A 72,089-nucleotide genomic window follows, 5' to 3' on the forward strand; every position below is an offset into this window, starting at 1 on the left:
CACCATCTTCCTTTGAAATCGGCGATATGGTACTGAATGAAAAGCTCTTAGAATGTCGAGATAAAACGTATCAACCTAGTATTTTATGCTTATAGAAGTGAGGATATCGTGTAAAGTGTGTCAGCTGGTTTTTGCACGATATCTGCTCAGGGAATCCAAAATGGTTTCCACGGAGAATGATATTTTGTTCCTGTTAAGTCAATATGCTTCACAACCCAATTTGTTCTAAGATTCCACTACAAATACATGTGGGTTATACAGGACGGTAGCTCTATTGATCACTTTTTTTGCAGATGAGTGGAATATGCCTTCTTATCTATTGGGACCATTTGTTTGCTTAAGCTACCTTGCGATACGTTGTTGACAACGTTGGAACGAAATCATACAACCAGTTCTGTCTAGAGCTTGACATCCGTTCCACTGGACCCTGGTACACCATACCGTTATATTATTTTTAGTTGCTTTTCAAGGTAACCATTACTGATTACTTTGTCACTCATGTTTTAAGTGCTGCGGCTATTAAAAGATTGATCTTCCTTCGTGAAGGCACATTTGAAGACAGAATTAAATATTTCGGCATTTGCTGTTTCTATCCCTGCCTTGTCCCGAAGCATCTGGACTGTGGATAGTGATTGGTGCTCCACTCACAATAGGTCGAAAACGACAGTTATGCGGTTGTATTCCTTTATTTCTCTTTTAAAGACATGTTTCAACACAGAGTTTTATATTTCGTGTTCCCCGTTTGCTACTGTGTATTTCAAAAAAATGTTCAAATGTGTGTAACAATCTTATGAGACTTAACTGATAAGGTCATCATCAATCCCTAAGCTTACACACTACTTAACCTAAATTATACTAAGGACAAACACACACACACCGATGCCCGAGGGAGGACTCGAACATCCGCCGGGACCAGCCGCACAGTCCATGACTGCAGCGCCCTAGACCGCTCGGCTAATCCTGCGCGGCTATTGTGTATTTCGGTCCCTGTTTTGCCAAGAGGGATGTATAAACGATTTTTACGTCATTGACGGATTCAGCATATGTACAAAATGTCGTAGAGTCTTAGAAGAAATCATACGATATGATATTGCTGCAGCAGTTATCCAAGGGTTTGCGCACTGACTTACTGGGATCTAAAAATGGCCCATTAATATCTATGATTTTATACATTACTTTTTATCTACAGTGCTCTTTCTCAAGAAGTTTCCCATTGTTGTTTGTGTACCACGAGTGTCCTCCGACACAACTGCCTGTTAAAAAGAAAAAACAAACGGAAGAGAAAAGTTATAATTTAACCACCCTCCACAGCGGAGTCATTGAAGAGAGGTGATAAAAGAAATATATTGGTAACTAGATCAGGAACTACCCCGCCATTTTCCTGGGGTTACTACTGTGACAGAAGATCCACCAAATCTAAATCTGGATTTTATTGCGGAGAATATTTTTTCTACCCTGTTTGTTATTTATATATTCGCTGTCGATTTCGAAGCAGCTGCGGCCTCATAATAGAAAACAATAAAAACAGCAGAGTGGAAAAAAGTGGTGAGACCACAGCCTTTATTCCTCATAACAAAATATACAACATTTGACGTCCACACTTTCGCATTATTACGCAACAAAAGTGAATGGTTGAAGGAGGCGATGAACTACTCCTCTCTCGAATACAAGGAAGGCCACTTTGAACCGCCACTACCCCTCGTTCACCACCTCTTTCTTTCCAAAGATGAAGGATCCTCTTTGTACCCTGAAAAATGACACGATCGCTTGGTAATTCTCTGTTTCTGAAATATAAACTTTTATGTTAATTTTTCTGGCCTTTAGTACAAACGTGGCTGCTTCAGGGTACGGGATGTGTCATCACCTGGAAATTTTGCCTGCTCTCGCTTAGAGCATTGTCAGTTTCTGGGGCAGGTATAAAATTACCGGACACTCCTCGGGCGGCAGTTTACGAGGCCAACGGCTGGCTCTCGGCAAATAAGTTAAGTCTTTATCTCAAAAGGAAAACGCGTGACATGGAACGCTCGGAACCGCACGAAAATGCGCTTACAGCATAAATCGCTCATTCCAAAACCAGTGGCACGAGCCATTCGCATGCGAACCTACACCTCTTACCTTGAGAGACATTTGAACAATGAAATATTCAATGTCTAAAAGTAGAACATTGGTAACCCGAAGAACCAAAATATCGATGTAATAGGCCCAAAACAGAATTACTGCTATATTTCAAATGATTCAAATGGCTCTGAGCACTATGGGACTTAACATCTGAGGTCATCAGTCCCCTAGAACTTAGAACTACTTAAACCTAACTACCCTAAGGACATCACACACATCCATGCCCGAGGCAGGATTCGAACCTGCGGCCGTAGCGGTCGCGCGGTTCCAGATCGAAGCGCCTAGAACCGCTCGGTCACACAGGCCGGCACTGTTATATTTCCTTCTGCTTAAATTAATTACGCTGTCAGAACAACAAATTTTTCTACTGACCTGATAGTGTTACACAACTATTCGTTTTTCGTAACGCAATTGTGGAATTTCAATGAAGTGATCAGACTACAGTGGAACAGAACAATATTCACATCTGGCTAAAACCACTATTGCACATTCAGCGCCACCTACGATATTCAAGCAGTGCAGTATCAAAGGCTACGCTAATTCAATTATCAGACGATGATATTGATATATCAGAGTCATATCCTGAATTTTGTCATGCATATTGTAATTGTAGTTCGACGCAGAAAGATGACTGTATAGCACACAGACGCCTGATACTAATTTGACGATCTTGTGACTTTACTTATGATACTTCACATTGTGCGAAATCAACAATCCTTTTCATATAGAGCTAATACTGCCTGAAGGAGAATACGTTAAGTCGTTGGCAATATTTTGTTGTCTTGGTCCAGTTACTTGGATATTTTATTTCTTCACGTTACCGAAGTTGCTCTCTTAGATGTTGATGAGCCTTCAGGAGGAAGAGGGGAGGAGGAGGAGGAGGAGGAGGAGGAGGAGGAGGAGGGGAAGGAAGAGGAGGAGGAGGGGGGAGGACGGACACGAGATGATTGTTTAACGTTCAGTCGACAGCGAGGTCGTTATAGACGGAACACAAGTTCAGATTAGGGAAAGATGGGGAAGGAAAACAGCCGCACCCTTTCGAAGGAACCATACAGGCATTTGTCTTAAGTGGTTTAAGGAAATCACGGAAAACCTTAATCAGGATACGGATTTGTACCGTAGTCCTCCCGAAAGCGAGTGCAGTGTGGTAAGCACTGCCGTACCCCGCTCGGTATGAGCCTTCAAATCTCTCTCGTAGCAAGGAGCGCCATTTTGTAGGCGAACGACTCTTGACAAGTTTTTTGACCAGGGAGATTTATATCCCATGCAGATTTTTGTGCGGTTCTGAGCGCTCTAAGTCACGCACTTCCCTTATAGGACAGAATCGTATGATACAATTTCCTGTAAACACAAGCGATCTTCTCATACCAGAAGCAGATATTGATGGCCATGCAGTTAATGAAACACGGTGTCTAGTTGTTCGAGGAAATCACCTGGTACATCAAGCTGAAACTAAATCGGCAAAGAAATGCAACCAGTCAATAAGATCAGTTTACTTAGAGACATCGCTCACTGCATTTGCTTGAAGAGAGGGATATCAGCTTTTTGCGCGTATTTTCATTCCCTAATGGCTTCTGCAATTGGCATAAAGTCTTCATTCAGGCTTACAATTTACGTAATTACTATACGAAACAAATATTGGTTACCGTCTATCTGTCTGGGTTCAATGCGGAGTTTTGTATTCAGTTCATCAAATACGCCATCCAGCAAAAGTATTAAGATTTTCATCGCGACAGGTTCAAAAGATAAACAGAAGCATATCATACGTGCGAGTCCTCCTACAAATTGTTTAAAAATCATGATTCAAGAACTGAAGATTCCTGTTACCTGCACGTCAAGCAGAAATGTTCAGAGTAAAGATGTGTACGTTATTACAAACATAGATAGCTGTTGTTCTTTGATATATACCAATGTGCACCTTTGTAGGTACAGGGCCTATGAAATGGGAGATACACAGATATGACAAAAGTCGTGGGACACCTCCTAATATCGTGTCGGATCTCGTTTTACCTGGCGTAATGAAGCAGTTCGACGTGTCATGGACTCAATAAGTCGTTGAAAATCTGCTGCAGAAATATTGAGCCATGCCGCCTCTATAGTCGTCTACAATTGCGAAAGTGTTGCCGGTTCAAGATGTGCACAAACTGACCTCTCGATTATGTCCCATAACTGTTCGATGCAACTCACTTAGCGTGATCTGGTTGGCCAAATCATTTGATCGAACTGTTCAGAATGTTCTTCAAACCAGTCACGAATATTTGTGGCCCTGTGACAAGGCGCACTGTCATCCACAAAAATTCCGTCGTTGTCTGGGAACACAAAGTTCATGAATGGCTGCAAATGGTCTCCATATAGCCGAACATAACCATTTCCATTCAGTGATCAGTTCATTTAGACCAGAGGACCCAGTCCATTCCATGTAAACGCGGCCCACGCCATTATGGAGCCACCAGCAGCTTGCAAAGTGCCGCGTTGACGACTTTTATCCATGGCTTCGTAGGGTCTGCACCACACTCGAACCCCACCATCAGCTCTTACCAAGTGAAATCAGAACTAATCTAACTAGACCACGGTTTTACAGTCGTCTAGTGTCCAGCCGTATGGTTACGAGCCCAGGAGCGGCGCTGCAAGCGATGTCACGATCTTAACAATGGTACTCGCGTCGGTCGTCTGCTGCCATAGCCCATTAACGCTGTATTTCGCCGCACTGTCCTAGCCCACAGGTTCGTCCAATCTTAATTTCACGCAGTGTTATTCGTCTGTTATCTTTGTCAACTTTACGCAAACTCCGCTACTCTGGTCGTTAGGTGAAGGCCGTCGGCCATTGCGTTTTCCGTGGTGAGAGGTAATGCCCGAAATTTGGTATTCTCGGCACACTCTTGACATTGTGGATCTTGGAATATTGAATTCCCTAACGATTTCCGAAATGAATGTGTCATGCTTCTAGCTCCAACTGCCATTCCGCGTTCAAAGCCTGTTAATTTCCGTCTTGCGACCATAATGACGTCGGGGACCTTTTCACATGAATCATGTGGCAGGTGCCGGCCGGTGTGGCCGAGCGGTTCTAGGCGCTTCAGTCTGAAAACGCGCGACCGCTACAGTCGCAGGTTCGAATCCTGCCTCGGGCATGGATGTGTGCGACGTCTTTAGGTTAGTTAGGTTTAAGTAGTTCTAAGTTCTAGGGGTCTGATGACCTCAGATGTTGAGTCCCATAGTGTTCAGAGCCATTTGAATCATCATCTGGTAGCCTCACCGTTGCACTACCCTCTTATACTTCGCGCACGGAACTCTACCACCATCGGTATATGCGCACGTCGCTATCCCACGGCTTTTATTACTACAGTGTAAGTCAGCTGTTTAATATAAGGTTAGGAGTAGCAGGTTTTTCAAAATGGTTCAAATGGCTCTGAGCACTATGCGACTTAGCTTCTGAGGTCATCAGTCGCCTAGTCGCAGTATTCGAACCTGCGACCGTAGCGGTCGTGCGGTTCCGGACTGACGCGCCTAGAACCGCTCGGCCACACCGGCCGGCAGGTTTTTCAAGGTTGCACTTTTGCCGCCACCTAATTTTACTGTGCTACATTTATAAAATTTGAGCGCAAGTAGTAGATAGTAGTGTGGAACTACTTAATAGGAAATAAAAGTGATATATTCAGTTTCTAAAAGCGGCCGATTCTGTTTTGTCAATACATGCTCGTTTCGTGCCGTATGCCTAAAAGTTTTTGTTCATATTGAGGTCGACGGTAGACGAACATTGAACTTCGTACACATTTATTGCCATCACAGTATCGCCATAAAATGCTGTTATTCGTATGTACATTTTGTTAAAAGTGAGAGAACACTATATTACTGCCAGATTCTGGTCGGTTAAATAACTACTTTAAATGACTTCTTCGTTGTCCTCTTCCAACAATCACGGACATTTATTGAATAAAACGGCATACAGAGGTACTCAGTGGCTTTTTATAGCTACATGTAATTAAATATTAACAGATGTTCAAGAACTCATTTATGGTATAAAAGGAGCTCTTATGTACAAATAACTGTTACTTCTACGGAAATACATTTCTGTTTTCTGCCAAACAATTGGTTACTCTCGGTAGACTAACAAAACCTTTTATGGCTTGTACGTTCATAGCCTGTGCGAGAAGGTATATTCATTGGAGGGACACCGTTTCCCTGTAATTGTCTTACCGGTAGCACATTAAAGCCCGAAGAACGTAGCGTGTCTTCTTTTAAACGTTTACCAGTTTTTCTTGTAACTGTTCAAGTTATTCTTTATTTGTTCACATAATATTTAGAATACTTCAGTAGAAGTACATCTGGTAAGCATAAAAATTATTCCCCTCATTCCCTCCCATCGCTCACGTTTCACTTACGTGTAATGTTTCAGAAGTTCTTCGTCGATTCAGTGCGATTATTCCACGCCGAAGTATTTCTTTCGTGGAACAAGATCTACTTCACCTGCGCCAAATCCGTGTTTCAGAAGTTCTTCATTCATTCAATGTGATTATTTCATGACGAAATATTTCTGTTGTGCAACAAAGACTACTTCACTTGCGCCAAACCATTTCTGTGTACTCCTTGTTTCTGCGTGTTGCGTAACCAGACGCACTAGACAAGAGATTTCTTCCACTAATTTTGGTATTCCCCAAGTGACTATTCTCGTGTCTGCTACTGTTCATCAGCTCTAACTGCCTGTCTATCTGTCTCTCACTCTCTCTCTCTCTCTCTCTCTCTCTCTCTCACACACACACACACAGACACACTACTTAGGTGAATTCTGGGACACGAGTCCCCTCGTAAGTAATCCGAAAACCTCTATCGCACTACTCGTGGATGTAAAGAACCGAGGCTTTACACTGGAACGGATCTCAAACTGATCGACCCCTCAGCATGCAGAAAGAAAAGTAGAAAAAAGGTGAGTCTGAGGCAGGTCCTAGGCCCGATGAAACTATTATTAATCAATATACTTGTATTTTCAGGTGATGGTACCCCACAACTCATCACTATTTGAAAAATGTCATGATTATCGCCTCGAACTCGGGATAAAATTCTTCACTTAACGAACGTTTTCACTCTACGTATTATAATCTGGTTCTTGTATACCAGATTGAAATAATACCTAAGTAGCATTGCAAGAGTAAACTGTTACAAATCCATTAATTGATGTAAATGTTGGCGACAGCACACATGTAGTAAAATGTCACATATTCAGTTAAAAGCAAGTACACTATCATATTAGACAAATATTAGGTTGGTGCACAAGTTCGCAGTGTTTTTGTTTTGCGTGTTGGTATTCCGGTTTTTGTCGACTGTCATTTTTTGTTTGTAGCTCACTGTTGCTATTTGAGTTTACATTTTGTCATCGTGTCATTTGGAGACAGTGAGTGGAGCTGTGGACGCTAGGAAATGGAGTGCCAAGTGGAGAAATCGGAATATTTGTTTGAGGTTAGCACAAGAGGCAACCAGAAACACATGCATCGTGTATGGGGACAATTGGACAGAGCACGGCAAGAAAATTGTTTTCTCGTTTTAAGGAGGATCGCTTTGACATTAGTGACTCTCCACTTTCGGGAAGACCTCTGGGGTTTGATGAAGGTCGTTTAAACGTACTAATGCACAGTGCTCCACGCCAGTGTTCTCGAGAACTGGAAAATGTAATGAACTGTGATCATTCCATCATCGTGAGACACTTGCATGCAGTGGGGAAGGGTAAAAAATCGGGTTGTGGGCACCACATGCTTTAAGGCAAAACCACAAAAATCAGTGTGTGGCCATATGTGTATCTCTGCTAGCTCATCATCAACAGCGACCATTGCTGTCCTTTATCGTTACTGGTTACCAGGAATGCTGTATGTTAACACATGGAAAACAAAGTAATGATTCAGCCCAAACAAAGCAACAGCTCTCGAAGAAAGACCTGCGCTCGTCCACAAAAGGTAATGTTATGCACCTGGTGGAACAGGACGGTGTGTTGTACTGCAGATTACGTCCCCGAGATGTAACCGTCACTGCTGGCATTTATTGTCAACAACTGAGAGGTCTCGCAGACGCGTCTAAGAACAACGACCAGGAAGACCGCGTGAAATGATGCTACTCCACGTTAACCGCCCACCAGCTTTCTGCTAGACTGACAAAAAACGCTTCGCAGGCATTGGGTCGGGAACTCACTCCGCATCCACCTTATTTACCTGATCTCAAGCCCTCAGGTTTTCACCTTCTCCGCTCTCTATCCAACAACCTTCAAAGAACCTCCTTTCCCGATAAAAAAAGCGCTCCGAAAATTTATCTACGAGTTCTTCGCCACAAAATCATGTGATTCCTACAGTCGAGGAATCGAAAAGTTACCCTAGCGTTGGCAGACTAGTATAAGTAATGATGGTGATTATATAATTGATGACTAATGTATCTGTTCTGTGGATGTGTTGTGTTTACTAAACTTATGGGAAAACGCAACGAACTTATGCATCAACCGAATATACACTCCTGGAAATTGAAATAAGAACACTGTGAATTCATTGTCCCAGGAAGGGGAAACTTTATTGACACATTCCTGGGGTCAGATACATCACATGATCACACTGACAGAACCACAGGCACATAGACACAGGCAACCGAGCATGCACAATGTCGGCACTAGTACAGTGTATATCCACCTTTCGCAGCAATGCAGGCTGCTATTCTCCCATGGAGACGATCGTAGAGATGCTGGATGTAGTCCTGTGGAACGGCTTGCCATGCCATTTCAGAGTCCCCTCGACGATCACCAGTGGTGTGCGGCCAGTGTAGGAGATCGCTCCCCACACCATGATGCCGGGTGTTGGCCCTGTGTGCCTCGGTCGTATGCAGTTCTGATTGTGGCGCTCACCTGCACGGCGCCAAACACGCATACGACCATCATTGGCACCAAGGCAGAAGCGACTCTCATCGCTGAAGACGACACGTCTCCATTCGTCCCTCCATTCACGCCTGTCGCGACACCACTGGAGGCGGGCTGCACGATGTTGGGGCGTGAGCGGAAGACGGCCTAACGGTGTGCGGGACCGTAGCCCAGTTTCATGGAGACGGTTGCGAATGGTCCTCGCCGATACCCCAGGAACAACAGTGTCCCTAATTTGCTGGGAAGTGGCGGTGCGGTCCCCTACGGCACTGCGTAGGATCCTACGGTCTTGGCGTGCATCCGTGCGTCGCTGCGGTCCGGTCCCAGGTCGACGGGCACGTGCACCTTCCGCCGACCACTGGCGACAACATCGATGTACTGTGGAGACCTCACGCCCCACGTGTTGAGCAATTCGGCGGTACGTCCACCCGGCCTCCCGCATGCCCAGTATACGCCCTCGCTCAAAGTGCGTCAACTGCACATACGGTTCACGTCCACGCTGTCGCGGCATGCTACCAGTGTTAAAGACTGCGATGGAGCTCCGTATGCCACGGCAAACTGGCTGACACTGACGGCGGCGGTGCACAAATGCTGCGCAGCTAGCGCCATTCGACGGCCAACACCGCGGTTCCTGGTGTGTCCGCTGTGCCGTGCGTGTGATCATTGCTTGTACAGCCCTCTCGCAGTGTCCGGAGCAAGTATGGTGGGTCTGACACACCGGTGTCAATGTGTTCTTTTTTCCATTTCCAGGAGTGTAAAATCATTACCATCAGATAATAAAACGATGAATTCGTCACCGAAAATAAAAGTATGACACACACATTGATGTAACCAATTATGAACAAACAATATCTTAACAACAAAAATGATTCGTATTTATACAGATTTATTTGCTGTCGCATAGCAATATAAATTACATCGTCAGCATATAAAATCTGCTAGGCAGAGTACTCTTTCATGTTACATAAGAAATCGGCGATAACGCTGTGAATTGATGCATAACACATTCAACCAACTGCAGAGCTGATCGCTATTTAGTGACTTCATAGATCGATAGTGACTAGTATCTTAAGATTATACAATGAAGCACCAAAGAAACTGGCACAGGCATGCGTATTCAAATACAGAGATATGTACCAGCTCCTATGTAAGACAACAAGTGTCTGGTGCAGCTGTTAGACCAGTTACTGCGGCTACAATGGCAGGTTATCAAGATTTGAGTGAATTTGAACGTGATATTATAGTCGGCGCTCGAACGGTGGGACAGAGCATCTCTCAGATAGCGATGAAGTGGGGATTTTCGCGAGTGTACCGTGAATATCAGGAATTCGATAAAATATTAAATCTCCGACATGGCTGCGGCTCCGGAAAAAGATCGTGCAAAACGGGACCAACGACGACTGAAGATAATCATTCAACGTGGCACTTATGTCACCCTTCCACCAATTGCTGCAGATTTCATTGCTGGGCCATCAACTAGTGTCAGTGTGCGAACCATTCAACGAATTATCATCGATACGCCGGTCGGAGTGGCCGAGCGGTTCTAGGCGCTACAGTCTGGAAACGCGCGACCGCTACGGTCGCAGGTTCGAATCCTGCCTCGGGCATGGATGTGTGTGATGTCCTTAGGTTAGTTAGGTTTAAGTAGTTCTAAGTTCTAGGGGACTGATGACCTCAGAAGTTGAGTCCCATAGTGCTCAGAGCCATTTGAACCATCATCGATACGGGCTTTCGGAGCCGAAGGCCCACTTGTGTACCCTTGATGACTGCACGACACAAAAGCTGTACGACTCACCTGTGCCCGCCAACACCGACGTTGGACTGTTGACGACTGGAAACATGTTGCCTGGTCGGACGAGCCTCGTCTCGAATTGTACCAAGCGGATGGACGTGTACGTACAGGGAGACAGCCTCATGGATCCGTGGACCCTCCATGTAGAGGGGACTGTTCAAGCTGGTGGATGCTCTGTAACTGTGTGGGGCGTGTGCAGTTGGAGTGATATGGGACTCCTGATACGCCTACATACGACTACGACAGGTGATACGTACGTAAGCATCCTGTCTAATCACCTGCATCCATTCATGTCCGTTGTGCATTCCGACGGACTTTAGAAATTCCAGCAGACAATGCGACATCCCACACGTCCAGAATTGCTACAGAGTAGCTCCAGCAACATTATTCTGAGTTTAAACACTTCCGCTGGCCACCAAACTCTCGAGCCATGAAGATTATTTAGTCTACCTGGGATGCCTTGCTACGTACTGTTGAGAAGAGATCTCCACCCCTCGTACTTTTACGGATTTCTGGAAAGCCCTGCAGGATTCATGGTGTCAATTCCTTCCAGCATTACTCTAGGCAAACGTCGAGTCCAGGCCACGTCATGTTTCGGCACGTGTGCGTGCTTGCGGGGCCTACACGATATTAGGCAAGTGTAGCAGTTTCTTTGGCTCTTCAGTGTATAAACTTTGTGGCGCTTAGTACGATACGTACATGTGACAGACTTAACTGATTGTATATTGCATGTAACAGAAACCTAGGCGTGTTACAGTTGCTTTGGCAGGAACAAAATGCATAAAAGTAAGGAGTTACATACATACATAGACCCTAATGCGAAACAAGCTACAGGCACGTTCCAGATGTGCACTGATTCCGTCGTACAGTAACTCTTAAGGGCCAGGCTGTAGAGATAAATAAAATATGACACTAATCGAAATGTCTAAATATATTAAAGTATAACAGATAGAACACGATCGATTTTGTAAACAAATAGATGAATGTCACACATAACAAGCAACAGCGCAAGTTGCGTCTAATGTGTGACGAATTTAAATTTCACGCAGTAACAGAGACGTTTGCTGAATTAAAACCATTTGTGGAGCTGAAGTAAGTTTACTAAACGTTCTGCATTATAACATGCGTTATTTGGACTCTTACATACATACATTTGGCATAAAAATGAACTACATCAACAGAATATCAGATAGAATCAACGTCAAAAGTAAACTAAACTCCGCCCGAGCAGGCCTCGGAAGGCCCAACGGTACCGACCGACCTCCGTGTCGTCCACGGCCTATAGGCGTCACTGGATGCGAATACGGACGGTCATGTGGTCAGCACACTGCTCTCTCGGCAGTTGCCAGTTTCCGTGACCGGAGGCACAACGTCTCAGTCAAGTAGCCCCTCAATTTGCCTCATAAGGGCTGAGTGCACCCATGCTCTGCAGACTGGACGGTCGGTCGCACAGCCAAGTGCTAGCCAAGCCCGACAGCGCGTACCTTCGGTGATCTGACGAGAACCGGGGCTACCACTGCGGCAACGCCGTTGGCACAATGAACGTCTAAACCCATTCATGTTCGAGAAGTACACAGCGAGGTAGCAAGGCGATACAGATAGTGCAGCTGTCTTTACAGACTTTTCAAATGAGTAAAAACAATGCCCACCGGCTGTGAAAGGTTGAGTAACCAAGTTACTCATCAGCCAGATTCTCCTTCTTTAATTTGACAGTCTTTTATTAATAATTCTTAAAATAAATTTGGCTACGGACGGAATGAGGCTATCTGTTCTGTGCTCACTGCACTTCTTGGTTCCTTGTTTTTTTGCTACTGTAGTAATTACTGTTGTCAGAAATTCCTCTCGCCGTTCACCATTGGCATATATATTTTTTATATAACCTCAATATTTCTGCTACTCCTTCTTGGCTAAACATTTTCATATAGCTCTACGTATCTATTGCTTGTCATTACAGCTACTGCACTCTTTACTTCACACATTATGACTGTTATTCCTTTCTCATTATCAATTACACTGTTCAAGAATTCAAGTTCCAGAATTGTTAATTTGCGATCTGTAACACGTGGCTCTTTTAAATCGTCTTCCCATATTCGGACACAGCCTCACGATCTTTGGATGCTACATTTTCGTCTTTACTCTGTTGTACGGTAAATTATAGCTTCTCTTCCTCTCACTTCTTCAATTGTGTCGCAGTCCTCTTTCAGCCATTCTTTCCTAGCCTGCTCCGTTTCTCTACACTGTTCATTATTCAGCCTTCGGTACATATTTCTTGCATCTTCATTGTTCTTGTTTTTGGTTCTTCTTTTCTTCTCCGTTTTTGTCCTTTGCCCGCCTACATATCCTATACTTTCCGCCCGGCCTTTATGATTCCTTCTTCCAGCACATTCCAATACTCATTGAAGTTATCAGGTTGATCTTTGTCTCTTGTGTTAGTAAACTCTAGTGATAGCATTTTCGTAATTTTTTTCCATTTCCGTATCTTATCTTCTGTAGATCCTACTTCTTCACCATGGCAGCCTTCTTCACTTTTCCATTTTTATTTGTATTTCCGCCAGAAGCAAACTGAGGTCGCTATCAATATCTGCACCTGGAAATGTGTACACCTTCTTGATTCCACACTGTACCTTTCTTCCACCAATATAAAATCAGTATTTTCTGTATTTTTTCCCTGGTGATTTCCAAGTGTAGAGTCTCTTCCCGTGATTTTTGAAAAATGTGTTTTCCACTGCCATTATTTACCTGCGGAAGTCAAAAAGCCGTTCTCGTTTACTTTTGCCATTCCTCCTTCTAAGACCATGACTGACTACTACGGTTCCATCTTTCTCTTGTCCCACAATGTCTTTCGAATTACCCTTTACTGCTTTGCAGCATCCTTGTTTATCATCTACTAGTTTCAGTGTAAAGTTACGTGTTTCCCCTACGAGCTGGTTATTAAGTTCAGAAGTTGGCAGAGACACCTGTATAATTAATACATGGTTTTGTACTCCTTTCAATGTTATACCAAGAACTCTGTTACTGCGTAGTCTAGATTTCCGACACACTTCGCTAATTCTCTTGTCAGACTCACTCCTACTTCATTCCTTCCATTAATCGGTTCTCATCAGAAACATTACATATTCATCTGACTGCAGTCCTCCAAGTCCGTCCCATTTTACCTCAGCAACTCATGACTGGTTCGTATTATTCTTTTCCATCTCTGTTTTAAAGTTTTTTAGTTTTCCTGTTTGTAGCTGTTTTTTAACGTTCCAGGCAACAATCCTTGTTTTGATAACGTTGCTGATTTGAAACAAGTTGTGTCTCCACAACTCCGCCTCCCTCCCTGGAGATGCGAGCAGGGAGCTGAATAGCCTTTCCTTTTGGGTAAGAACGCGAGATGTAGCCATATTTTGCGTATGAAATGGAGACTGCCTTAAGCAAGGAAAATAATGAAATTATGATCATCATACAAGATAAAATGAGACATGGCGTCAGTCCTAAAAAGCGTTTATAGAACGCAGCATTTGCTTAAATTTGGGAAAGCACACTCTGAAATATGTGAACAGGGTGGGACACCGGGCACGTAACATATTAGTTTGTCCACTGCTCCCAAATGTTTGGTAGCAAGCCCCTTCTAAGAAACTGTGTAACCCAGAACTATATTCATCGATATACACAACTGCACGCATAATTTCGAAAACAGAGTTTCTTAATTTTCTTGCTCAAACTTTGTCCAGCTATATACTCCTACAGGGTGAACGTTAATGAAATTGACGAACAGCAGGGAGGGATTCCTGACTGGAAATGGAGGTAGAAAGGTCCTGTGAACATGTGTCCAGAAATGGACGGTGTGCGTGCAACGACAACAAATCGTCCTGGAGCAGAGCTGCGTCACATCCACGTCACAACACATGATCAAAGTGGGTTCCATGGCACTGCAGGCGATAGCGATAGTAGCGGTTGTAATGCAGGATACACACAATCTTACTTTGACTTACACCATGTTGGCGGGCCACTCGCCCGGAGCTTGAATTAGTGTTCATCTCAATATTCTGTAGAATCGGTCCTCCAAATCTTGTGTCCGCTCAGTCCGCCGCCTCCCTGCACGTGATGTGTTTGGTGTCTGGCTCTCGACCATGTATCCTCTTGGCTGTACACAGACACCATCACGTCTTGTTGCCGATGTGAATACCGAACCATTCTGCTGCTTACATTACTCTGCGCAAATCACAAAGCCTGCAACACACGAAGGACACACGGTATGTGGTCAGAGGAACTTTCATTCGACAGCGCCATCTACCGTGGCAACGATGCCCTTCCGAACACATTGTAAGGTGTCAGGCAAATCCAACACCTTCCATGAAAACCCTGACATGGTAAGCAAATCCAGTAGTATGTCACATAGCTCCGAATAAATCGTGACATTAAATTAACCAAAGTAATACGAGTAACGAGTGAGCAAATGGAATACCACAGACTAACACAAGAATGCCTAAATGCATGTCATACCTTCCCACCGTGAGACAGACGCAGTTCCGAGGGGAGAAACGGGAACAGAAGCCGAGAGCAGAACCGTGTTAAGCTAGAAGGCCCTACGATAAGGGACGGACACCCACGTTGCCAGCTAACCGCTAGGACCACCCCCCAGCCAATGTTAAAAGATAGAGCCCTCCAGAAGAACAGTATAGATCTTACGATTACACTAAAAGGACCACACCAGCTGCAAGTTTTAGCGTGAGACTTTTTCGCGTCTCTGTTACGTTGCAAACTTTAAAAACATTGCCCCACCATGAAAAGTATAACGTTTCTCATTGGATAGACAGAATTTTTGTAGGCGGAGCTTAAGGTTAACATTGAGACCCTGATTGGTCAGATGAAAACACAGCCAGATAGTTTTTTTAAACCAACTTCGGTAAATTGTAGTAAGGAGAAGTTAGGAGAGAGTTGCTTCCGAGACGGCGAGGTGAGCGGAGCTGTGCTTCCCGCCGCCCCCTGACGAACACCGACAAGGTAATGAACGCACGCGATGCCGCATAACAGCGCATAAAGCTTCACTCAGAACTGCAGAAATCTCATCTGTTACACCCCCTTTTTGCGTAATAGTAGTGTCGATCTTCAATTAAAGCTCATGGTGTTCAGATTTGCCACTTGAAGTAAAAATCTGAAACGCGATGATTTTTCTGTTATATAGTTATTGAGAAGCCACATCAGCCACTGTAATTTACGACAAGTTAGATAAGTAATTAAAGGTAATTGAGGATCTCTGTAGACCATTTTGATAGTTTTCTCTCTTGTGAAACTTAATTTAAACCTAGATTATAGATGTGATATGGCATAGGGCATCCTTCGATCCATTGTAGAACTTGGAAACCCACTCGGGGAATATTCGTTTACATTTTTGTTGAACGCAGTTGGTTTTTATCATCCTGTATTAAAACATTTCCTTTTATCAATAGTGCAATTTATAAACAATGTTTTGTGAGTAGAATAAAATTTCCAATGGGAAACTTAACTGCTTTTTCGACGTTATTTTACCAGCTAACTAAAAATAGGAAAGCCTTGAACTCCTTTCACTAAATTTAGTTAGTATTAAGATTCTTTTACAGGGAGTGCAGCGGAGCTGACGCTGAAATCATTAAGTATTTGGTTATATCATCGCTAGCCTCACTGAACTCTTCTGAACTCTACATGTCGTGTGTGGTCTGGCGTCTCCTTAACAGCAACGGGTCCCAGGTGCAAACTAGTCAATTCCCAAAAAAACACGCTCAGAGCGTCGTTGCGCGAAAGTGGTAGGGAGACACGGTATACAACAAACAGACACCACGCAGAATGTTAGAACATGTTCATGGGACCCTTTTTCCTCCATTTCCAATCAGTAATCCGTCCCTGCAGTTTGTCCGTTTTTATTAAGGTTCACCCGGTATTTAAACGAGGAGTGGTAATGTCGGCCGCGGCGGGTTCTGAACTACGACAAGGTGTGGAAGAAGATCGATGTGGCGCCGCTGAGAGCACCATCCTACAGGTCTACACGGTCAGTGCGCTTCTACTAACAAACAGGCACCTGATAATACGGTCAAGGAGAGTCAATTGACATTTGGGGGGCAATACCTCGCCCCATTGTTTCTTTCGGAGGCTGAATACCGTTTTCAGTAAATAATGATTTTATTAAGGACGACACATAGTCAAATGGTTCCAATGGCTCTGAGCACTATGGGACCCAACTGGTGAGGTCATTAGTCCCCTAGAACTTAGAACTAGTTAAACCTAACTAACCTAAGGACATCACACACATCCATGCCCGAGGCATGATTCGAACCTGCGACCGTAGCGGCCTCGCGGTTTCAGACTGCAGCGCCTAGAACCGCTCGGCCACTTCGGCCGGCGACACATAGTCCTACCCGATTAAAAATTCATGGGCAAATCGATATTTTAAAGTGGTAAACACCATATACAGACACTGGATGGAAGCTTAGGAACTGAGATGTGGTATCGTACATTTAATGCTTTATTACACTGGGAACTGTTTCATTCTTTGAGTTTCACCAGTAACCCCCACCTCAGTTTTCTTAAAGAACTGAATTGCAATATATAAAACAACTCAATCATCTGAGTACTTTACTGTAGGATTATGGTCTGAGTAATTTGCGCCCCGCTTTAAGAAAACTAGTTTTTCACACAGCTCAGTATTGTAGTTTGCTTAGTCGACCTAGTACCTCGATTTTTCCTAATTTTTACTGCCGTGATCATTGACCGAAATATTCTTGGAGGAAGAAATACAACTCTGATTTGGGCGGAAGTTCACGGAAGTTTGAGAGGCAGACTGTGTGCAGTACAGAACGCCTTTTCTGTGGCAACTCCCTCTATAGTCTGTTGACAATACCTGTATCGCACGGTGATTAAGCAAATCAGTGACGCATTGTGTAGCTCCAATTTTCTTAGGATCCAGAGCTTCGTTCTTAAACTTGCCTATGTTTCCTGATATCCAGTAAAGTAACCGTTGAGTTGGCACTATGTATTCTCACTTTTAGTTGAAGTGCACTTCGAAAGTGATTTCTCAGTTACCGATAGAAACAAGTGCAATTACAGCTTGGGCGGATTCTACGGGGAAGCCGAGTGCCGTGCGGAGGTGTGCTGCCGCTGTGCCGGGCCGCACCTGCCGCGGGTCCATCGTCCTTGGTCCTCCCGCGCCACCAGAAGCCATCGTTACCTCGCTCGCCAAGCACCACTTTGCCCGCCCTTACAGCGCTTTAAACATTCCATTACCGGCTTTTTACCGGTGGCGCTGGCATAACTCGGCCTCTCTCTCTCTCTCTCTCTCTCTCTCCCTCTCTCCCTCCCTCTCTCCCTCTGTCACCCTGGGTCATTGTCGCCCGGCCGTCTGCTATATATCGCACACGGAGCGTGAGCAGTGCGCGGCCTCGCGGCTTTTACGACCGCGTAATTAAAAGACAACGAGTAATTACACCGCAGTTGCGGCTAGCGGTGCGCACCGCCAATTTCCTTCGGACTATGCGCCTCGTAGGCCTAAGTGTTCTACGAACATTTGACCGACAGAACGGAATGCAGGAACTTGTTGGCGTCCGTCGGCTAAACACCGGTATGACGAGCCTTACTCGCCGTATTTCGCTATCTGTCTGTACCTGATTAAAAACAAGTGGAAAATTAATACCCTGCCCAGCTGTACGATTCTGGTCATGGATTTTTACAGTCAGCGTTGGAGTGCCTAAGAACAGCTCAGAAAACTACAATGGGAGACGCTATAAGAAACACGAAGAAATCTTTTCGCACTGAGTCAAGAAGCATATGAATTTCTCCAAAATGTATCTCGGCTGATAACCAAGTTGCTCAAATTGCAAGAAAAAGAAACAAAAATCGAACTCACACAGAATGATGCTCGACAGTCCTTTTGTCTGCGTACCAATCGCGAATGGAGTAGGAAGGTGTAACAATGATACTGATGTAGAAGGTCCGCCAAAAAAGGTAGTTACAAACAAACAAATATACAGAGAAAATATTTTGCCATTTTACATTAGCTGGTCTTAAAAATTATGTCCGGTAATTGGCCTCCTCCATTCTTGAGACGTTGAGAAAGGTTTCCCGGAAGTTGTCCACAGCTCTTCGTGTCATTTCCAATGGAATGGCAGCCACTTCATGCGTGGTTACCTATCTAAGTTCTTGGTCCGATGTTTGTTCACTTGAGCTTTTAAAGTGTTCCCACAGAAAAAAAATCACGTGGTTAATCGGGTGACATTGGAGGCGATGCGATGTTTCCTCTCCAAGAGGGTACACGTCCAGGAAACAACGCTTTCAAAATATCTAGACAACGCCGAGAGGTGTGAGCTGTGCTTCCGTCATTCTGAAACCAAACTTCTCCCACTTCATGGTCCCCCACCAATCTGGTTTATCTTAGCCGGTGGAAGGTCTCTATCATTGGAACCAGACTTCTCCCTCTTCAGGGTCCCCTAACAATCTGGTTTATCTTAGGTCTGAGGAAGGTCTCTGTCATTTGACTGTAGTCATTCTGACTAACCGTTGCCGTTACACCAACTTCTTCACAAAATTAGACACACCAAATTTATCAACGGCATACCAATCTGTCACTGATGGCTATGAAGTGGTCGTTGGTGAAGTTCCTGGTTCCTGAGCATTTTCTGCTGCCTAGTAGCAATATATTTTTTTAAACAGTAAATGACAAGAGCAAGTGGGCCTCGTCATAGATTGAGAGGGAATGTTCTGAAGAATTTCGCCACACAAAGTTCTGCTAGTTTCAAAATCTCTCTCACTTAATTCTTGTGTAACTACAGTTTTGCATGGGTGCATGCGAAGATCTTTGTAGAGGATTCTTCTTACACTCCTATCAGAGAATACCAGGGCAGCTACATGTTTAAGTGCTGAACACTTTGGAGATTATTGCACGCACACTTTTATCACGCGCCACAATTTCCGACACTGGTACAATGAATTGAACCTAAAATTTAATTTAGTTCGACCTGCGTAATGTGTAACATTTATTTAGTCTTAGCTTTTACCGTTTCTGCAGCGGCACGACTGCACTATCGAAAATTACATTTACTTTGGACAAAACTATCAATTTGTTTGTCATTTGGAACGTGTAATTACAAAACTGCAGCCAGGCACTTCATTTTTATTCCCAACTCCCTCATCAGTTGGATCATTTAAAAATACTGCAACATAGATGCCGTTTTGTTATGTGATTTTCTGGGCATGCCGGCCCACTGCTATCCTGCGATGACATACTATTTTTTCGCATCGCACACGATTTTATTTTCGTAAAAAGCAATATATATTTTACATTAATTAAAAACAAACCATCTAATGAAAAATGTTTGATTCTCTGAACCACTTGACAGAAGCATTAAATTACTATTTAAGACATATTTCCATATTTCAACTGATATCTATAACAACGACGGTGAGACTTAACCTTGTCTTTCAGAGCCGGCAGTAAGTTTCAAAGAATAACATCGTATGGGTAGAAAGGAAGCAAGCTGTGTTGGATAGCTAAAAGAATGAAATATAAGCAAACAAAAATCTTTAGAAAAATGAAGTATACATCTCACACTAAATATTGGCATCGTTCTCGTTGATGTGCCGATAAATGTAACTAATCATCGTATTTTTGTATCCTTGTACTGAAGAACGATTGCCTTTCTGGTCGTCACTCCGAGCACTGGCGCGGTGCAGCTCTCGACGCTAGTTTATCTTGGGCAAATCGATCCATGTTTGCACCCTACACTCAGTTGAAAATGCTCACCGGTAAACTGATTGTCAAACTGACGTTTCCTTGATACTTCAGATGTGTCTCCTCAACCTACCCCCCTCTTTCAGTCAACGTGGGCCATCGAACTGTTCACCTACATACATTCACTGCAAGTCACAGTACGGTGCATGCCGAAGCGTATCACATACCACTACTACTCATTTCCTTTCCTTTTCCAGTGGCAAACAGAAGGAAGGAAAAACGAATTCGTACGTTTCCTGATTTCTCTCATCTTGTCTCCGTGATCCATTCGCCAAATGTACTTTGGCCGCAGTAGAATCGATCTGCAGTCGGCCTCACAAGTGCTGGTTCTCCAAATTTTCGGAAAAGAGCCTTGCGAAACGAGCTTCGTCTTCCATGCAGGAATTACCATTTGAGTTCACGAAGCATTCCCATAATACTTGTGGATGATCGAACCTACCGTTAATTAAGCTAGCAGCATCCCTCTAAATTACCCCTAATATACTTCGATGTCTTCCTTCCTACTCAAGAATGTGTCGCGCTAGCGTTCTATTCCCCATCTCCTTTTTAGAGGAGGTACAGTTCCCCAAAATCCTGCAAGTAAAACGAAGTCGAGTATTCGCCTTTCCTACTACCAATATGATGTGCACATTTCATTTCATATCGCCTTGAAACGTTACCTAAGTATTTAATCGATGTGACTGTGTTAAGCCACACACTTATAATGCTGTATTCGTACGTTACTGTTTTTTTTTTTTTTTTTTTTTTTATGCATCATCTTAACCATCTTCAGCAAGTACTAGGCTTTCCTTGTTACACCTGCTTACAGAGATGAGTAGAAAAGACTTCTAACATTCAATGTTCAGAAATTTCTTTTTTGCGTGGAAGCTTTTCTTATTACTTCCACTTTATGCTGTATCCTTTTTACTTTTGTTGCTGTCTCTTATTTTGTTGCCCTAATAGCAAAACTCGCATCGTACTTATGGTGCATCATCAGTTCTCCAAGCATCACCTACCTTAACGCGGCTACATTCGATTACCCTTATTTTACTTCCGTTTATGATCATCTTACACTGAAGAGTCAAAGAAACTGGTACATCTATCTAATGTCGTGCACGGTCTCAACGAGCACGCAGAAGTGCCGCAACACGACGTTGCATGGACTTCACTAATGACTGAAGTAGTGCTGGAGGGATCCGACACAATGAATCCTGCAGGGCTTTCCAGAAATCCATAAGAGTACGAGGGGTGGAGATCTCTTCTGAATAGCATGTTGTAATACGTCCCAGATATGCTCAATAATGTTCATGTCCGGTGAGTTTGGTGGCCAGCGGAAGTGTTTCAACTCAGAAGTGTTCCTGGAGCCACTCTGTAGCAATTCTGGACGTGGGCGGCGTCGCATTGTCCTGCTGGATTTTCCTAGTCTGTGGGAATGCGCAATGGACATGAATGGCTGCAGGTGATCGGACAGGATGTTTACGTACGTGTCACCTGTTAGAGTAGTATGTAGACGTTTCAGAGGTCCCAATCACTGCACCTGCACGCGCCCCACACCATTACAGAGCCTCCACCAGCTTGAACAATCCTCTGCTGACATGCATGGTCCATGGATTCATGAGGTTGTCTCCATTCCCGTACGCGTCCATAAGCTCGATACAATTTGAAACGAGACTCGTCCGACGAGGCAACATGTTTCCAGTCATCAACAGTCCAGTGACGGCGTTGATGGGCACAGAGGAGGCGTAAAGCTTTGTGTCGTGTGCCGCGCGGGGTAGCCGCATGGTCTGTGGCGTCTTGTCACGGTCCACGCGGTTCCCTACTTCGGAGGTTCGAGTCCATCCTCGGGCATGTGTGTGTGTGTTGCCCTTAGCGTAAGTTAGTTTAAGTTAGATTCAATAGTGTGTAAGTTTAGCGACCGATGACCTCAGGAGTTTGGTCCCGTAAGACCTTACCACAAATTTCCATTTCTTTTGTGTCGTCCAGTCATTAAGGATACACGAGTGGGCCTTCGGCTTCGAAAGCCCATATCGATGTTGTTTCAATGAATGGTCCGCACGCTGACACTTGTTGATGGCCCAGTACTGAAATCTGCGGTAATTTGCGGAACGGTTCCACTTCTGTCATATTGAACGTTTCTCTTCAGTCGCCGTTGGTCCCGTTCTTGCACGATAATTTTCCGGCCGCTGCGATGTCGGAGGTTTGATGTTTTACCGGATTCCTGATATTCACGGTACACTCGTGAAATGGTCGTACGGAAAAATCCCCATTTCATCGCTACGTCAGAGGTGCTGTGTCACATCGCTCGTGCGCCGACTATAACACCACGTTCAGAGTCACTTAAATCTTGATAACCTGCCATTCTAGTAGCAGTAACCGATCTAACAACTGTGCCAGGCAGTTATTGTCTTACATAGGCCGTATTCGGCCTGTTTACATATTTCTATATTTGAGTACGCATGTCGATACCAGTTTCTTTGGCGTTTCAGTGTATAATGCCTAAGAATAGTGCTATGTATTTTGTGAGAAAAATAAATCCTGAATTATCAACTAATTAAAGCACAATATTGTTGCGCCGCAGAATAATTTCGGTGCACATGCCTAATTTTTATAAAGTTCTACACGGCGAGCTCGGAGCCGAGGAGGTCAGCTCGGGGCCGGTGTCAACGTGGCGTACCGCCGATGTAGCGGAAAACAGGGCACAGGACGAGGATTGGCACACAACCTCCGAGCGAGGGAAACGAAAGGGCGAATGGCGCAATACAACCTAACAGGTCAGTGTGAAGTAACTAAAGCTCTAAAGCGCCATTGCAACGGGTAAACGTTACAGGAAGGCTCGATCTCGGCAACCCAGAATAGCTTTCGAACCACCACAGCGATAGAATTAGCACTGATGAGATCGAAAAACGACGGCAGATTCATTCATGCAGCCAGAACCACCGCTTTACAGACGAGGGCTCGGTTCTTCAAATAACGGAACTTTCGGATCTCAAAGACACATGCTGTCGTGCCACCGTTCTGTCTGTGTCGCTAGAGCCACGGAGAGTGCCGGTCTATTGAGATTCGATGAGACCACGACAAGCTGATCGGTGATGGGCTGCCTGATGCCCGGTTGCTGACTTCAGTGCCGAGACACAACCAGCCTGATGCAAATCGCAGCTGTGGTCTGTAGTTTCTGCTTACTGACACATAGCAGATGAGGGACATTGTCGAGGACCTGCAAGATGTCATCCCCTGACCGTCCATGCGTGGCGTGTTTTGTGCAGCCGCTTGCCCAACTAGCGAACATCTGCTGCAGTCGTGGTCGACTCATGGTGGGTGACCAGGGCCTAGTGTTCACGACAACCGATATTCTGGACCACACAGTCGGCTATCCTCACCAAACAGGGTGAAAAGGATTTAAACCGACAAACTCAGGGAGGTTGTAGTGGACATCAAAACAAATATTTTTCCCTGATGTCATTTTTTCTTATGAGGAGTATTTAAACCGGTAGAGGAAGATTTCTCTGGCGACAAATTAATTAAACCAAGAAAAAAGTCCAGACGGGACATATCTGGTGATCGAGCAGGCCATGTTACAGGACCACCTCTGCCAATCCACGTTTCTGGGAAGCGTCGGTCCAGGAGTCGACGCACACGACGACTGAAATGTGCCGGCGCCCCGTCATGTTGGAACCACATGTGTTGTCTTGTAGGGAGCGGGACGTTTTCCAGCAATTCTGGCAATGCTCTGGTGAGAAAATAGTAATAGTGTCTGCCGTTTAATGGCCTAGGTCGCAGATACGGCCCAGTTAAACAGTCCCCAACAACACCGACCCACACATTAACGAAGAACCGCACTTGATGAGCGCTAGTAACTGTGGCATGTGGGTTATCTTCACTCCAAACATGCGAATTGTGCATGTTGAAGGCTCCATGATGCCCGAACGTTGCTTCATCGGTAAACAACACAGAGGATGGAAATGTAGGATGCATTTCATACGGTTCCAGGTACCACTGCGAAAACTGTGCTCTGGGTGGATAATCAACTGGTTCCAGGTTGTGGACACGCTGTAAGTGAAATGGACGTGACAATTGCTCTCGAAGGAATGTTCTTACATTCGTCTGATTCGTCCCGACGTTACGTGCAATTGCAGGAGTGATGATTGAAGGATCCCGCTCCACATGCTGCAAGACAGCTTCCTCAAATTGCCACGTTCTTACCGCGTGACGGCGTCCCTGTCCAGGTAATCTACTAAATGACCCGGTCTCACGCAGACGTTGGTACACAGCAGCAAAGTTCGTATGATGCGGGATACGGCGATTAGGATATTGTTGTTTATAAACCCGCTGTGCAGCTCGTCCGTTGTGGTGCGGTACGTAGTACGCAGCAAGCATGTCAGTGTTCTCACTCCAGGTGTATCGCTCCATTAGTAAACAGAGACAATGCACTACTACACTGGTGGAGAGCAGTTGCCTACAACTGAAGAGCGTAATACGCCCCCTAAGAACTGAAGATCGTAATACGGCCTCTAACAGCTGAAGAGCGTAATACGGCCTCCACCGGTTTAAACACTCCTCATAGGAAAAAAATGACATTAGGTAAAAATATTTGTTTTGATGTCCACTACAAACTCCCAGAGTTTGTCGGTTTAAATACTTTTCACCCTGTATAATCTAAGTCACTCATACAGCACATAAAGTGGCGCTAATTACATTAGTATTCTTCTTGCAATACAGGATCAGACAGTGTGGTTCTGTCGGCTTTGACGCTATAGTAACACAAATGTAGACATCTGACGATAAGCATAACAGCCCGAAACCGCTCGTGGCGGTAAAATAAAACTTATTAAAAGTATTTGTTGCTGTGTGGGGTCTCACTCAAAGTCTTTAATTACAGAAAGGCCACGGTGTTCAACAGTATCTGACATGGACAAAAATAACATTGTGTTTTAAAATGACTGAAACACTGCTTCCGATAGGTCAACGCAGAACTTTTTAAATTTTAAATTCGGTTAGCTTAATGGGATATGGAAATGAGCGTCTGAACGGTACAGACACGCAGTTTTTCAAACTCCTTTTATTTACTTTTTTGTCATGATGTTTGCACGACTGAAATGGCCACAACGTAACTGAAAATTGCAGTGAGAAATTTCGCCGTATTTTGAATTTCGAGCATTTCGTCAGCAGATTTATTTTTAAGGAATGTTGCAGTGCGATGTTCGGGAGCATCTACGAATGCCTTAAAAGAAAAAAAAAGGTGGAAAGGTAAGTTAGGCGAAGTAGACGTCGCAGGCTAGAAGCGGTACTAAGGCTGAAACACTAGCCGTAAAGGCCAGGTGTGTGTGCCTGCGCGGAAGAGGAGAGCCTACGTGTAGAGGCGGCGAGAAGCGTCTCTTTGCCACTCTCTGACCGCTCGTAGCGCCTTCCTGGACACTATTCGGCCGTTGCCGCGCAGGTGTTTGACCTTTGGCAAGCCCCGCGGGCGGCTGCGCCTATTCCCGTACACAGCTAATTGTTCCGGCCGCCACACTGCGGCGCACTGCACGGCAATTAGCCGAAAGCGTGTAATTATTGAACGGCCGCGGGTAACGGTACACGCGAGGGACTCCTCCAGCCCCTCCGCTTTATCTTTCCACACCTTCCCGTCTCTCCGAGTCTTGCGTCATCTCGGTGAAAAATAAAAAGTGGTCGAAAACGTCTGCAACATCAGACGCAAGAGCAGAAACAGATAGGTCGAATATGGATTTTTGCGTTCTGCGAATGTTTTTGTGCTGTTGGCCGGGAATTCCGCTTACGTAACACTTTTATAGTTTTGTTGCTACCGAAATATGGTTTCAGCACTTCACTTCATGTGCTTTCTTCAGTGGAGTATTTGTTTATTTATTTCTCCAAAATAATAAACAAACAGAGTTTAGCAGCCAAAGTTTTTTTCGATTACTTTAAAAGTTTATTTTTCGTAAAGAAACAAATACTTAATAGTGCACCCATTTGATAATATACACATTTGTCAGATTCACAGATATTTGTTTTGTAAATGATACGCTGTATAACTAATAATATAATGGCTTTGTAATATAATGGCACATTTGGCAGATTCACAGATATTTGTTTTGTAAATGATACGCTGTATAACTAATAATATAATGGCTTTATATCTCCTTTGAAATAATAACACCTGTTTATTTATAGAAACGCAGCATCCTTACATATGAATTATTTGACTTGTTTTGACTAGTGTTTAGCTGTAGAACGAAAAGTGTATATATCTAGATAAACATGTTTACTAATACTGTGCTGAAGATGAGCCCCCACGGCTCCATATGCATCGTGCATTGAAATAAAATGACGATTCTGACAGAAGGCGGTTGTTCTTTATTTTGCGAAAGCAGTAGAGTCACAGAAGAAAGACTGGCAGTAATGGATAAAGTTAAATGAAAAATATTTGTTATAGCCTACTTCTGTCTTCTTTACAGGTTATATGAATTTACGTTTGCAAAGAAGCGATTATTTGGTGTCAAATATTTCACTTTAGTTTACATGTGGTATAGAATTATGACGCATGTCACTGAGTTAAGGCTATTTTTAAAGATTTAAGTCTGGGGTAATAAATTTGGAAATAATACGGATATAAATTTGTCCACATACGTCGTATGACGCTGTTACTTGGGTACGATGGTAGTTCGAACTACCATACATTCTACATTTCGCAATCTGCAAACAAGTAAACGTTTCCTATTTTTCTGTTTTCAGTTCGTTTCAGACTGAAAGTTACTATAAATCCCGTTATTTGTCCTTGTGGTATTTTTTTATGTTACGCTCTCGGTTCCCTTGTTTGTGATGTGTTTCTTTTGCTGTTGTCATTTCTTGTTGTTACACGTGCTTCTGATATAATCTGTCACCAAAGTGCAAGGTTAATGACGCCATTTCACGTACTGGTATAGTTATGTGGTGAACATTTATCTTGTTTCCTGTTTGTTTGTGGCATGCTACTCCGAAGTGTTGTTTGAGATGTTTATTTTGTGTGTGTTTGTATATCTGTCTGTCTGAGTGAGTGAGTGTGAGTGTGTGTGTGTGTGTGTGTGTGTGTGTGAGAGAGAGAGAGAGAGAGAGAGAGAGAGAGAGAGAGAGAGAGAGAGAGAGAGAGGGAGAGGGAGAGGGAGAGGGAGAAAGAGAGAGCGAGAGAGAGAGGTAGTGTGTGTGGTATAGAGGATTCTGCAAGGCAGGACGCCAGCAAATGAAGGGTTTGCCAAATTATGCAATACTCTGTAAAAAACTGTCGAAGATGCAGTATTAATTTTCTTTGTTGATGACCTAGTTTTGAGCCCTAAGCTCAGTATCAAATCGTACTATAACACAGAAAACAAATAGTAAACACTCTGAACATTGCAAAACAGTGCCACAGTACAAAGATAACTCATGAAAATTGATACATACCACTAAGAAATACAATCCATCCATTGCGACAGCCACATGACTGTTCATTTTAGATAAACAGGTCATTGTGAAACAGTGTTGGCATGAACCTCATTCACTTAACTGAGACGTCGCAGTGTGGAAGGTATTAGGGATCGTTAGCTGGAACTGCGCCATCGAGCGGCAACTTTATTTTACGTATTTTCCTTTTTCGCTCTTTTTCAGTTTTTTTATAAGATGCTTAACCGCACATGCGGTAACAACAATTACTAATACATATTTCAATTACAAAAAATCTTTTACAAGAGGATATTTTGTTACAATTTGTAGCGGCAGCAAAAGACGTCAGTACATCATCATCAGACTCCATTATCGGCAATCCGACGAAACAAATTTTGAGCCCCTCGACGACGCTAGTAATACAAAAACAAATTTTCAAAACACCAACAAACAGATCCAAGGACAAAATTTTTTCAGACTACTTACAAGGGAACCTCCCCATCGCACCCCTCTCAGATTTAGTTATAAGTTGGCACAGTGGATAGGCCTTGAAAAACTGAACACAGAAGGGAACCTCCCCATCGCACCCCCTCAGATTTACTTATAAGTTGGCACAGTGGATAGGCCTTGAAAAACTGAACACAGATCAATCGAGAAAACAGGAAGAATTTGTGTGGAACTATGAAAAAAATAAGCAAAATATACAAACTGAGTAGTCCATGGCAAGATAGGCAACATCAAGAAGAGTGCGCCGTGGTCCCCCTGGTTAGCGTGAGCAGCTGCGGAACGAGAGGTCCTTGGTTCAAGTCTTCCCTCGAGTGAAAAGTTTAATTTTTTATTTTCAGACAATTATTACCTGACAAACTCTTATTTTTCGTCACTTTTTTGGGAGTGATTATCACATACACAAGAAAACCTAAATCGGGCAAAGTAGAAGAATCTTTTTACCCATTCGCCAAGTGTACAAGTTAGATGGGTCGACAATATATTCCTGTCATGTGACGCACATGCCGTCACCAGTGTCGTATAGAATATATCAGACGTGTTTACCTGTGGAGGAAACGGTTGACCTACGACCTTGCGATCAAATGTTTTCGGTTCCCATTGGAGAGGCAGGTCCTTTCATCTACTAATCGCACGGTTTTGAGGTGCGGTCGCAAAACACAGACACTAAATTTATTACAGTGAACAGAGACGTCAATGAACGAACGAACAGATCATAACTTTGCGAAAATAAAAAAAAGTAAACTCTTCACTCGAGGGAAGACTTGAACCAAGGACCTGTCGTTCCGCAGCTGCTCACGCTAACCACAGGACCACGGCGCACCTGAGCTCTTACAATTCTTGATGTTGCCTATCTTGCTCATGGACTACTCAGTTTGTGTATTTTGCTTATTTTTTCATAGTTCCACACAACTTCTTCCTGTTTTCTCGATTGATCTGTGTTCAGTTTTTCAGGGCCTATCCACTGTGCCAATTTATAACTAAATCAGAGGGGTGCGATGGGGAGGTTCCCTAGTTAGTAAAATATGGCAAGATAAGAAACTCCAACAGAAGGACAAACTTCAACATAATTTAAAAGAACTTAAATATCTTCGTGTAAAGATTTTTGTTTGTATTTGTAACACGTATTTTATAATGCTTGTTACCGCACGAGCGGTTGATCATTTTATTCAGAAAACTGAAAAAACAGAGAAAAAAGAAAATATGCAAAATAATGTTGCTGCTTGACGACGCAGTTCCGACTAACGCCCCCCTGTTCTGGACTTCCTAATGCCAGTCACACTGCGGTGTCTCAGGTACCTGAATGAAGTTCAGTGCTGCACTATTTTACAATTACGTGTTTATCTAAAACGAACAGTCGTGTGGCTGCCGCAGTGAACGGTATTACATAGTTTTGTGGTATGTACCAATTTTCATGAGTTATCTTTGTGCTGTTGCACTATTTTGTAATGTACAGAGTAGTTACTGATGTGTTGGCAGAAGAGCCAACACTGTGTTGCTAGAGGAGGCCAAAATGCACGCGTTTAATTACACGCTGACTGGCGTGAGGTCTGGAACAGTTAAGGGAATTAATAGTAGCAAATAAAGTACGTAGTTGATATAATACTTAACTTTAATCCACAATTGGAGAACATTGGTCTGACGGTACAGGCATCACAATATATATAGCAAAGGATTATGGCGCCTTGCTAGGTCGTAGCAAATGACGTAGCTGAAGGCTATGCTAACTATCGTCTCGGCTAATGAGAGCGTATTTGTCAGTGAACCTTTCCTAGCAAAGTCGGCTGTACAACTGGGGCGAGTGCCAGGACGTCTCTCTAGACCTGCCGTGTGGTGGCGCTCCGTCTGCTATCACTGACAGTGACAACACGCGGGTGCGACGTATACTAACGGACCGAGGCCGATTTAAAGGCTACCACCTAGCAAGTGTGGTGTCTGGCGGTGACACCACATTTACTGTTTGTTTTCTGTTATGGGATCTGATAATGAGCTTATTGAGCTTATGACTCTAAACTAGTCATCAATTAAAACAACTGAAATTGCAAATTCGACGCTTTTTGCAATTTGTTGCAAAATTTGGTAAAGAGTGACCATACATTATTTGATTTTTTTTTGGGGGGGGGGGGGGGGGGAGGATTACCTACAAGGTTATTCTATTGTGGTCTAATTGGACAGTGGGTTGTACTCATTTAATATTTTCTTTCCTTGGGCGGTTGATTTTTGCTTCTCTTCTATAGTTCTTTTTCGTAAAAGCCGTTGCTAATTTTAAGAACTGTTAAATAAGCTTCTCTGTTCGTTGGATGGCGACTCCATGCTGTTGGCTGATCAGAAAATATTGATTGGTAGCCACACCCTGCAAACGATGATTTTTTCGAGCTGCTGTTTTCTCTAAAGCAGGGATAGTCAACCCTGTTCTTGCGCGCACCGTTGCCCTTGTATATCATTTAATGTCTTGAAAAACGATTCCATTTTATCCCCTCCCCTCCCCCCCCCCCCCATTTCACTCACCATCGCTCTCATGTTGCCATCATGCACGAACGAAAGCTCTACAAATTTCTACGTCTTTAAGCGTGACAAACAGATGGTTGGCCGTCTGGCCCACCATGTTATACTTCTCAGTCTTTGTAATATAGTATCGTTCGAAGTTTTCCTCCACTCTAAGGTACGAAAGAACGTGTGGCGTGTGTAGCATTCATTTCTGCGGGTAAGTGATGTGTTCTCATCGCTAGAATGCAGACCCACAAAGTGCACTGGACTGCCGAGTATCGCCGCAGAAAGCTCTCTGTTCGGTTGGTTGGTTCTGCTCGGTTCCATAGCAAAAATAGTTTTGAACGTCCAACATTTCTACCTCCGTTTTTCCTCATATTAAGCGTCCCCTGGGCAGTCAATACTATTATGCAATATTTCGCATCGCGCAATAATAGTCTACGGATACGATTGAAGGCGGCGCAATATATTGTACAATACACGCACGGATCTATCGAAATGATATTCTTATTCCGCAAGCTGACTGTACTGTATAGTCTCTGGCTAATGTATACGTTTGACAGCTCACTCCCGTATGCCAAACTGTTTATTTTTCGCAGTTTTTTGTGTTGTGTAAATTGAATTGTGGAAGTGGTTTCGAAATACGCGGAAAGCACTTTCATTTTAGAATTATTGGAAGTCTGTGGGAGCTTGCCAGCGGTATTGTTGTTGTGGTCTTCAGTCCGAGGACTAGTTAGATTGAGTTTTCCAGGCTAGTCTATGCTGCGCAAGCCTCTTGATCTTCGAATAATACAGCATGCAACCGTATTCGTTTCCTGGTTCCCCTCTACGGTATTTACCCCTCCTCCCTCACTTCATTGCAGTACTAAACTGATGATTTCTTGGTGTCTCACGATGCGTCCTATCAACTAATCCCTTCATTTAATCAAGTTACGTCACAAATTTCTTTTCTCTCCAATTGATTCATTACCTCCTCACTATTTACACGATCTACCAACTAATCTTCGGCATTCTTTGGCAGCACCGCATTTCGAAAGCTACTATTCTCTTCTCGTATGAACTGCTTATCGTCAATGTTTCACTTCCAGACGAATACCTTCAGAAAGGACTTCCTAAAACTTAAATCTGTGTTCGATGTTAACAAATTTCTCTTCTCCAGAAACGCTTTGCTTGCCATTTCCAGTCTACGTTTTACGTTCTCTGTATTTCGGCCATAATCATTTATTTTACTGCACAAATAGCAAAACTCATCTGCTACTTTTAATGTCTCGTTTCGTATTGTGATTCCTCCACCATCGCCTGATTTAATTTACAGCCTTGTGGTGCATAAAGTTAAGAGTACAGCAGATATCGGAAGAAGACTGATCATTTATATCAGTTGTGGAAATATAGCGAAATGTATCCGGAAATAGGTAAGCTACAATTAGTAAAGAAGTTAAGTTCATTGCAGCGTAAATGAGGCGTTGACACGAGAAAGGGAGTAAGTCATGAATCCCAGATTTAACTGAAGAAGCAAAAAACAGTTTTGACACTTAAAAAGAAGTTGTATTTTCAAAATGCTTACAAAAACTCCAAATTAACTTTACGAATATGTTTAAAGCAGGCTGTCACATTTGTGTAAGAAATATAATTATGGTGTACAAAGATTGCGGTAAAATGCATGATATTTGATGTCCATGTAGTTCAACATTGCAAGGAGATTGATCTTTAAGCACCGCTAACGATGGGCCTTCGTCCAACTGGGGTAGAGAACGAACTGCAGATGTTCTCTTCCATTCCACTGAACGAATCTTTCATTTCTATGATGGGCACCTCATTCCTCACAATTCTAATCAAAGAAGTAGAACTGATCTTCGATGGCGCTGTACGCAATAATGTATCGCGTACCGAGACGAAATTATAGAAATCGTCCTCCGTCATCTTTACAACACGGAATGGTTGTATATTCTTTGCTTCTGTAATCTTATCATTTTATTTGTCAGGAGTATTTGGTTGTGAAACCTCCTGTCTCTCCTCTATTACATCAAAACACCGGCCACAACGCATGTACGAATGCCATGACACCAGAAATTTCAAACTAATATTATCAACTATACTGTTTACCAATCTGTAGATTAAAGCCATTAAAACCATCTGATTTTTATTTTGGCCGGCGTAGATGTCACGCCACACACTTAGTGACAGATAACTGTCTTCTGCTAAAAGCAGGATCATCGATATTAGGCAGCCTTCTTGAATTTAACTGATTTATCTGTACTATGTTGATTAATCCAAACAGAAAATTACCTCGACTTATCCCATTTTCGTTCCAATACTGTGGGTGCAGCTCCCGCACGTCATTCTATTCGAAACTACGGCAGTTACAAGTAGTTTGCTCAGAGGAAGTATACAAATCAGTTTGGTCGTAATAAAACACAAAACCAGGCGTTGCCACTGAATGTAATCAATTAGCTTTCATTGCAGACGGAAAATACGACTTACCAGTTTGTGTGGAACAGGTTTACGAGGTATACCGTCGTACTGACAACCCCCAGTAAAGTTACTACCGAATCAATAGCACATTACTGAACCGTTGGCAACAGAATAAAAACCGGTAACTCGGTATGTTATTGGCTTACTACCACATCCATGCCAGCTCACGTGATGTCATTACAAGCACCATCCTTCGTCGTTTGTAAGAATGCAACCGTTTACAGCTTTCACATTCTGCTGCTTCTATGCCACTGGCAACATCTCTTACTATTTTCTCGATAAAAAATCTGAAAAGTGATGTGTTGTGACTTACTACCTTTCCCACGTCAATACTTCAATGATGGAAAATGCAACGAACATCGGAGATGGAGCTAACGAGCTATGGGAGCCAACTTTGATGCCTTGGACTTTCTGCAAGGGCAAGTGGTCGCTTCTAACTTAAATACACCACAGTTTCAATACCAAATATCTATATCCACCATTTCTTACCTTTATGTTTTGTTATATAATTGCTGTGCAAGTTTCCATCACCATTAGGCTTTCTGACTGCGGTATTATTGCACGTATGGACTTTCGGTTTTCAAATGAATTTCCTGGAGCCGAATTACGTAATGTAATTAACAGGCTCTGAACTGTAGGAACACCGCCTTGTTAATGAGCGTCTTTTCCTTAACTGTAGCTGTAACCATTCGCAAAAGTATATGAAACGCGCGAGCGCCCATCCTCGTGAAGTTCCGATAGTCAGCTGGCTCGCTTGTACTCGAGTCACTTAAGTCTTCTTAAACCACTACTTCAACCACCTATTCTTTCCTTTCCGCGAGCGTGTAGTCAGCCTAGGGGCAAAATAGTAGCTGGCGTGCACCTCCGCCATTGTCCACCACAGACATTTTACGTGAAGTTTGCGCACGATCGGCTCAATGTCTGGAGCCAACCGTCGACACATTGTCCATTATTATTGCCCAATACCACTGAAATCTAGGTGAGGATATACTTGAACAGACTCTACAATGCGTGCAACCGGTTACACATACCTTGCAATAAGAGCATTCATTAAATAAAAAAGAGACCTTCGACCCAATAATGTTAACTGTTCAAATTACGTTTCAGATTCGAATGTTGATAACTTTACTGCTAATGTAATGAGGCTGACAGCAGGCACTACGTGCTTGCAGGCGACTGAAAAAAAAAAATTCTTTCCACACTTAATAACAAGGAAGAATACTGCAGCAACCGCAAACAGCCGCACTTTGCGCCACAGCGTCCTGAAATAGTGAATAGCTTTCGCTTTACTACCCTGAATTATGTATTTGCGTCTGATGTCCTTGCCTTGTCCCCTATGTGCGAGGTGGGGCACCACTACCTTTAATACACCTACGCCCTCATAGCATGACTGCACGACACAAGAACCATAGTAAATATTTAATTTTAAAAAAAAGCATAAATGTTGTGTGAAATGATTTGTCTAAAAGTAAGAAATAAAACATATTTGAGAGAAACCTGACCTGCCTTCCAATGTTGTTCGAAATCATGTACAGCAAACGAATTGCATCAACTACTTCTATAATCTATTTTGTTTCCTACTTTTAAACAAATTATTTCGCAAAATATTTGACCTTTTTTTATTTTTTATTTTCATTTTCTGTTCAGAAAGCATGAAATATCATGTATTTAAATACTGATACGTATTTTGTAACTAGTAAGAGTGTAGAGACGAAGAGAAAGCAGAGAAGTTTTATTTATGGTGTAATTTGACATTTATTTTGTTTTGTCACATGAAAGAAATAATTCTACAATTCATACACCACTACAACCTTGTATGTACGAATAGCTAGGCCTTGAAGAGATGAACTTTTCGACGCTTCATTTACATTGTTCGTGAAATATTACTGATTACATTTTTCTTATTACCTTGATTACTTCCAAACAATAAACATTTTTTTCTCAAAACTAGACCTCACTCTGATCACTCTAATACGCTATTTGTCTATTTCTCACTCCTTGTTTGGCTGTGGAAATTCGTACAGAAATTTTTCTTCAAAACGCTTTCAAGCAATTAAACCTTGTTTTGCAAAAACAGACCTCACGCTCATACATTTTATGCCTCATTTGTCGCTGGACGGAGTGGCCGATCGGTTATAGGCGCTACAGCCTGGAACCGCGTGACCGCCACGGTCGCAGGTTCGAATCCTGCCTCGGGCATGGATGTGTGTGATGTCCTTAAACCTCAAAAGTTAAGTCCCATAGTGCTTAGAGCAATTTGAGCCATTTTGAGCCTCATTTGTCCATTTCCGACTCTTCGTTTGGCTCTGAAAGTTCAGACAAAATCGATTGTGTAATTTGTAAGCAGCCTTGTTTTCGCACTCATCAAACATTTGACCAACAGATCAGCAAATGCTATACGTACGTTTATTATACGACGTAGGAATTAGCATAAGGCCATGTGGTCACAACGTTACAATAACTCAACAAAAATTACTTGTAGGAAAGATCCATGTTACAGCATTAAAATGAAGAAGTACAAGTTACAAGTCATATATAACAGGAGATGAATAAATACCACCCAGAAAAAAACAGGGTAAAGGCAATGTGCCCAAACAGCCCGAAGAAAAAAGTAGCAAAAAAAAAAGGAGCACGAAGGGACTGTGTAAGTTCAAAACAAACCGCGAGACCAGAACAGGAGAGGCCAGAAACTCAGGAATCCGACAATGTACATGGATTCCTCCCTCTCTAACACTAGATCGACCTCGTCATTCACAAGTTATCATGTATGGAATGCCTTGTACATTGATTAAATAAATTAGAAAATTCGATTGAATATAAGTAGAACCAACTATAAAAAATAAACGTTTAAGAAAATTCCACAGCCAGCTGCCTATCCTTTGTAGATGATACGGCCCTACCAGCCAAGACCTGGGAAGAGAACAAAGAACAGGCTCGCGAACTACAAAAACCAGCAGGAAAAATTTGTCCTAAAATCTCCTTCCGAAAGATCAAATTAATATCAAATATAAAAAAACTGGGAGAACAAAAAAATGAGAAATCTACATGTACATCTACATGAATACTCTGCAATTCACACTTAAGTGCCTGGCAGAGGATTCATCGGTCAAATAATTGAAATATCTTGGAGAATGGACCAGCTGGAATGCTCTAGAAAAAGAGCCAATGCAAACTAGAAAAAAATTAATGGCTTTCCAAACCACCGAAAACACGTGTTAGAAAAAGTTCCTCTCACGGAATGAGAAAAATAAGACATAGTGACATGGCAATCATACATCAAGATTTCTATGCAGCCATAACACATCCTCACACCATGGCCCAACTGAAAGGCTGCAGATCAAAGAAAGGAAGACATTAAGAAATGTCTTAGGCCCCCGATTCCACAACGAGGAACTAATCCACGTCAGAAATGAAACCCTTTGCCAAGTAGCCAAAAAAAAAATAAAATAAAATAAAATAAAAAAATAAACTGCCAGACACAACGAGGAAAAGAATTTATTTTTATGGATACATCCTCAGAATGAACTCAAATTACTGAACATAACCCAAGCCAATTTGGTTAAGGAAACGGAGAACTCAGAAGAAGCCCAAAATCACAGACAATATGACCACAGTTAAAACTGCAAAACAAATAATCAAAGAAAAGAAAGAGAAATTACAAGCCCAAATAAAGGGGAACAAACAAGCCAAATCTCTTAAAAAGAAGAGAAGCAAGGTCAGAAAAAATGGAACAATACTGGACTAAAAGAAAAGCACAGAATATTAAAAAGTTACTGATCTAACGTACTGAAAAGTCCGCTGAAATTGAAGAAGTGGAAGAAGAACATGTACAGATGTTGGTTGCATTTGGCGGGGAACGCACATTGGCTAGTCGTTGGTTTGCGGCGCAGTGGCGTCGAAACCGTCAGTTGGCTGTCAGAGCACAATTACTCTCTGTTATTCTTTTGCTACGGCCGAAAGAAATGTATGAATTTCACATTCAAAAGTCTGCAAACACGTGGTAGATTCATTACGTTGAATGGTGAAGTTAGCGACCTTACGTTATTTCAACAATTTAATGTCATTAAATCTCAACGATCGTCTTTTTTCTTAATCCTTTTACTTGCCATGTATATATAACCGAAATAACTGTGCGTGTTATAGAGTTTCTTCAAATGAGGAAATGAAAAGCGGAGCCAAAAAAGTTTGTGTCTACAGAACGACATTTTCCTAAAGTGCGATGCATCAGGTGAAAACTTTTGAATATAAATGACATAAAAAATTTACATTATAGAGAAAAAGCATCATACAAGCTAAAATGGTCTCTTCGGTGTCACATACTGGAATGAAAATTGTATTCAACAACGATTATCATAAAAATCATGGTCTCCCCTTAAAGATAAACGTCTTCGTGATTGCATACGAGCAGGAAGAACGTCATACTCTCCTCACTATGAAGCAATGACCAATGATATGCGGTGACAAACATTACGTAGCGTTTAGGATTTAATCTGTTTGTAATGGATTCTTATACGACGTACACTTTTGTGCGTAATGTATTATTAAATAAGTATTTACTTTATACGGGGTGTTCAAAAAGTCTCTCCGCAGTGCCGTATGATTGTTAGCCGCGAGTGCCGTATGATTGTTCGCCTGCCTGGGATACTTCCCTTCATATCGACTCTCCCAACATTCCATTATGTGAAAATTTGTAAGTAAAAATGAATATTCAATAAATTAATAACTTGTATTTCACTGAGTTTCATTTCGGTATATTCACTGCGGCACAAGGCACGCGCTGCTAACAATCATACGGCGCGACGGAGGGACTTCTTGAACACCCCGTATAACAGCCTAAACAAGAATGTGCTCCTGGAACTAAGTCTTTTTGTACATCACGTGTATTGTTAACGGCTGGAAAAACATAGATGGTGACCTGCCGCAAGTTCGATACTGTAGAATGTGTTCTTATGCGCATAAACGTTAAGAATCCGCTTTCCAAACTACAGTGCAGATTGGGAAAATACGCTCGATTAACGAAAGTGTTTGCAAAGTCGTGCATAAAGAGGAATAATGAAAGAGAAAGACGTTAGCAGCGATTGTCCCCTCCGTAGCGCTCTCGCGGTTACTAAACGAGTCTGCAATGGGATCTTCTCTATGTCTAGTCTTAATTCTACATATCGAACGTCCTAGATCGACGAACAGTGTTCAAGAAATAGAGCGAGTATTTTTTAAATAATATCTTTCGTGGGCGAATTATATTTCCTTGGGAATCTTGTTAAGAATCTCAGCGTGACAGCTTTCTTTTCTAAGGCAAATTTTATGTCGCCGTTAAACTTTTGCGCTTAAAAACCGACAAATATCTTACTAACTGAGCTGCTGTTTGTCGAAAAACCTGACCTGACTGGCTAGTTGGCTACTAAACAGGCACGTAGCACTACAGATTATAAGGCACCACGACATAGACGTGCTTGGTGACATGAACAGATCCCTACCAACTTGGTTCAGTATTATTTGATGCAATTTAAGAATTGTACGATACGTTTTAAATGTTGACCAGTGCGGTACTTTGAGACTTATAATGTCAATATTTTTCTAGTCAGTTAATAATTAATTAATGAATTAACTTTATCATTCCTATCAGTCACGAGTTTATACAACAAAGCTTGTCATATTGTTTTTCCACTTTTGGTATACATAAATAACAACAGACACAAATAGGTCATAACTATAGTAATTAATGTTGGAAGGTTACATCTGTATGGAAGTGAAAAATGCCATTTACATTTTTGCTATTCGCATTTCTGCAAAATGTATCAAGAATCATCCCTGTTGAGAGCGTGTGCTGGTCTCGCATTACATGCTGTTTACTTGTTTGTCACTGAAGCCGTTCTTCTATTCCTTGGACTATATATACTCGTCAGTGAAGCCTGCAAACCGTATAAACAGTTCTCCACCTACTAAGAAGAACATAAAACAATAAGTGGTCTGGAGGGCCGTCACAAAACTTACTTTCGAATGCAGTTAACTGTCAAATGCTTACCTTTGTTAAGCCCAGGGGTCAGCAATGTTTTTGGACAATGTTGCTGCTACGTAGTTCATATAGCTGTGTGATCAACGTATTTTTCGAACTTCAGAGAATATTTGTGAATATATAATCTCGTAAGCAACTATTCGCGCTAATCGAAAAAAGTTAAATTTAGTATAGCTACGTTCTTTCCTTCTTACTTGTACCATAACCGCAAATATTCTTTTTGTTGAGAACACTTTAATTTACTATAGTGTCAATATATTAGATACATCTTTCAAGTGCTTCTCTGTCTCTGCGCTGGGTATTTGTGGAATTATTAAATCTGTTTACCCTCGACCAAAGCATGTAGACTTAATTTTAATACCCACGGAAGGTGGTTAAAAACATGAAGATACTGTCTTGACATCAACTGTTGAAAGCATGGGATAAGAAGCTACAAACTGTGTCGTTTTTCATGTAGAATGTAGTGCTAAAACGAGGTGCCGACTAAAAATTTTATTTCAAAATGTGCTTCAGAATCGATTAGACATGTGTACCTATTCGTATTGGTGGACTGCTGCTGTATGATTTCATTGGAAAACATCGTGGAAGTAACACTTTGCTCAAATGATAAGAATTATTCTTCTTAAGTCTGTTGTTTTAAAACTGTGTACAGTTCCAGTCAACGATCGACCTAGCATATTTTTAATTAAGAGGAGTGCAAAGGCATTGTCCCGATCGCTGATCATGAAATGAATTAAACGGCGGCTTTGTACTGGTTGAAACGATAGTAGAGATGCTATTTAATCCTTACTCGATTTACTTTTTTTTATTCAAGGAGCTGTTAAACAGCGTTTTGTGAGCTACAGGTTCTTTTGTTTTCCGAAAGGCATAGCAACAGAAAATATTTTAAAATACGATCGCCAGATTTATTAGCGGCCCACACTACGGGATCGCAATAATTACCTCTTACGTAGACTTCACGCGTTGAAATTGCTATCAGATATACTTTTTGTTCTGTACATCCTTAGTAAGGACATCCTCAAGAATATAGTCCATATCATGAACAAGAATGCATTATGTTTTACATATTTACAAAAAAAAGGTTTATGATTATGTACCTTCCACAGATGCTAAGTGAAATAATTGTCGTGGAAGTAGAGTAAGTCAAAAAAATTTAAAAATATTTTCATTGAAGGGGTAATTACAAAGTTTTTACTAAAATATGTAAATTTACAAAACTCTTACGTTCTTACGATGTTGCAGCTACACAACATCGCACTGAAAGGAATTTACAGTATTTATTTGCACTGAAAACAGTCATACAGCAAAGATGTGCGGAAGTCATATTACACGTAACCCTAGTGTTATGTGATATCGATAATAATGTATATAACCATTGGTTCTATTAAGAAAATCGTCAGTAGATTAGAAGGAATTGGCCACCAATAAATCCTTTAAGCTCTTCCTGAACTGAACTTTATTTGTAGTTAAATTTCTTATGACATGTAGCAGCTTATTGAAAATATCTGTTCACATGTAATGGACACCTTCCTCGACCGAAAAATGGGCTATAGTAAGTGTTCAGTAATCAATAATGTCGATGCGTTTCACCGCCCTTCTTTTGTAAGTATTTGACCCAAAATTTCTTCTCTTACATCCTATCGTGTCATACACTCTCAGGAAACAAAAAAAAATTATTTACCTCGCACAAAATAATCGCAAATACCTTTTAAAAGCGTAATTGGAATAGAATAATTTGTGAGCTCTTTTGTTGCCGACAACTGTAACATAGGGCTACTTTAAGCGAGTTAATTGGACAAATGTGAGGCTTCAATGAGTTGACGCTCAGTCTCCGTGACGTTAGCCCAACAAGCGCCGAATGACAGCCGGATGACAGCCAAAAATGCGTTGGCTCAGGGTGGAGTTATTAAATTCGTGATAAATAAACAAAGAATATTCTGCGCAAACGTAAAAGGGGCCATTATTTCCAGAAACAAGGCTGATATTTCTTTCAATTCACAAGTGCAATCACATAAACGTATCGAAGGGATAGAGAAAGTGGAAAGTTTCAGCGGAGCCATATTATTTTTCTTCCTTCTCTTCCTTTGCGCTTTACCTGAAGCAGCGACGTAACTTTTATCTGGCGAGAGGAACGTCTAAGAGTCATTCAACCTCTGCTCTGCACCTTTTATGCGCTTTTAACTTGCTTATGCATCATACTCGTGAGTCGGAGAACCAGGTCAACTAGAGAGAGAGAGAGAGAGAGAGAGAGAGAGAACGAGAGAGAAAACAGTGTGCGTGCATGTGTGTGTGTGTGTAGGAGGTAGGGGGTGCGGGGAGACTTGAAAACCACGTCCAATCCGTCTGCGCAGACTAATCAGCTGCTCTTAACGCGTATACGTCACAGTTTAGTCACTCAGTATCTACCTCACGCCGTGGGACCAAAGTGACTCATAATGCACACTTAGGGCAAAGTCAACTGTTAAAGATACGATAGCGTATCAGATTTCTTTTCGTTTTAAGATTGTTGCAGTTTAAGAGTGTTTTTAACCAGTCGCATTTAACTTTAATTTGCAAAGCGTCTACTGTGGTCATTCTGTAAATACAGGTTGTTTCAGAACGACGTTTTAAAAATTTGGGAACATGTTCCTTACACTACAACGAGAAAAAAAAGTCCAGTAAATGAGTGCTCTGAAAAGTATACCTCAAGAGCTGTGAGCGCTTGGGCAGCAGAAGACATGTGTTTCACAGTAGCGAAGATGAACACGTGCTCTTAAGATATGCATTTTAGAGCCGACATCTTCCTCTTGTTTTGGTGTAAGGAACCTGTCTCAAAATTTTTAAAGCGACATTCTGAAACACCGTGTATTGTTGTACCTTGGAACACAGTAATAAAAATTTAATAGTATTCTCTTACTCAATTTTTAAATAGCATTCACTTTTCGTGTACTACAGTTTGTCTCTCTGAAATTTTAAAAATTATTCCGGAAAAGTGAGGTTTTTCCAGATGTAAATACACGTGGTCATGTGCGTAGAACCAGCATTTTAAAAGCGTTGTAATCGAGAAAATCTTGTCAATACCGTTTTCGATAATCTATGTGTCACACAATGCTCTTAAGATATGCATTTTAGAGCCCACATCTTCCTATTGTTTTGGTGTAAGGAACCTGTCTCAAAATTTTTAAAGCGACATTCTGAAACACCGTGTATTGTTGTACCTTGGAACACAGTAATAAAAATTTAATAGTATTCTCTTACTCAATTTTTAATTAGCATTCACTTTTCGTGTACTACAGTTTGTCTCTCTGAAATTTTAAAAATTATTCCGGAAAAGTGAGGTTTTTCCAGATGTAAATACACGTGGTCATGTGCGGAGAACCTGCATTTTAAAAGCGTTGTAATCGAGAAAATCTTGTCAATACCGTTTTCGATCATCTATGTGTCACATAATTTTCTACCCAACAGCAATAGTCAGAAAGCAAAGTCACATTAAGTAGAAGTGTTATCATAAACCAGCTGCAAGTTAAATACAATTTGCAATATGAGCTATTGGAAGCTAACACAGATTTCCATTTTAGGGAAATTAAATTTGTTAAGTCACTAAAGGAACTCGATTATTTTGCAAAATTCGCATTCCCGTGGTAGAAGGCTCTCATCCATTTCAAAGTACAAGATGGTGCACGACCGACAAAGTATGGCGTAACTGTCCACATGGTACATAACTGGTTTTAAAAATACGTGAAATTTTATTGAGCATAAAATGCTCTAACTGAATAATTAACATCATCTTCCAAAGAGATTTAATTTGTTATGCAGCACTTAAATACGTAGAACTCAATATATTAACAAATTCTGCACAAAACATCCTCATGTTTCACAATACCAAACACAATATTAAATGACGGAAATTGTTTGCGGCGGACTCTAGTGCACATTCTTTCACGTGATTCTGTAATCGGTCAGCAGGCTGAAGTAGCGACCTGGAAACATCATGTGTCCCGAGGTACACTAACTATAAATTGCATCACTCTCCCCTATAAACAACACATTTCAACATCTGCTATTTACACAGTACAGCGACATAGTTGATCAGGTGAACAGCCACAGCTGAAGAATCTATTTATAGAATAAACACTCGCTTCAGGTGCCAGTACTTTCTTAATTTATTTCACGACCGCTTTCTAAGCTTAAAGCTTCTTCTTCAGGCGCCACCAGATGTCGTGATGTGCAGGCGGGCGCTATAGTTGCTGGTCCTACGGTCGCATGCGTTTGTTTGATGTGTCTCTGACCCCCATGATTGAATGGCCCGAGCGCTGCACGTTTATGTTCCCATAATTATTTGGTGGAACCTGAAGATAACGCTTTAAGCTTCGAAACTGTTCGTGGAATAAATTAAGAAATTACTGGGAAGTGAAGCGGATTGTTTTATAGATTAAAAAAAATGTTTTTCTATATAAATTTGGCTGCAATTTACTTACGGTTTTATGGCTCTCTTTTTACATGTTTTGAAGTTAATAGCTCTTTCTCTCGTTGTTAGCAGATGTGGAAGCTGAAACAAAAAAAAAAAAAAAAATAGAGTGAACTTTCACGTTTCATAATTTGTTGGCTTTTAGAAACACGATTTCTCTTTTGCTGCATCTAAATTTTTTGCACTTCAGTTAACTTTTATAAAAATTTCGCCTACGTTCTCTTCAAAGAAATATTATCCTAATTCCACCTTTTTCAAGTCGAACTCAGTGTTTTTCGTGTAGATTGTGAGTACTAACAACCTTTTTCAGTAAGCTTTCATACTCTTGCGCGCGCGCGCGCGTGTGTGCGTGTGTGTTTGTGTGTGTGTGAAGAACAGACAGAGAGAGAGAGAGAGAGAGAGAGAGAGAGAGAGAGAGAGAGAGAGAGGGGGGGGGGGAGGAGGGAGTAGATCGTTTATACCCTCACAAAAGTATCTGTGATCTTTTCTTGAAACGAGAAAGTCATCAAACTTCTTGGCGCAACAACTTAAGCTGTTTGATATTTTCATGAAATTAAGTAAAATTATTTTTTTCTCTTGCAGTAACACGGAAATAAGTAACACAATAATTATGAGAAGAAACTAATGGCACGGATGACGTGATTTTGCTTCTAACATGTGTCGGCGTTATTCCTCATCACACTGCGGAAGTCTCACTTGCTGAAAAAAAATTACAGGAGTCCAATTTCGGGACAATGTTCTTTAAAATATTTTATTTTTATTTTCAAAGCCAAATTCTCTTCATCTAAGTTGTGATATCAGCCATAGTGCCCCACAAGGAAAATATGCTCATGATATATTTATTTCTGTTCGACGCTCGTACCGTAACTAGCTTCTCAATAACCTATGTGTGCAGTACTTGCGACCAGAAGTTACAACATAAAGCTCTCTCTCTCTCTCTCTCTCTCTCTCTCTCTCTCTCTCTCTCTCTCCTCCCTCCCTCCTTGTGTGTATTCAACAAACCTGCGTAATTCGCATTGCGTATCAATATAGTAAGATCCAAGAAGGTTTATATTCCTGAGTCACTGAGACCTGCTCGTAAAGCAAACCTTTACTGGCTACCAGCTTTGACCGAAAATATCGTGATTGAGTATTATAAAATTAATTACGCCATTTAATATACAGAATGCACTTCACGTAGCAGAAGGGAACCTGAACGTTGACAGTGTACTATGATTTTTTTCTTGCCTTCAGCTTACTCCAATTTAAAAGTGTTCTGCACCAAACAAATTTAATTAAAATTGTCCTCAGTGTTCACACATTTGACTTACGACGTCAGTAAGGAAGAATGCTTATTTTTATTGACACAACAGTAACAACGATAGAACATTGGCTGGTGTAAATGATTTTTTGGTGCATGATGACGCTCATATCGATCGAAACTGGTAGTGAACGACGGTTTATTTTACGAGCAGCTCTTGGTGATTTAAACTGTTTACGAGCTGCGGGGCACGTCCTGCGCAACTCATACATAGTAACTTCTGCTGGTTGGATGGTTGCATAACCAAAAGCCAATTAAATATTTACAGGAATCTGCTGCTTGTTGGATTTGTAAACATAAAGTTCTATTTCTTTTAGCAAATGCGAGCTGCGGTACGAATGTTACAAGGCGAGGAGCCTCACATATAGAAACGCAACAAGTACAGAACGAAAACGTCATCTTCGTAGGTTAGTGAAGTTGCACCAACACAGATTTGGTGAAGTATGTTTGGTGTTAAAAACCAGAATAAAATTAAGTTTAAAAAAAGTTGTAGGTGTCGGACTATAACAGTGTGAAATCTAGGGAAAATGAAGTGTTTGATTCTTCCACCTAGTGGTGCTTTTAACACCACTGCAGTGTAAGGCCGTTGTTGTAGTTCTTGTTGTTGATGTCTTCAGTTCACAGACTGATTTGATGCTGCTCTCCATGTTACTCTGTTCTGTGCCAGACTCTTCGTCTTCGAATAACTACTGCTAACTACATCCTTCTGAATCTGCTTAGTCTATTGATCGATTGGTCTCCCTCTACGATTTTTACTCTCCACTCTTCCCTCCAATACTAAACTGGTGATCTCTAAATGCCTCAGAACGTGTCCTACTAACCGATTCCTTCTTCTAGTCAAATTGTGTCACAAATTCTTCTTCTCCCCAATTCTATTCAGTAGCTCCTCATTAGTTAGCTGCTCTACCCATCTAATCCTTAGCATTCTTCTGTAGCACCGCATTTCGAATGCTTCTATTCTCTTCGTGTCTACACCGTTTATCAACCATGTTTCACTTCCATACATGGCTACACTTCACACAAACACTTTCAGAAAAGACTTCTTCACACTTAAATCTATACTCGATATTAATGAATTTCTCTTCTTCAGAAACGCTTTCTTTTCCATAGCCAGTCTTCATTTTATATCCTCTCTACTTCGACTATCGTCAGGTATTTTGCTTCTCAAATAGCAAAACTCGTTTACTACTATAAGTGTACGAGGCAGACGAGACATTTTATATCTTGTGACATCCCGAGTACGAAAACAGAATAAGAAGAAGCGAGAGCTATAAAAAAATTGCTGAGGTCGTTAGCTCTGAAGTTCGGCTGAAGGTATAAAAGAGAAAATCTATAATCTTCACAGAAATAAAAAATTTCTTAATGGCTATTGTATGTACTAAATTCGTTATTTTTCTTCTGATAGTGCTCCTTCAGTACTGTATAAACAGTTTCACACATTTCTGGTATTATTTTCGTCAACGTACAAAAAACTGTCTCTGAGTACTATGGGACTTAACTTCCGAGGTCATCAGTCCCCAAGAACTTAGAACTACTTAAACCTAACTAACCTTAGGACATCACACACATCCATGCCCGAGGCAGCATTCGAACCTGCGACCGTAGCGGTCGCGCGGTTCCAGACTGTAGCGCCTAGAATCGCTCGGCCACCCCGGCCGGCTCGTCAACGTACAGTACGGCATTCGAGTGCTGTAGTGTAAACTAGAGTAGCTTTTTCTTGAATCAAGAAATCACAGTGTTACCGTATTTTTTATTTTTTGCAGGAGGAGAATGGATTTTTTGTGAACATACCTGGAACATTTAGCTATACATTGATCCTACTCTATGTAGCCTCCATCAGCTGTGACGCATCTGGTCCAACGTTCTTTCCATGTTGTAAATGCACTTTGGTAAAATTCTGGGGATTGACTTTTGCACCATCGCTTGAAAAAGGGAATAAGGTCCTTCTCACTATCAAATGTTTTACCGCGCAGGTGGGCCTTCAAACGACCAAAGAGGTAAAAATCAGACTGGGCCAAGTCCGGAATGTAGGGAGGATGAGGAACAATTTTCCAACCCATTTTCCTGATTTTCTCCTGCGTCATAAGGGCTGTATGGGGTTAGGCATTGTCATGGTGTAGTCTGATGAGCTGACCCTGAAGCTCTGGTCTGTGGGTCTTGATGGCACGTCGCAGCTTGTCCAGTGACAAACAGTAACGTTAATTCCAGAATGAGATTTTCACTCTGCAGCGGAGTGTCCGCTGATATGAAACTTCCTGGCAGATTAAAACTGTGTGCCGGACCGAGACTCGAACTCGGGACCTTTGCCTTTCGCGGGCAAGTGCTCTACCAATGAGCTACCCAAGCACGACTCACGCCCCGTCCTCACATCCTTTCTTTCAGGAGTGCTAGTTCTGCAAGGTTCGCAGGAGAGCTTCTGTAAAGTTTGGAAAGTAGGAGACGAGGTACTGGCAGAAGTACAGCTATGAGGAGGGGCGTGAGTCGTGCTTGGTTAGCTCAGTTGGTAGAGCACTTGCCCGCGAAAGGCAAAGGTCCCGAGTTCGAGTCTCGGTCCGGCACACAGTTTTAATCTGCCAGGAAGTTTCAGTAACGTTAATTGTTGAGCCAGGTTCCAAAAAGTCAATGAAAATGACACCACAGTGATCCCAGAAGAAGGAGCCCATAACATTTCGGCCTGCTGTTCGTGAAAGTCTTGGCTTCTTCTTCCTAGGGAAACCGGAATGACGCCACTCCATGGACTGTGTTTTGCTCTGGGAGGTTCGGACAAAAACAACCATATTTCATCCTGGGTAATGACGCCTTCAAAACACTGTCTCCACTCTTCAGTAAAGGTCCTCATGAGACTCTCGTACCCCATCTTTTTCATTTCTCTTGTCAATAATCCAGGCACCACACGTGCACAGATTTTTCTGTACCCTAGTGACTGTACCAGTGACACCACACTGCCCAATGACAAACGAGTCACCTCAGCAAGCTGTCGTATCGTCACACATCTGTCATTTTGGATGATTTGGTCAAAGATCTCCTTACAGCCATCACTCACTGCCGTCGATGGTCTACCGCATCGTGGATTGTCCAGTAGAGAGAAATCACCTTCTTTAAACCTCTGCAACCACCACTGGATACTGCAGCGTTCCACTGTGTCCTCCCCATAACCAGGGAGCAACTTCCTGTTAATCGATGTGGCAGAGTCAACGCCGTTCTTGAAGAGGAACTCCATCACCGACCGTTGTCGCAACGCGACATTTACTTCACGGTCCATTAAGACTCACCTCTAAATATAAGTAAATACTTTTATACACCAACATGTTCAAAGTATGTTCACAAAAATTTTCACTCTCCAACTGCAAAAAATAAAATTAGAGACGAATGTGCAAAACTTTTTGAACGCCCTTTGTATTTCTGAGGTGAGCGGTCTGCTTCGTAATATGAGCCACTTCCCGGAGCACATACTGAAAAGTACCCTCATCCATTCGCAAGTAATTTCTTGCGACTTTACGTCCTTTACTTGCAGGTCCCGCAACAAATTTTGTTGTGTGCTTTTATTATCTCGCCGTGAAACCCATGGCTCCACCCAGGTGCGTTTCCTTTTCCTTTTTTCCCCGCTCCTCTTTCAAATGCAGACACAATGCAAGTGTAGTACACACAACTACAGATCATAGTAACAAGGTGTTTTGCCGCAGTACTGAAGCTTTGACGATATACTGGATGACAGTGGTGGTGGTGGTAGTGGTTAGTGTTTAACGTCCCGTCGACAACGAGGTCATTAGAGACGGAGCGCAAGCTCGGGTTACGGAAGGATGTGGAAGGAAATCGGCCGTGCCCTTTCAAAGGAACCATCTCGGCATTCGCCTGAAACGATTTAGGGAAATCACGGAAAACCTAAATCAGGATGGCCGGAGACGGGATTGAACCGTCGTCCTCCCGAATGCGAGTCCAGTGTGCTAACCACTGCGCCACCTCGCTCGGTGGGATGACAGTGCAACACCGCCTTTTTGCGCCACCTCAATTATCTTTGTCAATATTCAATCAAATTTCTGTATCCAATAAATTTGGCAGTGTAGCAGCCCCCTAACCACCAGGGCAATGATTACCTACTGATGCCTGCGACTGGCAAGCGAAGCCGCGTGTGATAAATCTTACTGTGCGGGACCAATTACTCTTTTAACTGAATATTAAGAAAATTTCGATACTTAACAAAAAATCATACAAATAGTAGCTCTATAGCTGCTGCAGGTTTCAGAGCAACACACACTTTATTAAAAGATAGAACCAATGCCATGGAAGTGTTTGCCTTGATTTGGAGCCCGGAGACTTTGATTTAGGCTTCCCTACAAAACTTAGGATTCGTTCCAAGATGCTTTCTTAAAGTGGCGCTTCCAATAAAATGTAATTTAAGAGCGATTTGTACGGTTACTATACTTCAGTATTCAAAAACTGGGCCAATTCAGATAATTGGATTTCTTTCACACAATTTCCGTTTCCATTGACCCTTTTTTAGGAAATCTTTTTTATACATATTTCTGTTACAGTACTGAACACAGGCACACTTTTCAAGTTGCACTGTACAATTAACAATAGCTTTACAGCTTCAACAGTGAGCTTATTCCGCTAATTCGTCCACTGAACGTTTAGCAGAGAAAATATTCTCTTTATAGCGACATTATATACGAATATAGTAAAATAATGTTGCACTAGGTCAACAATCCAGCGCAACCAACACAACTAATGATGTATTGGTACCATTCCTCACCATCACTTTTCCCTAACAAAACTGCAGAGTTCGTCATGTAGTACGTTCTTAAAACACTTCTTTTATCAAAGAGTACAGAGTCAACAATAACAACATTAACACCCTTAAAAACAACATAGTTTTCTCCACTGGTTGCCACTCAGCCTCGTTTTCCATAGTTAACTCCTGAAATGCTGAGATACCACTATATTGAGTCATCCTTTTGTTAATACTATTGTAACTAACAGTAAAAAAAGTGTACATTTCACTTTCAGACTAAATTTCTCTCATACCATTTGGTAACAATTTTCTTTACTTTTAAAGGGACAAAAGAACCTTTCCATGCAAACAAGATTAATGATCAGTAAAACAGTAGACTTCTAGAACAGTTTTGTTCTCATCTTCAAAAAGCAGAAATAGTTTTTGCAAAAGCACATTATACTGCGTGCAAACTATAGGTAGGCTTCTGCCAATGGAACTTCTGAAAATAGCCTAATAGTTACAGGTCAATATTTGCGTGTAGATATCTGTATATGTTATGCTATCATATTAACAATATGAAGTGTATCATCAAATTATCATTAAGTAAGAATACGGTTATAAAAATAAATTACTAAATTAGTTAATTTCATAGTGTGCATTCTGCTCCTACGCGTGTTCTACCCTGGCGCAGAAAACGAAATTCAGTTATGCAATAAACATTAAACTTTCACTTATAGTCACCTTTTGACATCATGATACCAATCACGACATAGTGTATAGCTTTTAATACACTACCCGGTCCAGACTCCAGAACACGTAGGTCCAATGAAAACGTTACTGTGATGTGTCTCTTGTTTACCTGGTCCTGAAAAAATGCGAAGGGAAAATCTAGAGTAAAGAGACGCGGTGTCAGATTTTAAGCAGATTTCAGCAAAGACCCGAAGAGATCAAACAAATCATGGCAAAATACCTTTACAAAATAACTCAGTGGGATAAATTTCCTAAATTACAGTTTCCAGGGACAGGGTCCAAAACAAATGGAAGTGATGAATAAGTAACATTTTTTTTGTACACCAGAAAATGGATGGGGGAATAGCGTCAAAATCTGGTGACCCGCGGTAAAAACGGGTAATATGGTAGGTAACCATAAGCGTGTGCAAAAAATGACAAATCAAAACTGCAGTAAGTAAACACTGTTTCATCAACACCACAAATCACCAGAACTTCTACAGTAAGCAGACTCCAGTCACAAGGGTCGAAGGACATGAAAGGTAAGCAGAAGTTGAGAAGGGACTGGAACGGTATTGCAGCCTATCGTTGCAATTATTCAATCTTTACATTGAGCAAGCTGTGAAAGAAACAATACAGAAGTTTGGAAAGGGGATTAAAATTCAGGCAGAAGTAATTAAAACATCGAAGTCTGAAGGCGATATTGTTATTCTATCAGAAACGGCACACGACTTGGACGAGCAGTTTAACGAAATAGATGGTGTCTTGGAACCAGGCTGTATGATGAATCGCGGCACTAGAAGTACTAGACGCGTTTTCTTATTTGGGCAGCAAAGAAATGGACAACGACCTAAGTAGAGAAAAATAAAATACAGATTGGCAATAACGAGAAAATTATTCCTGAAAAAGAGAAATTAATGCAGCACTAAGACGGGCTTGTAGTTCGTACGCCAATGGAATTAATACATTAGTGCTGATTTAAGGTTAACCGTAGACGTAAATGAGATAAATACTTCGTGGTTTTCGGTCAATCAAATTACACTAAAAAAAAGAATGTGACCTAAAATATCAGTACACGGGTGCATGAAATGGGCAAAAATTACGATTTAAAAAGTTTGGAAAAGAACACATATATAGTGTTTTTTGAAAGAAAAATGTAGTTGCTAATGAACAACGTAGATCATGCGTGATGTTCTAGCTCTTTTGGTGGCTGTAAAATCGACTTGTCTGGATTCAGCGTTAAACTGTATTTACCACTACGCCTCTATGGAGAGTTTCACTGGTCAGAATAAGGCAAAGGGAGTATCATTTCCGATAGGGCCATGCGGTATAAAAAAGTGTGGTATTCTAACTAATTTTAGGGTTGAAAACAGTTTTTTTTTTTGGTCCAAGCAGGGCCTGTTTAAGACCCGTGCGATACAAGCGGCCGGTTTGGCGTTGAACTGAGAGGGACGTCTGAGGTGACCAAGCGCAAAATCTGTACATAGAGTTTATCGTAATTACTTATTATTAACAAGAACTGGCAAGGTTGATAGTATTCTATAACAGAAGTGAAACCGTTCCAGAAATGCTTCACAGCAAATATTGTCCTTGTCAGTAAATGTGTATTTTAAATTCGTTTCAGATTTCAAACGATATCTACGTAAACAACAAACCTACATTACTAAAGGGCTAGCTCTGTAACAGATACCAGTTGCAGGTACTCCATCTCACGGCTATGACATTCAATATTTCGCGTGATTACTGATCGAATTTAAAGCTTTCCTATGCTGTCATGATCAGCTCAGTAAGTGGTACAATCTTACTTTAAAAGTCTAACACAACAACACAAGTATTACAGACAGGAACTGTGTGTCTCTCTTGAGGCAGCGTAACTGACGGCCCGCAAATATCGGGAATTTATTCAATCACTGTTTTATAAAGACAACACTTAGCGATTCCCAACAAACTTTACACATAACTTCTAACCTTTGTGAAATATTTCTCGCTAACAATCCTCGCCACCCTCCAACACACACAAAATGATGAAAGGAAAATAAAGTTTATTGCTTACTACATTTTCACTGTGATGCAGTAAAACTTCAGCACAAGACATGATGTTTTAATTCACAATTTCTTTATTACCGATTTATTTGCGACACAATTTTCAGACAGTTTCTACATTTGCCACTGAATGTACCTGCATAGAAATATTTTGCGTTTAACACGTCAGAATAAAATTAGATTAAATTTTCTGTACTACTATACCATTTTCCCGGTGAAAAGTGAAATAATTTGTAAATTATAGGATTAAAAACTTCGATTATTAAACCCAGAAAATAGTAGAACTTTTAAAATCTTAATCCTTGCACTCAGTTAAACAGGTATTATATTTTTGTTGAAGCTAGAACAATATGTGATGTCCAGTTCTTTCTGCTTTCAATAAAGCTTTTGAAGAGCTGAGAAATTACCTTGAACGGATATAAATTTTTGTTTTCTTAAATATTCATTGAGAGACTTTTAGAAAATTATAGGTATTCTACAAAGTAGATCACGTGTAGAACAGAAGTAGGACCTATTCTTAAGTACTGCACCGGTCAACTGTTTGGGATCCCCATCAGGTCGGATTAATGGGAGACAGTTTTTTTTTTTTTTTTTTTTTTTTTTTTTTTGTACATGGCTGCACGTTCAGAGGCCGTGAATAGTTACAATTGAAAGAAAACAGCTTTAACGAATTAACTGGGTTTCAAAACTGCTAGCCGTGTCTTCCTCAGAATTTAAATCAAAGAATGGTCTATAACATGGTCACAGAATTATGACCAAAAACGTACGATACAAAGTACAGAAGCATCGTGAAAGACTGGCAGTACTTATACATTTATAAAATAATAAATATGCCAAAAGGGAATTAGCCAAAAAGGTTGCAACCTGTAACCGCATAAGTAACGAGAAGCCCTTAGTGGCTCGCCATCACAATTTTTATCTTAAATATCTTTGTGTCTAATGCCCTTTTGGCATATTTATTATTTTATAAATGACATAAATACTGCCAGTCTTTCACGATGATTCTGTACTTATACTCTGTATCATACGTTTTTAGTCATAATTCTGTGACCATGTTATAGACCATTCTTTGATTTAAATTCTGAGGAAGACACTCCCAGCAGTGTTGAAACCCGGTTAATTCGTTAAAAATAGTGACCGAGGGCTGTCTTCTTTCAGTTGTGTTAAAGGAAAACATTGAAAGAAGTTAGAGGCGTGCTGGTGGACTTGTTACCGGTCGTTTCGATCAATAAGCGTGTTTAAGGCAGATGCTTCATGAACTCAAATGGGATTCCCCGGAGAGGAGACGATGTCGTTTTCGCGAGTCACTATTGAGAAATTTTAGAGAATCGGCGTTTGTCACTGAATGCAGATCGATTCTATGGTCGTTCATTTCGTGTACGGGTCTCGAAGATAAGAGAAATTAGGGCTTGTACAGAGGAATATCGATAGTCGTTTTCCCCCAGCTCCATTTGCGAGTGGTATAGGGCAGGGAATGACTTGTAGCGGTACAAGGTACCCTTCGCCATGCACCGTATGGATGTCTGCGTCGTTCGTCTGTCGATGTAAATGTAGTTCTGAAACTAAGATTCAGAAAAAATGGCTTGAGCACTATGGGACTTAACTTCTGAGGTCATCAGCTACTTAATCCTAACTAACCTAAGGACATTACACACATCCATGCCCCTGCGACAGTAGCAGTCGCGCGGTTCCAGACTGAAGTGCCTAGAACCGCTTGGCCACTCCGGCCGGCTAAGATTCAGAAAAGTACTTCTGTTAAAGAGGAATCTCTTTTCTTTTAAAACAAAGAAAAGTCAACCTATATCCATGATCAGTAAATTTAGATTTATTTTATTTTTAATATCTTACTAAGAGCCCAAGGAAGGGCAACTGATCTCTGCACGAAGAGGGGGGGGGGGGGGGGGGGGAGGGGAATGAGGAGGGCAGTAGCTCCAAATGTACGTCGGTTATGTGGAAAAATGTTCTCGAACCGGCACTTCAACCATAAATACGAAATAACTTCAAAGACAAACTAACATACGACATGAACATGAACGATATATTGCGCTATACACAGAAAACTGAGAAGAAGAAAAATATTCCACAAAGTAATTATGTTACAACGTGCCAATAAATCGTGGACAGAGAGTGAACAAGGAGAGAAAACATGAATGCAGTCAACACAGAGAAATTTCTTAAGAAGGAAAATTAAATGAGGCCGCTTCCATTTTGTTCACCTTTTTTAAAGAAACTGTCACAACTTCCACGCAACAGAGTGCTAACTGCAAATTGTATCTGATCTAAGTCAAAACAGCAACTTTTGGCCGGCCGCTGTGGCCGAGCGGTCCTAGGCGCTTGAGTCTGGAACCGCGTGACCGCTACGGTCGCAGTTGCATGGATGTATGTAATGTCCTTAGGTTAGTTAGGCTTAAATAGTTCTAAGTTCTAGGGGACTGATGACCTCAGGTTCGAATCCTGCCTAGGGCATGGATGTGTGTGATTTCCTTAGGTTAGTTAGGTTTAAGTTGTTCTAAGTTCTAGGGGACGACCTCAGATGTTAAGTCCCATAGTGTTCAAAGCCATTTGAACTATTTGGACAGCAACTTTTGTGTGCTGCATGCACGAAATGATTACCTCGACGCACTATCGACAGAATTTATCCATACAGCTTGATTTCCTGTTGAAGTACGGTACATGAATAACTTAGAATCTATGGTGAAATGTACAGGAAAGGACTTACGAAATTTTTGCATTTTTTTTAGATTCACCAAATCTCACAGTGAACACTTAACGCTGTCGCCTGGTTACTTCCAGGGAACATAACCTAAGAAATTTACCGAGTTATTCCAAGTATTCCCACCGTATCGCATTTGTTCCGTGTGTATTCTTTCCTTACATAACGAAAGCAGAGACTGTGAGTGAGGTGCACGAATTACGTTGCAAGGTTGCCAGGATTTTTGTGCGATCGTTAACCGTTTTTACGGAAGGGGAATGACGCAACTGAAATTTGTCTCTGCAGCTGAAGACGCTCTGCGGTTCTCTCTTAATTGGTGCTTAGGAAAGAGAATATTCCGGATTCAAGACCTCTCAGAAAAATTAGCTCGTTCGCTATGTGCGGCAACGTTTTGATGAAGCGTTTATTGCAGTGGTAGCTACCGAACTAGCACGCGTATCCACGGAGCATTGCTCTTCCAGCTTTTTTTTTTTTTTTTTTTTTTTTTTTAAAAAAAAGAACGCATCCAACTGCAGGCAAACTGGTATTCTAAAAGGCTTCTCAAATTTTCGGAGTAATGTTTGTACTAAACACGCCACGGAGCAGCAAAAGAGTATTCAATTTCAGCCTAAACATTAGGAAACAATAACTCAGGAAAGAGTTTAACTGCTGTCTATTGTTCTGTGTGAAAAGATGTAAGTAAATGTTACAGTAATAGAGCTCTGTGACTTGTAGCCTCGTGACAAACGATTTTTCCTTAACGACTATTTTTCTTCAGTACTGAGAATCTTCATAATTACGAGATGCGGAACGTTCTCCTCCTATAGTTGAATATTTCACGAAGCATTCAATATTGACAGACTTCTTTCACTGTTGGATTTGTTAATGATGTAAATAAAATAATCTATGCATGATCGAACACTTGTGCGGAGTACTAGCGTCCAAGACGAGGAAAAATTCTCGCAATGGCAGAGTATAAGATGGTAATAGAAGTACATCGAGGAGCACTGAGCGGGATAAGAATAGACGCAATCAAAAGGCAGCTAAACCTGTAGATAATGAAGTACAATAATTATTTGGCTTTTTCAGTTATTTGAATGAAATGATTACTTTTATCGTTTAATTGTATGCTAATTCGATTAATTGTTACGTTACGGCTGTATTTTTAGGTCTGTAAAGCTTTTTCTCATGAAATGACTTTTCAAGCTAAAACGGTTGGTTATAAAAAAAAATAAAGCGGGCTATCTCACTTGTATATCTCTTTTTGTAACATTCCGGAGGTAAAATAGTCCCCCATTCGGATCTTCCGAGGCGGGATAGGGTGGGTGGTGGATACTAAAGAGGATATCATCAGGAAAACAAAACCGACTTTCAACGGATAGGAGTATGGAATGTTAAATCCCTTACTCGGGCAGGTAGGTTAGAAAATGTGAAAAGATTGACTTTAGATATAATAAGAATTACTGAAATTCGGCTGGGGAAGGAACTGGACTTCTGCTCAGGTGAACAAACGGTTATAAATACAAAAACAAATAGGGTAATGCATGTGTGGGTTTAGTAATGAATAAGAAAATAGGAATGCAGGTAAGCTGCTATGAACTGCATAGTGAACGTGTTATCGTAACCAAGATAGACACGAAGCCCACACCTAACACAGTGGTACAAGTTTATATGCCAACTAGCTCCGCGGATGAGGAGGAGAATGAGGAAATTTATTGTGGGATAAAAGAAATTATTCATGTAGTTAAGGGAGACGAAAATTTAGTTGTGACGAGGTACTGGAATTGGATAGTAGAAAAAGGAACAGAAGGAAAAATACACACATCAAAAAAAGTTTTGCATCACCCCGGTTTCCAGAACACCTGAAGAGAGACGTTGACTGTGGATACTGTATCACAGACACAGTCCTTTTGACTGTTCAGTGATGTTTCTAAGCCCGGTGAGTGAACCAAAGCGATGTTGTTCGGACATGGAGGAGATACAGAGAGACAGGAACTGTCGATGACATGCCTCGCTTAGGCCGCAGAAGAGCTACTACTGCATTGGATGACCGCTACCTACGGATTATTGCTCGGAGGAACTCTGACAGCAACGCATTTTGAATAATGTTTTTCGTGCAGCCACAGGACGTCATGTTACGAATCAAACTGTGCGCAATATGCTGTATGATGCGCAACTTCAGTCCCGACGTCTATGGCGAGGTCCATCATTGCAACCAAGTGCCGAATGGACCGCTCAGGATTGGCATCACGTTCTCTTCACCGATGATAGTCACATATGCCTTCAACCAGACAATCGTCGGAGACGTGTTTGGAGGCAATCCGGTCAGGCTGAACGCCTTAGACACACTGCCCAGCGAATGCAGCAAGGTGGAGGTTCCCTACTGTCTTGGGGTGGCCTTATGTGGGGACGACGTACGCCGTTGGTGGTCATGGGAGGTGCAGTAACGACTGTACGATACGTGAATGCTATCGTGCGACCGATAGTGCAACCATGTCGGCAGCATATTGGCGAGGCATTCGTCTTCATGGACGACAATTGGCGTCCTCATCGTGCGCATCTTGTGAGTGACTTCCTTCAGGATAATGACATCGCTCGACTAGAGTGGCCAGCATTTTCTCCAAACGTGAACCCTACCGAACATGCCTAGCATGGAATGAAAAGGACTGTTATGGACGACGTGACCCACCAACCACTCTGAGGGATCTATGCCGAATCACCGTTGAGGAGTGGGACAATCTGGACCAACAGTGCCTTGATGAACTTGCGGATACTATGCCACGACGAATACAGGGATGCATCAATGCAAGATGACGTGCTGCTAGGTATCAGAGGTACCTGTGTGTACAGCAATCTGGACCACCATCTCTGAAGGTTTCGCTGTATGGTGGTACAAGATGCAATGTGTGGTTTTCATGACCATTAGAAAGGGCGTAAATGATATTTATGTTGGACTCTATTCCAGTTTTCTGTACAGGTCCCGGAACTCTCGGAACCGAGGTGAAGCAAAACTTTTTTTAATTGTGTTGTAGGTGGATATGGACTAGGGGCAGGAATGAAAGAGGAAGCCGTCTGGTAGAATTTCGCATACAGAATAATTTATCCATCTCTAACACTTGGTTTAAAAACCATGAAAGAAGACTGTATACATGGAAGAGACTTGGACATACTGAAAAATTTCAGGTTGATTATACAATGGTGAGACAGAGTTTTAGGAAACAGATTTTAAATTACAAGACATTTTCAGGGGAAGATGTGGACTAAGACCAGAATTTATTGATTTAGAGCTGTAGATTAAAACTGAAGAAATTGCAAGAAAGTAGAAAATTAAGGAAATGGAACTGAATAAGTTGAAAGAACCAGAGGTTGTTGAGAGTTTCAGAGGGAGCATTATACAACGATTGCCAACAGCGGGAGCGAACAATAGAGTAAAAGACTTTGTGAGATGAAATACTGAAGGCAGCAGACGATCAAATAGGTAAAAAACACAAGGCTTATTAGAAACCTTTGGATAATAAAGAAGATATTGGATTTAATCAATGACAGGAGAAAATATATAACCGCATCAATCGAAAGGGAATACAAACGTCTAAGAAATGAAGCTGACAGGAAAATGGCTAAGCAGGAACGGTTAGAGGGCTAATCTAACGATTTAGAAGCATGTGTCACTAAGGAAGCCAGAGACCAACTATGGGAAAAGAGAAGGGCTATAGAATGGAGGTGTATATGAAGCCGATTTTACAGAAATGAAAGAGGACGTAGATGAAGATGAGACGGAAGATATTGACTGCGAGAAGAGTTTGACATAGAACTGAAAGACCTAAGACAAAACGAGGCCCTGGGAGAGATAACATTCCATCAGAATTACTGACAGCCTTGGGAAGGACAGGCATGACAAAACTTATCCATCTGGTGTGCAAGAGGTATGAGGCAGGCGAAATACCCTCGGACTTCAAGAAAAACGTAATAATTCCAGTTCCAAAGAAAGCAGGTACTTACAGGTATGAATACTACCGAAACTATCAGTTTAATAAGTCATGGTTGCCAAATACTAACACGAATTATTTACAGAAGAATTGAAAACCTGGTAGAAGCCGATCTCGGGGAAGAGTTTGGATTCCAGAGAAATGTAGGGACACATTAGGTAATATTGACCCTACGACTTATCTTAGAACATAGGTTAAGGAAAGGCAAACGTGTGTTTATAGCACTTGTAGACGTGGAGAAAAATTTTTACAATGTTGACTAGAACACTGAAATTCTGAACGTAGCAGGGCTAAAACACAGAGGCCGAAAGGCTATTTACAACTCGTACAGAAACCAGACAGAAGTTATAATAGTCGAGAGGCATGAAAGGGGAGCAATGGTTGATAAGGGAGTGAGTGTTGGTTGCCGCCTATCCTCGATGTTACTCAGTTTATACATTGAGAAAGCAGTAAAGGAAACCAAATAAAATTTTGGAGTAGGAATTAAAGTTCAGGAAGAAGGAATAAAAACTTTGAGGTATGCCGATGACACTGTAATTCGGTCAGAGTCAGCAAACGGCATGGAAGAGCAGCTGAAAGGACTGGACAGTGTTCTGATAGGAGAATATAAGATGAACATCAAAAAAAGCAAAACAAGGATTATGGAATGTAGTCGAGGTAAACCAAATGAAACTGTGTGTATTAGATCTGGAAACGAGACATTTACAGTAGTAGATGAGTTTTGCTATTTAGGCAGCAAAATAACTGATGATGGCGGAAGTAGAGAGGATATACAACCTAGATTGGTTATGGCAAGAAAAACATTTCTGAAGGAGAGAAATTTGTTAACTTCGAATATAGACTCAAGTGTTAGGAGGTCCTTTGTGAAGGTATTTGTCAAATGTAGCTACGTATGGCAGTGAAACATGGACGATAAATAGTTTAGAGAAGAAGAGAATAGGAGTTTTTGAAATTTGGTGCTACAGAAGAATGGTAAAAATGGGGTGGGTAGATCACATGATTACTGAGGATATACTGGAAAGAATGAATAGAAAAGAAATCTGAATAGAAGAAGGGATCGATTGATAGGACACATTCTGAGACATCTAGGTATCACCAGTTTAGAATTGGAACTGGGAGGGGACGATATGTACGGGGGGAGGGGGGGGGGTTAAAAGTCATAGAGGAAGATCAAGAGATGAATGCAGTAAGCAGATTCAGAAGGATGTAGGGTGCAGTAGTGATTTGGAGATGAAGAGACTTGCACAGGATAGAGTATTGTGGAGAGCTGCGTCAAACCAATCTTCGAACTGATGACCACAACAACAACACCAACTAACAGTAGTTGCTCAGTTTCGTGAAAGTCATAACGACCATTTTTAATTTTGAAGAGGAATATGTGGGCTGTCTTGTAGAGCTAATTAATACCGTTGCTTGTAGTACTGCTACTGTAGTGAATATGCTTAAAAGCACCAAAATTTTTGAAAACCTGAACCGAGGTAAGATAATTTATGTAATCCTTTTTCCACTGTGCCCCCTGCCTTATAAAGAGTCTTTCACGAGGAACAGAGCAGGGACGGCTTTAGACATCATAGTCGCGAAGACTACCGACTAGTGTCGATACGTACCGACTAGAACTAAGACACGAAGTAACACTGCTACGGGGACAGACCGTAGCACCTGTTGTTTATATTAAATTTCGTAGTTTTATTGTTCTAATTATATGAGATTAAATTTTAAAAACCACAATTTCAGAACAGTATCTTATAAAAAATAATTTATCATTGTAAATTTTATCGAAACTTGTGACGATTTTTTTTATGGGGGCGGCGGGCTAATTAATGGAAGGGTTGCGTTCCTGCACCTAAAATTTTAGAAATTAAGCTTCGGAACACAGGAACTATTTCCAGATATTTACGTACCACACTACGCACAGCGGGACACACTGCCTCATCGTATTTTCAGAATCGCAGAGGATATGACTTTCGGTTGACTACAGGTTAGTGCAAATAGAGTGGAACTGCGGAGAATGAATCTCGGCTGTTTGCTGTCACTGCGATATAGCTCTGCTGCTGCTACACAGAAACTAACATCTCACGAAAAATGCACAAATCATCTTCTGCAGCGCCGGTCACTGTACTTGTGATTCTTCGGCGTTGCCTGCGTTTGCGTCTATTCCTACCGAGCATTTCTACTGGCATTTAACACGCTAACGGCAGTAGTTCCTGCCAAGCGATCTTGAAAATGGAATAGCTTGTAGCAAAAATCTAGAGTCGTCCACAATGCGAACAGTTTGGTCTTGTCAACGTCCTGAAAGCGTTCTGAAATAATTAGTCGTAAAGACATAGATTACGTAAAAGTAAGTAACTTGACAGGAATATCGTTACATCCATACTCAATTACCAGATTAATTACGATTAATCGATTAATTACAATGAACCCCCCATCCCCACAGAGGAATCCAAACGAGTAAGTATTTCATCCTTGTTCGTCCTGCTTTATGAAAACGTTAATAGAATCTAATCTGTATAAAACAGGACCCAACAATGCAGAAATGAAATAAAAAACGGAGCTTGCTAAAAGCACATAAGAAACGAAACACAACAAAAAGAGCAGGAAATATTGCAAACTGACTGTACTTCCACAAGTACAAGCCCATACTTAGGGCGATCAACACACTACTTTCAACCCGGCATCAGCATATAAACCACAACGTAGAAGATATGTACGACCAGTTTAAAATAAATCGTCAGACAATTAGTGAAGACAGATCGGACTTACAGCTATGATCTATATGGTGCAAAAAAAGAAGTAATTTGTTGATTATGTTCCGAACATTTTCAACTGTAGCTTCATCCTAAATTGTCAGTTCTTATTCAACAATCACAAGCTCTACTACACACACAGGATAACTTTCTCTTCGGAAACATCCATCAAAAATATTTTCTTGGTGTATGCGCTCATTACCACAGTAAACTGTCAGTAATTGCCCACGTGGGGCTGTCGCATTAAATGAACATTTTTGGTGGATTTTTCAGTTCACGAAACAGGTAGCAACAGCCTGAGATTTTTACTACTTTTTTACTTAAGGCCTCTTGTGCGAGCACGAAGAAAAATTAGGCAAAATTTTACGCCAGAAAAGTCTCAGCCGCATTGTTTTGGCGTAATTCAAACTCATTTTTATTGCCTTTTCGTACTACTTTACAGAAAACGTTTTGCTAAGAAGACTAGCATCTTTTGTTGGAATGCATTTCACTTTTCACAAACTATCGAATAGTGTTGAGAACACACATCGTTCCACGGGAACAATTTCAGTTACTAAATTTCTCGGCAGATTAAGATATTACGAGTGTTAACTGTAAAGCGTAATGATAACATATTTGCGTAATGTCATTAGCCGAAAGCCATATTCATATGTCAGACTGTTTATGAAATTCGCGTTACATCGGCAGTACGTGAATGCTTCGATGCATACCACTAACCATGCAGTATGCAGAGGATAATTCGTACAGTTATTATTTGCTTCCTTTCCATCCTCATACAAAGCGATGTAAGACCGTCTATCCGCATGTCGCACTGCACTTACAAATTTCTCTTAACTTGTTCATGTGGTCCCCATGCAAATTATGCTACGGAGGACACAGAGCCTGTCAGCACATATCTTTCGTCCTTTTCTTGTTTACAACAGTGTGATATTACTTTTCCATAATTAGCTAGTATGATTTCTGCCTTCCACAGGCGAAATCCCTCTCCTCTCTGAAACTCATTTATGCTCATTTGTCCAGCTTTTATTAGATCCAATCTTTCATTACTTCGTAAGTCAACGATTATCGATTACAGCTTTTAATTTAGTTCTTACCTGCAAACGTGCTCTGTGTTGTCGATGTATTTAAAGTCTCTACCGGTTTCCAAGGAACTCGTTTAATCATTTTCATAATAATGCCTTATAATTTCAGTCACCTCTTCCTGAAAATGTGAAAGACACTTTATGGAGTATTATTATCGTTCGAAAGGTTTGGTGGAACTATCTTCATATATCTTTAATTACTAATTGGAATCCAATGATCAAAATTTCGGATGCATAAATACTGCTCCAATCTTAATTATGGCAATGATATGTCTCTTTTGTTACCTTACGAACTGAACAGTCTATGTCTAAGCATTAGATCTAGACTGTTTTGTTCATATGATGATAAGATCACTGCTATCTTCTGTGACATAATGACGTCTTTCTGTCTTTTAAATTCCAACAACTGAAATTTTTTAATACATATATTATTGTCTCAAAGCGTGGCCAGCAAAAAACTGCGTTTTTTGCAGTATCGTACTACAGTGAAAATTTTTTTACCATGAAAACATTTGACTCGAAAAAATCAGTTAACTTTAAATGTTACTGCAGTGCTGACGAAATACTGCGTAAATCCATACTTTTTTCATTTAGCACGAAACAAAAATATTCTGATATGGAAGGAATATGCCTGCTTTCTTTAGTTGCGACCTCACCTGGGTGTATAGGCTTACCGTATTTTCGTTACCCAAAAAAAGTTAACAAGGTTGCAACTTTTACTTTATCGCCGCTTGACTTTGGGTACTGCCGCTGTCAGAATACTTCAGTTAGTTATCGAATTCGGCGATGGGGGTGTTTCAAAGTCGGTTGATTATTTGTCGAAATCAGCTAGTGACTTGTTTGTTTTTAATTACAGATATTGTAAATGTATATTTTCACACGCAGTGGCAGAAATTAGGAATGTTTCTACATTATTAGACTGTCCTACGATATCACTGGATGAATTTGTTGCCGTGGATGATGGCTGATGATGCTGTGTGTACAGCGCCGATTATGACGGACGATAACGTTTTGGAGTTAGGTCGGAGGTCAAAAGATTGTATCGATGTGGTCGGCACCGACGAATTTCACAATGAAATCCGAAATGGTGAACATTACGGTTTTCTGTCCCCACTGCATCCGAAATGCTGAACGCCATGAAAAATATTCACAGCTATTACAGATACACATTAAAATGGCGACATGAATGAAACAACGGGTGAAATCGAGCAATTTGCTGAAAATTTGATTCTAGAGGAGACAGTGTAGAAAAAAACAGTTTTTAGCCCAAGAAACAAGAAATGTACTGTATTAAACCTTCAGTGCACAATCTGTACATAGAAGGGGAAATTTTAGCTGAATATCAACTTACTGTACAGTAATAACATTTCACGAGATCGAAAATGAAATATTTTATTTTTATTTTCCTCGCGCGCGTTGCTTAACGCGAAATACTTTTAACACTAAAAAATATTTCGGTGGCTTCAGTTCGTGTTGAACGTTACTCGCTGTCCTTTGTATCGTTGGGCGGAAATTTTAATCGTTGTGACTTAATTTCAGTACGAATGTAATCTAGTATAACTGGATTTTCTTCAGCAGTTTATTCTGATCATCTTACATTTACAACAGCATTGGAGATTACGATTCACCAAGCATGGTCTGAGTCAGCAGAAAATAAATATTTCAGGATATGATTGCATGGAAAATATCCAGCTATAGTGATTATACGAAACAGAGCCAATTTACAGGTCTTGGAATGTCACTCTCTTCAAGAGCCCAGGCATAACTAGATGACAAAATTCACTGATGCGAAAAGGCATGAATTAAAACAAATTGATTAAATTGGCCCTATCCCATCAATAAAACAAGATTCATCTCCAATTTTCAACAATGCGTTTATTCCATCTGCGGAGCTATGGTGTACTTTTACGATGTTTCCCCTGATAATGAAATACGAGACTACAGCGTCCAATTTTCCTCTGCTGAGGTCTGGCAGCTTTGTTGGCCAATGACTGTTGCAGCCATTACAAAGCTCAGAGAAATTTAATTTTTAATTTCATCTTTTCATTTCTTTTTCATTTATCGATTATAAAATGGTTGAAAATATGCTATTCTAAAAAGAAGGGTTTCTTATATGACGTGATGCATCGATTTTGTAGTTTCTCTGTGAATCAAACATGCGAAAATGGAAAGTGCGTCACTACATGTAGCTGCGGAATTTTAAGTATGAATTGACAGAAGCTAACACTCGCTTACACCGTTTACTTTTGCACGTCAGAATCAGAAACATGAATGTGTCGGATGCAGAGATATGAAGAGTCGTTAAAATAAAGAAAAAAAATCAGGCACAGATACAACAAGCCACCAGTTACCTCACAGCTCACCAAAAGCTATAGACTTTCATCACTGGATGCCACAGACTTTCATCAGAGGATGGATGTGGCTTTATGAGCAAAGGGATCATTGCTTCTGTGGTACTTCCAAAGTCTTCGTAAAATCAGCGAAACTATATTACAATATTGAAAAAGTAGTGATGACGTACATGCTCTTTATCTATTTTGGACTAATACAGAACTATATGACCGAGGAATAAAATTTTGTGTTGGAAATTATGTATATAGACGAAGGCTGCCCTCAAGAGAGTACTATTTTTTTCCGTTATTCACTCGAATCTCCTCGCAGTAATTTTTTAACACATAAAACTGCCCTTAAAAGTGGTTCTTATATATATTTCAGATACAAGCAGGTAACTATTCACCTTCAGATGCAAGAAAAATTTCTTTTTACGTATACCTGTCCATAATATCTCACTAAAAATCTACCACTCTGTAAAAATAGAAAATAAACATCTGTTTTGGCTGCAATTTCAATGAAAGAATCAATGATAGATTACTACAACACTAGTATTAACCCTTGTTTTCAAGGGGTGGAAGGCTGTCTACACGAGCGTTTGGGAAGACATTCTGGAAAACCAAAGATGAGTGCCTAACAAGTCGGAACTAGTTACGCATTGCACATAAGCAACGACAAAACAAAATTTAATAAACAACAAAAATTATCAGAAGGGTCAGTAGTTGTAATTTACACAGGATATTTTCCTAATAGTGTTAAAATTGTACCTCATACTGAAACAGATAATATCTACGCAATGTTGAAAATCTTTAATACCATGTCGCTGTGTCAGGGTTGTTTTGACGGGAAAAAGTAAGCTGTGCAAAGGACAGTTACCCTGTGTGGGGATTTGCATAACATTTTAATTCCTTTCAAATTTCTAACTGTCTGTGCCACTGGATGCTAGCGACCAAACAATTACTTTAAATGCGAACATTTTAGGTTAGGCTTTACCGAGACTGTTACTGACATTAAATGAAACAAGTTTACTGTTACCATTCACTATTTATCTCCACGACGCGTTTCAAAGACTGAAACTTCCAGGTGGATTTACATTTGTTGGTATGACGTGTGTCTGTGTGTGCGTGTGTGTGTGTGTGTGTGTGTGTGTGTGTGTATTGTGCTACGATTTTTGGAGGAATTCTTGGAACTTTTTCCAGTGGTCAAAGTTTCCTTTCACTGTCGTAACACATCACATGTATGCTGTCATATTTTGTAAATAACTATGGCGTCATATTTTGTAAACAAATGTGGCATTTCCATACAAGCAAATGTAAATTCACCTGATGATGGAGGTTTAAACCTTTGAAACGCGTCTAGGAGATAAATAAACAACGACTGGTAACGGTCAAATTGTTGCTTCATTCAAAGACCAAACAATAAATGATGCACTGCCTGAGAAGTTGAATATGCGAGTGCTCCGTCGTGCTTGTAGTCAAAGAAACCTACTTCTACAAAAGTGGTAAGCGCTCAGTCCAAAAAGTTTCGAGATTGGACGAATAAAAAATAGACAAAAGCTAAGACGGTGGTTTTAACGTTTCATGTGTTCTACACTGCCTACACTTTAAGTACAGCGCACGGAACGTTCTTCCAGCCATATGAAATTGTCAGAAAAGGTCTTCTTTGGGATGCTGTTCAACTCGTGCATTACATTCACACCTTCTTCGGTCTGGCAAACTATCAGAGACTCATCTGTACTTTGTCGTTTTGTGATGGCTTCTTATTGACAACACAAAGTTTCGTCGACTGTGATGATTTATTTTTTCACAAAATAATCGTCCGCATTTTTATTTCAGTCAAGTCGCGGCGGGCGACTAAATGTCGATGTTTTTGTTCGGGAGTCGTCGTGTGTGGAGAAAATTTTGCACTCACTTTTCGCTACTTCAAAACATTCTGGAGAATGTCTTGCAAACCTGATTTATAGACGTTCAGTTTATCGCTCCCATGAGATTTGTGTCACACCAACATTGACACGCTATGGACGCATCGCATGTCCACTACTTATCACTGCCTCACTGCCTGCCCACAACCGACTGGTCAAATGCACATCAAAAATGTTCAAATGTGTGTGAAATCTTATGGGACTTAACAGCTAAGGTCATCAGTCCCTAAGCTTAAACACTACTTAACCTAAATTATCCTAAGGACAAACACACACACCCATGCCGAGGGAGGACTCGAACCTCCGCCGGGACCAGCCGCACAGTCCATGACTGCAACGCCCTAGAGCGCTCGGCTAATCCCTCGCGGCAAATGCACATCCATTGTTTACATCTGTTAGCTGAAATTGCCGCCGCAGTTACAGCGCTGACGTTTCATACACGCCAGTGATAAAATAAGTCTCGGCACTATTTGGCCGAATGCTGTACCTATTGGAAATTCCTCAAAAACGACTACTGCATTCTGCAACACAACAAGAGCAATGAATCACATCTCACAAATGGAGCCCACCAATACTTTACAAGGGACGCGTAGTCCTTCTACTGCAGTGCGTCTACAAAGGTAACCAAACACAAAACGCTACTACGACCACTGCTGGAGTATTGCTCCAGTGCTTGGAATGCTTATCGAGAAAATATAACTGCAGATATCGAACGGATTGAAGGTTCAAATGGTTCAAATGCCTCTGAGCACTATGGGACTTAACTTCTGAGGTCATCAGTCCCCTAGAACTTAGAACTACGTAAACCTAACTAACCTAAGGACATCACACACATCCATGCCCGAGGCAGGATTCGAACCTGCGACCGTAGCTGTTGCGCGGTTCCAGACTGAAGCGCCTAGAACACGTCGGCTACCCCGGCCGGCCGGATTGAAGGGCGAGCGGTTATGATCGCAGCGGATCAGTACAGCTCATACGAATGTGAAACGTAGATACCGCTCGGTAATATCAATAAATCTAATAATTTATTTCTAATTCCCTGCAGATAACATGTAATATCATGGTTATGGTTGAGTAAGCAAAGCAGTAGTACAACATTGGTAAACATCTGAGGTTTATCTGTTTCTTTTTATCTGCATGCAATATTATCCAGAAGAGTGTTGTTTACATAAAAAACAGTTATCTGGACTGGTACTTTTGTTTACCTGTGTGACTAAGTCGAGCGAATGATCATTCCGTGGTGCCCTGTCGTTCCCGGTAGTGATGTGCCGTCCACAATGTGCTTCAACCCAGTGACACTACGCGTCCTATACAGTTACTACCTGACGACGCTTTTACGGCACTTTGCCTCAAGTGGCCGTTTCGGGAGAGCGACGGTTCAAACCCGCATGAGGCCATCTTGATTTAGGTTTTCCGTGACTGCCCTAAATAGCTTTAGGCAAACGCCGGGGTGGTTCTTTCTAAAGAGCACGGCCGCTTTCCTTCTTCATCTTTGCTATCCGAGTTTGTGTTCCGTCTCTAATGACCTCGTTGTTGACGGAAAGTCAAACACTAATCACACCTCCTCCAGAGACCGTAATCAAAAAACACGACGTTACAATAAACAAGTACAGTGATAACTACGGAAAGCGTATCGCATTATGAATGATTTCAAGTGGTTCAGCGTGTCCTCGTGAAATATGACGACAGAAACGCACGATTAGCGACCGAAGCGCCCTCACGCCCAGTTGCAATATTATTGTTGTCCACTAACACTGCGCCAAACATCCTTAGTGACAGTTAACAGTGTCCGCAGCGTTATGGCTCCAAGAGTAGAGACATCTGCAGAAAAAGATGCCCCTCTCATCTCTTTCATTGCTTCGAATTTTACCATTCTATTTCTCTTCCTCTAACCTGTCTACCTCTTCTATATCTCTTTCACCCCATTCTATCGTCTTATGTCTCTGCTCGATGAGAATAACTCACAAGCTGCAAGAACATAACGAGAAAATTCCCAACTAGCAACAGGACTGACATCATAAAAGAAAAATATGTTTACTTTCACGTACATAGTCATTACTAATATTATAATTATTATTATTATTATTCTTGATTGTTATAATTATTTTTTTGATTGTTATAATTATCATTGTACTACTGTTATAATCTCTATTTTTTCTTTAACATTAATACTGTATAACACGTTATATGTCCTTAATGTTCTGTACAAACTGAAATTCGTTCAATCTGAGTATGCCTGGTTAGGTGTAAGAGAGGGCCTGAAGGCCCTAATCTTGCCAAGAAAAATAAATGCATAAATAAAAAAAATAATTGTAGCACTCAGCCAAACAGGTTTACCCGGGCCCCTAATTGCGGAATAATTGGCGTGTCTCTAGCAGAAGTGTAATATACTCTTTAGCGCCAAAAGAAAATAGGCAGACTAAGGACCTATCACAACCAGGACGCCCTCGTAAAACAACTGAAAGTGATTACAAATTCATCAGAATTACTAGTAAGGGAAACAGGTACAAAACTGCAGCACAAATTTTCGCAGAATTGGTAGAAATGAGTAAGAAAAACCTACCTGTTGCAACCGTAAAAACGAGGCTGGTTTATGCCGGCTTGATAAGATTTGTGGCAGCAAGGAAACCGCTTCTGAAACCGGTAAATAAAAACAGGAGACGCGAATGGTCTAAGAAACACAATAAGCGAGAATACGAAGAGTGAAGGAAGGTGCTGCTCACAGATGAATCGAGATTCGGTATTTTCGATTCCAGAAAGAGGACGTTTGTTGTCTTCTGAAGGAATGAATGTTCAGGTAGTGCATTCTACCTGCAGTTAAACACGGTATTATGCCTTGCTGATGTTTTTTAGGAAACAGAACAGGCGACATTGTAAGAATAAAAGGGTGTGTGGACCAGAAGTACTAACACCATATAATCCAGTGTCACATGACACCACGTGGATCGCGCTTAATAGGGGAAGGGTTCACATTGCAAATGGGTAATGACACCAAACATCAGTCGGTGTTCTATAAGAAGCACGTTGCATCAAAAGAAAAACAGACGATACTGAAGGATATGACGTGGCCGTTCCAAATTCTCACCAGTAATCCTATTAAAATGGTTTGGAATCAAGTGGACAGATGTATCCCTAAACCTCACGTAACAAGCAAGGAATATCTCTCCAGTATCCTTAGGGATGAGTGGAATCATATAGACTCACAACACCTACAAAACCCTATACTTTGATGAAAGCAGAACATAATTTTTCTGTTTATATCACACACGGTCCATCATTCTGATGTGACTACCACTTATGTTCGACGTCAACGAGCAATTACCACTCATAGCCGCAGGTGGAAGCACTAGTAATGAAGGGTATACAGGATGAGTCACTAACTATTGCTACCTAGAATAACTCCGACAGTATGATAGCAGCTGAAAAGCTTGTGGGCCATCATATGACGTTGGTTTTTTGTTGCTAGATGGGGTCGCGTCAGAGATATGAAGGTGAACTTTGTTTTTTTAAATGGGATGCTATAGTTTGGTACTTATTTTCTGATAGCGGCTATCGAGATGAATCCAATGATGTGTAACAGTGAGGTCTTTGAAGGTCAACGAAGGTCAGAAAGGTGGCATGAACGTCAATTTACTGAAAATGTTCGAAGTGATGACCATTGGTATCAATGCAAGTGCTGCCATCTTCTTATCATGGATTGAGTGGTATTCCTTATCACTGCGGCCCTTATCGAAGTACATGCTCTGACAATCAGTATAATTACCTTTTTGGGAAAATTAAGTACTTCATACAGTTACTGACCAAATTTTAAATTTTGCATTGCTATCATAATCTATTTATTAAGATGTTCAATGAAAAGAACCTCACTGGCTGTAAAATACTTTTATTAAAGGTCACGACCAGTTTCACATCTCAGGTAATTTGTACAAAGTTCATAAGGAAAAAGTTTTATACGAAGAATTCTCAACAAATGGTTCAAATGGCTCTGAGCACTATGCGACTTAACTTCTGAGGTGGCTCTGAGCACTATGGGACTTAACATCTGTAGTCATCAGTCCCCTAGAACTTAGAACTAATTAAACCTAACTAACCTAAGGACATCACACACATCCATGCCCGAGGCAGGATTCGAACCTGCGACCGTAGCAGTCGCTCGGCTCCAGACTGTAGCGCCTAGAACCGCACGGCCACTCCGGCCGGCAATTCTCAACAATGATCTGAACAATACAGTGATACTAAAAAGCAATATCATATGACAACACTTTGAAGGGTACTCACAAAGATTCTTTTTAAAATGTCATAGTGGAAGAGTAACTGTCTTAGAACCGCTCCCCATATTCACGTCAGGTTATAAACAAATAGCGCGCTAAAATCGGGATTCCATAGATAAAATGAAGGTAATTGCAGAACCTATAGATGTAAAACCTCTATAAAGACTAACGGGTCAAAGAAAGCTGCAGACTGGCAACACATCCAGACAATATCGATGTACGGACCCTACAGACGAGAAAAGCCTTACCATGCCACGAGCAGGAAGGGGGTTAAGCGGCGGCGGTCAAGTCGGCACTGACCGCTCTGCAATGCGGAAGATGTTTACAGGCGGCGCCTGCGGCGACGGAAACATACCCGTCGCAATTGAAGGTATAAACGATGGGAGGTGACTGTACGTGTGCTAAACTACTAAAAATATGTAGCACAGTACAGAAAAGACTGAGTTCCGT

This window comes from Schistocerca americana, chromosome 10 (genome assembly GCF_021461395.2).
Source record: "Schistocerca americana isolate TAMUIC-IGC-003095 chromosome 10, iqSchAmer2.1, whole genome shotgun sequence".
Classification (NCBI taxonomy): Eukaryota; Metazoa; Arthropoda; class Insecta; order Orthoptera; family Acrididae; genus Schistocerca; species Schistocerca americana.